General features: G+C 42.1%; 1 protein-coding gene across 1 annotated transcript; it reads left to right on the forward strand.

Moving 5' to 3' along the window:
* The first annotated feature begins 15,767 nt into the window (after nucleotides 1-15,767).
* LOC126235293 (esterase FE4-like) lies at nucleotides 15,768-60,606 on the forward strand. Its single transcript, XM_049944018.1, has 10 exons — nucleotides 15,768-15,899; nucleotides 18,543-18,674; nucleotides 18,810-18,960; nucleotides 25,318-25,503; nucleotides 29,483-29,682; nucleotides 35,275-35,440; nucleotides 38,846-39,027; nucleotides 50,410-50,542; nucleotides 54,508-54,628; nucleotides 60,277-60,606. The coding sequence occupies exons 1-10, from the start codon at nucleotides 15,768-15,770 to the stop codon at nucleotides 60,434-60,436; spliced, it is 1,563 nt and encodes a 520-aa protein (XP_049799975.1). The 3' UTR covers nucleotides 60,437-60,606.
* Nucleotides 60,607-60,948: the final 342 nt, after the last annotated feature.

Here is a 60,948-nt window from a genome sequence, read left to right on the forward strand (position 1 = left end):
GAATTAGGGGCATGTCTCGTCACCCGCTGAACTGTTAGTTACAACTCCATCATTATAAAATTATGATGTACAGAAATTTCACGGACGTGATTTTAATGAACAGCGGCTGTTTTGTAAGAGAATGCTTGATGTTTTTTCTACTAATGATGTTTTGTTAATGATGAGCGATGAAGTTCACTATCACTTGAAGGGTTTTGTAAATAAGCAAAACAGTCACTATTTTTTTATTTTTATTTTTTTTATTCATTTATTTTTTTTAAGAAGGCGGCCTGGCTGTAACTGTTAATTTAGAATGTGATGTTGCAATGCTACTCAATTTTTTGCAGCCGCAACGTGAGGCTTTAGGGGTCAATATGGCAGAAACGTGGTTCGAACAACATGGAGCCACAGCCCACACGGCTAACGCTTCCATAGCAGTTATTCGAGAAATGTTTCCCCAGTACCTGATCCGGCATTTCGGCAACTTCTATTATCCTGCACACTCTGCAGATCTGTCGATTTACTACTTCCTTACCAATTCTTCTTTACTTCTTCTTCTTTACTACTTCTCCTTTTTTGTTCAAGACAACCGGTTCAAACTGTCTTAGCTCTCATCTTCAGCTCTTAAACAGATTTTATAGTAGAACGTGTTCATTTTATTCTGAACCTCATGCACAAGATGTCAAATGGATGAAACTCAGCACATTATAAATATTTGTCATCGCTAAAATATTTAAAATATGTAGCGATGACAAACGTTTATAACGTGCCGAGTTTTATCAACTTGACACCTTGTGCATGGGGTTCAGGGTAAAATGAACATATTTTACTACAAAAAATGTTGGCGATCTGAAGATAACAGCTAAGACTGTAGAAACCGGTTGTCTGTAATTTTAAAAAAATCTTGTGCGATCTTGGTTTTTCAATGGTTTTTAACAATTAAAACAGATCGCCTCTCAATACTCTCATAATGAGAAAACTGAATGATATATGCGTCGTAAAAATTCGCAGGAGCTACAGGTGGTGACATGTTCGTCTTCCTGTTTTGCAAATTTCTAAATGTGCATTCTATTTCTATCCTATAAGCAGTTGCCTTATACTAATTCCTGTTTCTCTTGCAGTAACAGGACTCAATTACCCGATGTCAAGAAGCAAACACAGCGTAATAACTAGGCTATTCTAGGACAATCTATTCTTTAGAATCTTTGTTTCACAATGTCGCCACTGTTTGTTACATGTGCCATGAATCTACTAGCGTTTATATTAAGTATATTCAAAAGTACACGATGCAGTTCTTGTTACAATGAGAAGAGTAACACATCACATTTAGGATTATGGTAATTGACGTACGTATAATAAACCAACTATGTTACTACGCAACGTATGCCAACTTGTGCCACGATCTCATTTGATTTCCAACTGTAGGAAACTGATCCACAAAATTTTTCGCAAAGTTTGCTTCATTAATTATGACAGGTATTTTGTTATTTGTCAAGCGTATCGAGAATATTGCAAGTCATGCTGTGTTAAAATTATGGTACCCAAATTACGTGGCCTGTACACAAAATCTTAAAAATCCGAAGAATAAATATGTTTGGTGCAACTCTTGTATGAAAAAAATGAGTTTACACTTGATATGACTGTCACTGAAATACGTCTACCCTTAGTTCGCTTTAAAGCCACGTGAAGTCTTCAGCAGGAGAGCCACAAGCCGTCTGTCAGGGCAATGGCGGCTTAAATTGCGTTACAAAACTTGTAATTTCTGTGGAAGCAGTTAGGGAGCTAGTGGGCGCAATGCTGATGCGACAGCATGTTCCCTATTCGTATAGACCTCCACCGGCTCATGTCCTGTGGTACAGATTTGCCTTCCTCTGTCCTTCGGACTCTCTTACTCAGCCAGATACAGGGAGTTCTGGGGTTTGGAGTAGCCTTTGAACTACGACGATCCTCGCTATTTCTCACTTTCACAAACGTCTTAATAAGTGGGACAAATAATAACTGATCGATAAAAATAGTACGACTGCATAGTAGCAAGCTCTAACAGGAATTTTCTGTTTTTCTTTTTCCTTTTTCTGTCTCTCCGCTTCAAATTACCTCTAAGTTCGTAGCTTCTGTCTTATGATTTGTCTTCTTAATTCTGTGTTCTACATACCTACACTCCTGGAAATTGAAATAAGAACACCGTGAATTCATTGTCCCAGGAAGGGGAAACTTTATTGACACATTCCTGGGGTCAGATACATCACATGATCACACTGACAGAACCACAGGCACATAGACACAGGCAACAGAGCATGCACAATGTCGGCACTAGTACAGTGTATATCCACCTTTCGCAGCAATGCAGGCTGCTATTCTCCCATGGAGACGATCGTAGAGATGCTGGATGTAGTCCTGTGGAACGGCTTGCCATGCCATTTCCACCTGGCGCCTCAGTTGGACCAGCGTTCGTGCTGGACGTGCAGACCGCGTAAGACGACGCTTCATCCAGTCCCAAACATGCTCAATGGGGGACAGATCCGGAGATCGTGCTGGCCAGGGTAGTTGACTTACACCTTCTAGAGCACGTTGGGTGGCACGGGATACATGCGGACGTGCATTGTCCTGTTGGAACAGCAAGTTCCCTTGCCAGTCTAGGAATGGTAGAACGATGGGTTCGATGACGGTTTGGATGTACCGTGCACTATTCAGTGTCCCCTCGACGATCACCAGTGGTGTACTGCCAGTGTAGGAGATCGCTCCCCACACCATGATGCCGGGTGTTGGCCCTGTGTGCCTCGGTCGTATGCAGTCGTGATTGTGGCGCTCACCTGCACGGCGCCAAACACGCATACGACCATCATTGGCACCAAGGCAGAAGCGACTCTCATCGCTGAAGACGACACGTCTCCATTCGTCCCTCCATTCACGCCTGTCGCGACACCACTGGAGGCGGGCTGCACGATGTTGGGGCGTGAACGGAAGACGGCCTAACGGTGTGCGGGACCGTAGCCCAGCTTCATGGAGACGGTTGCGAATGGTCCTCGCCGATACCCCAGGAGCAACAGTGTCCCTACTTTGCTGGGAAGTGGCGGTGCGGTCCCCTACGGCACTGCGTAGGATCCTACGGTCTTGGCGTGCATCCGTGCGTCGCTGCGGTCCGGTCCCAGGTCGACGGGCACATGCACCTTCCGCCGACCACTGGCGACAACATCGATGTACTGTGGAGACCTCACGCCCCACGTGTTGAGCAATTCGGCGGTACGTCCACCCGGCCTCCCGCATGCCCACTATACGCCCTCGCTCAAAGTCCGTCAACTGCGCATACGGGTCACGTCACGCTGTCGCGGCATGCTACCAGTGTTAAAGACTGCGATGGAGCTCCGTATGCCACGGCAAACTGGCTGACACTGACGGCGGCGGTGCACAAATGCTGCGCAGCTAGCGCCATTCGACGGCCAACACCGCGGTTCCTGGTGTGTCCGCTGTGCCGTGCGTGTGATCATTGCTTGTACAGCCCTCTCGCAGTGTCCGGAGCAAGTATGGTGGGTCTGACACACCGGTGTCAATGTGTTCTTTTTTTCCATTTCCAGGAGTGTATTTTTCGTGGACTTTTCACCGAGCAATATTTACTCATTTGTTTTCAAGTCACCAATACCTGTTATATTTCTGGATTTAGGGCCATCGCATTCAGATACAAAAAGTTCTTCTTAGAACAGTTGAGAAGCAGCAGTGGGGAGATGATTTATAGCCCTCCTACCGCTCCGGCTAATTATGCTTTTCTATATGTGCGTGTACCTAAAGTCCCTCATCTTTGGGGAAAAGGCATCTACTCTGAAGAATAATGCAAAACAGAGTGAAGTAGAAGAAGTTATAACCGAATCGCTACTGCTCAGTATTTTGGCAATGACGATCAGAAGCAAAGTTCGGTTAACTGTATATATTTTCCATTACGTAAACTAGTTTTCTTAATTAATAGTAGTTAGTGGAAAATTTGGAAGAAAGGTTTTCAAAGTATGTCATTAATGAAATAACCAACGGTCGCCAATTCCTCACTGGAACAAGAATAATTAAATTGAAACTGAACTTTATACTCGTTAGCAATCTTATGTAGTTATTGGCGTCATGACGTAGGAACAGTACGTAACGCACACTGTCAAGTACTTCGCACCACACATGTCACAGTAGTCAGGTAATAATCAAATAACAAACACGTACAACATATATTAATTTTCAAAGATCAATTAAAGTAAGATTGTTTACCGGCTGTGGGCAGAAACGTTTTGTTACGTTATTCACCATAATACTGACTCATAATTGTAGCATGCAAAAAGATTGTTTGAATTTAGCAGTTACTTTGGTATTTCTTTTTCCAAAAGTTGGAAAAATTATGTTTTGATAATCTAATAAATTAATGTTCACTTCATTTTAAGTTGATTTTCTGATTATCTTGGTTCATCCAAAGGGATAGGATGTATAATACTTGGATGTAAGACTTAGGAAAATTATTTATGTGACAATATTCACGGAAAAAATGTTATTCAAGCAATAAAATTTCAACTACGCTGGTCAGTCTATTACACTTCCAGTTGCAAAAAGTCTAGATCTTACATCACTTCATGATGCCGTTGGCTTGTCGAGTGGCTTAAATTAGATGTATAATAGGGTACAGGTTGATCTTCTTGCCATACTGTAGTCAATAACAACGGCCACACTACTCTTGATGTTATGTGAATTACTCTTGCTGCATTTGTACTGCGCCCAATAAAAGCCATGGCCCGCCTATATTAAACATCCACCAAACAATCAGTTCAATTTTCACTGCTCCGCACTTCGGAAACAGACATTTTGTCACCGCACATTTGCATAGCCACACCGACGAATACACTCAACCAACGACACCAATCCTCTCCTCGCGACTCCCAACTGCTACTACCTTTGGCGCGGCCGCACGCCTAGCAATAATGCATTTACAGTTTGTTACACTCTTTGACAATAGCTTTTCCCTGTCTAGGCCAGCGTGTCTCTTACTTACAAAATGTTAATATTCCATGCGTATACTCTTTTCTAAATAATAAATAGCATTTGTAACTTGACAACATACACTATTGGCCATTAAAATTGCTACACCAAGAAGAAATGCAGATGATAAACGGATATTCATTGCACAAATATATTATACTAGAACTGACATGTGATTACATTATCACGCAATTTAGGAGCATATATCCTGAGAAATCAGTACGCAGAACAACCACCTCTGGCCGTAAAAACAGCCTTGATACGCCTGGGCACTGAGTCAAACAGAGCTTGGATGGCGTGTACAGGTACAGCTGCCCATTGACCTTCAACGCGATACCACATTTCATCAACAGTAGTGACTGGCTTATTGTGACGAGCCAGTTGCTCGGCCACCATTGACCAGACGTTTTCAATTGTTGAGAGATCTGGAGAACGTGCTGGCCAGGGCAGCAGTCGAACATTTTCTGTATCCAGAAAGGCCCGTACAGGACCTGCAACATGCGGTCGTGCATTATCCAGCTCAAATGTAGGGTTTCGCAGGGATCGATTGAAGGGTAGAGCCACGGGTCATAACACATTTGAAATGTAACGTCCACTGTTCAAAGTGCCGTCAATGCGAACAAGAGGTGACCGAGACAGGTAAACAATGGCACCCCATACCACCACGCCGGGTGATACACCAGTATGGCGATGACGAATACCTGCTTCCAATGTGCGATCACCGCGATGTCGCCAAACACGGAAACGACCATCATGATGCTGTAAACAGAACCTGGGTTCATGCGTAAAAATGACGTTTTGCCATTCGTACACCCAGGTTCGTCGTTGAGTACACCATCGCAGGCGCTCCTGTCTGTGATGCAGCGTCAAGGTTAACCGCAGCCATGGTCTCCGAGCTGATAGTCCATGCTGCTGCAAACGTCGTCGAACTGTTCGTGCATATGGTTGTTGTCTTGCAAACGTCCCCATCTGTTGACTCAGGGATCGAGTCGTGGCTGCACAATCCGTTACAGACACGCGGATAAGATGGCTGTCATCTCGACTGCTAGTGATACGAGGCCGTTGGGATCCAGCACGGCGTTCCGTATTACCCTCCTGAACCCACCGATTCCATATTTTGCTAACAGTCATTGCATCTCGACCAACGCGAACAGCAATGTCGCGATACGATAAACCGCAATCGCGATCGGCTACAGTACGACTTTTATCAAAGTCGGGAACGTGATAGTACGCGTTTCTCCTCCTTACACGAGGCATCACAACAACGTTTCACCAGGCAACACCGGTCAACTGCTGTTTGTGTATGAGAAATCGCTTGGAAACTTTCCTAATGTCAGCACGTTGTAGGTGTCACCACCGGCGCCAACCTTGTGGGAATGCTCTGAAAAGCTAATCATTTGCATATCGCAGCATCTTCTTCCTGTCGGTTAAATTTAGCGTCTGTAGAACGTCATCTTCGTGGTGTAGCAATTTTAATGGTCAGTGGTGTATTTACAAGAATCATATTCAGGAAAACTAATAAAGCAAACTTCGCAAAAAACGTAGAAATTGTATGATTATCCACGGAGGTGTAGTGTTACACAGTTAATGTGGTGCGAGGTACCAGTGACAGACGCGTATCGTAAGAAAGGCCGTCTAAATTGTGGTTCACCTCCTCGATTGACTGCTGTATTCGGAAGTAACGCACCAAAATGATTATCTTCCGTTATACATATTAGAAGAACTAAACGATGAATTTACTTGAATTTAGTATAAAAGCACCTCTCAACAGTAGGCAAAGCACTTCGGAGATCTTCGGGTTGCGCGGGCGTGCTGGGTCGGCTATGAGACCTGAGCTCGATCGGCAGTTGTTGTCTGCCGCGGTCGGTACTGTTGAACTTAATAGCCAACTTCTAGTTTTTGGGCATGCAAGTGAGAGGTAGTTTGACAGTAATTACCGAAACACGCAGTTCAATGTTTTGTTTATTCTTTGTGCGAGTATGAAGAATGGAAATTATTTGTGGTTAGTAAAGTGGACTATAATTGTGATGTTTCTCGTATTTTGTTAATAAAAAGCGAGTTATATCCCGTTTAAACAAACCAATTCAAAATTTAGATATTATTTTATACACTACCAGCTCCTCTCTAACTGTTGATTACAGTCTCAAGACAACGGATTCACGACGTATGTGCTGTTTCCTGCTCAGGAAACAGCAACTAGGAAGACTGCAGGTTGCTGAATGTTATTCAGAGCTTACGCATTACACTGAGGGCAGTGGAAATAACTAGCGTCTTAGTACAAGTGCGATCAGTGACACGTCATCTGTGGTAACACAGAGGAGGTATGAAGCAAGGAAATTTGTGAAGGATGGGTTTATCAAATGTTCTAAGGTGTGTAGATTCCAGGGGGGGACCAAACTGCTGAGGTGTCGATCGCTAGACTTACACACTACTTAAACTAACTTATGCTAAGAACAGTATACACAGCCATGCCCATCTCCGAGAGAGGACTGCAACCTCTGGCAGGAGGGGCCGAGCAATCCGTGACATGGGGCCTCTAACCGCACAGCCACTCCGCTCGGCGTTTATCATACGTAAGTCACACTCACGAAATTCTCTCTCTCTCTCTCTCTGTCACTTTCCGCATCTCCACACAAACATGATATAGCCTTACAGTATCTGAAACACTTGACAGGAAAATCCATCACAAATGTGATATTAAAAACTGCTCTTAAGTGTTTTCCGGACGTTACTATCTCAACTTGATTTTTAATCGGATAGTTAAATTGGTTGTGTTGTTGACTGCAGCGTAACTGATAAGACTGCTTAATTCTAAGAGACAGATACTTAGTTGGTGCTTGTTCCTTCACAGGGCCAGTAACTTCAGAACGACATGGACTTCAGGGCTTTGATTCTTGTCGCCATAACTGTGCATTTATGTTTGGTACCTGCTTCCGTATATGTAAGTTCATTAACGCACGTTTTATATTTCCTTAGACAACGCTGTTTATAATCTGCATTTACGACTGTTCAGATGTCGTCAGTTAACTTACTTACTGTTGTATTCGTACTGCTGTGTTCAGGAAAATGGAACTGATATTCCTCGTACAGTTAGAGTTTAGCTAAGTATGTAGGTATTTAAGCAAAATCTATATATTTCTTGGTTTTCGATACACAAAGCTCCAATTTCCTGGTAATCGGACGGCAGTTATGCAGTTTTCTTCTTAGAGGCTGGTCATATAATATTTGGATTCCATGCAAAAGGCGTGTATCATGTAGATTAGACAAAAATGTAATGTATCTAAAGACTGGTGTTATACTGCAGTTGAGGTAGAACACCTTGAAAAGGTAAGTTTGGAGCGCAGCAGTTCATCGAGGAGGAGGGCGAACGACGGAAAAACAGGATTATAATAGAATGGTGGGAGCTGAAGTGTGGTTATATAGAATAATGCTAAAAATAAACTAGATTGTGGAGTGCATAGGCATAAAAATTAAATCGAAACATATACAAAAAAAGGAAGGAATTCATTTAATAGAAATGACCATACATCTAACGGCTAGCTTAGTCAAAGCGAAAAATTCATTCAGAAGAACACTTCCAATCTGAAGAAAATTTTTGATAGACGAAGACAGTATCTGTGGTATGACATAGGTAAATCTTCATTTAACAAGTTCTCTGAAATATTATCTTACACGTTAACAATTTGACTATATTAGTGAGTAGGAATATTACGTCTGTGTAGAGTACACCTCAATATGCGTCGGCCATCATAGATTGTTAGAGAGCTGTGATGGCAACCCATGATGATTCGTCGCACACATCTTCATTAGCTGCATATCATTCACTGTTGTTGTTCACAGGTGATCCTATGAAGTGGTAATTAACGATTAACCGTTTCATTCGTTCTTATTACCAATTCTTAGTCCAGATAACCAGACCAGCTTCCTGCTCCATTTCTGAAGTTTTTCTTTTTTCGTTACAGGCACAGGAATACGTAACGGTGAACATACAAGAGGGTACCTTGAGAGGTGAACTGTCTCAAACATACACCGGCAACCCCATATATCGGTTTCAGGGGATCCCGTATGCGGAGCCTCCTGTTGGCGACCTCAGATTTCAGGCAAGTACCTATTTTTTTTATTTTTATTGTGCTCCTCATTATGGAAATTAGTGGTTTTCAAAAAAAGTGCATCACGGTGTGTTATATTTAGAGAAGGACCAAAAATGACTGCTAAAGTTTCAACATAAGCTCCACACTGAGTGTCATGGTGCGTTACCGACTGGTTATAACAAATGAAGAGGCTTGCAGAGCTGTCATTGGTTCGTTACCAGGTAGCCTCAGTCTGAACTTTTTACGCAACGGTATTTGTGATGAAGTAAAAACCATGTTTAGAGTACTCTAAAATGGCTTGAAAGTCGGGAACACTAACAACAGGTAGTACACTATCAATTACGTAACCTTCAGACGCGCTTAAGATGTTATTTTACAAAGGACAACGACTAACTTCATGGCATGAGGTTTTCAAACTCTTCGTCACAAAGTAGCGCTTTTTACGTCTTCTTTATTAGCAATAGAAGGTTTCTGTACTACCAAGCAAAGATGTAATGGAATAATTTCCTTAACGTGTCCTTACTGAGGTACATCTACATTAATAATAAAACTACAAAACCGTCATGTCTGTCTATGTCTGTTTGAATGTCGTAACTTTTGTGCTCACACCAGCCTGAAACGTCATTGTTTTATTTTTAGTGCTGTCATGTGTTTCACAAATTTCTCGTTTATTGTTAATTCCTGCTTTGTGATCCAGTTTCATTGTTTCTTCATCAATAGTAAAAGCCGACTGAATAGAAAAAGAAATTGATTGTCGATTAATTGGAGCTAATGTTTAGGAAAGACATCTTTAGTCTTTTCATTTTCTGGATTCAATGACAGATTTTGTGAGACTTTTCACTACCTAGAAAGACCCAAAAATAATAACATCGTATGCTGCTGGCTACATTGCGCTAGTTTCTTAAATCGGTGTTAGTTGCAAGCCTGCGTGAAACTGCAATTACATTTATCTGTTGACTTTGAGAACCTCAGCAAACTTCAAGAGGAAGTCGTTATTTACTTTCATACGTACTATCTTATCACGCTACAGTTGTGTGAAGCGATCTGATCATTTATCAATAGTCTGCTTGCGTGAAGCCAGTAAAACAGCAAGACGGATAAAATCTCTACGCAACAAGTTAATCAGAAACTCATGGGCTGACTCAAAACAAGTGACTTCATTGGCTGCACCCAACACAGAGCACACGACATAAATGAAAAATGGTGTTAACGTTTGTTATAAATTTCTCTGGCGACACATTTGAATTGGTCTCTAACATCACGACATTTATATGTTCAAAATGTTTATGTAAAATGTTTTCTGCTTGGTTGCAGTCAAGGGTGAAGAAACACAATCGTTTCATGAGAGCTGTCTTGAAGCAATCATATTGCTGAGGTAGCTTTGTGTCAAATAAAAATGAAAGCAGTACTTATGGCACGAAGTTTGCACTCTAGTTAATTGTCTTCCAGGACAGAGAGTAGCTGCTGCTATAGCAGTTCGTAATGGTTTTCCTGCATTAACGATTTATGGAGAAAACCTTTTACTAGTCTGAATTGTTAGGACAGAGTTACACGTAGTTAAACGTATTGAAAAGATATGGTTTATTGATAAGGATGTACCATATGCCAAACGTTTAGCTAGAACAAGTAGGGTACTAATTAAAATAAAATCTTACAGCATAGGTGGCTGGGAAATCATGAGGGGTAGGTTCATCCAGCTATGTGAACAAAATGTTCTTCATTTTCGTTCAATGGTCTCTTGTTTTCACGACGCGTGAGAGTTGTGTGTTATGTGCATTTATTTTGTATAGGTAACTGCAACTGTGTGTGTATACTCTAATGTTGTTTCTGTTGTTTGATGACAAAAAAGGAAGACAGTGGAATCTGGTGGTGGCCCATAGGCTACTCCTCTAGAATAAAACTAAGGGGTCATCCAAAATTAATGTCCGTGTACGACGGATTGATCCACCAACACTGCCACATCCCTTCACTTTATGAGCCAGTTCGGAGAAAGGTGAAAACTGACCCAGAAGACTGGCTCAAAGTTCATGAATTCTAGGCCTCACTTAACCAAGAGTGCTGGCAGCAGTGTGACGTCAGCACCAGTCCTGTATGACTGTTTTCAAAAGCACTGGACGCGTAACAGGAACCGCTGCATAGGAGGCCTGTAGATTTCAGTTGTGGCAACTCTCGGCGGACTATGTCGTTTCTGTTAGAAAAGGAGGTCAACATTGTCTTATCACTGATGCTCTTTTCGAGAGGACCGTCGTTTTCAGGAGTGGTTTAGGTCACATACATCCACAAAATTTCGTACTATTTCCTTTGTTGTTTGTTTTACTTGTCAGTTAATATCTTTTGCACTAATGGGGAACAGATCTTCTGAATATCGAACCTTTTTTGAATGACAGTGTTAAGACTATTCCTGTTGATCCTCAATTCCTCTGATACTCGTCTCAGAGCAGTAATTTATTCTGGAACAGGATTTGTCGCGCTCGTCCCATGTTGTCTGTAGCTATGCTTCTTAATGGTAGACCTGAACGTTATCTAACTTCAGTGATATCATTTCGGCCTTGAAAACATTTGAGTCACTCATCACATTTTATGTCACGGTTTCTGAAGTGGTAATTAGTACTAGTGCTTCGTGAACATTTCTGGAACACACTAAGCAATGATAGTTCTTGGACGGGTTATTCTCTCACAATATCCATCAATCCATGATGCTCAGGAAAGCCCTGAACGCAGAGATTTTTTTTTTTTTTAATGCTGCTGCCGTAGCCCGATGTTGTTATAGACTTTAGAAGCATACGCTCAGATCAGATATAAAGCGGAATTTTTGGTCATCCGTTTCTTGGTAAGCGAGCAGCTGCGTACAGGAGTCAAACAGCGAGATATTTCAGACATTACAGAATGTCTTGGACAGTTGGCTAAGAATGTAGATACTGAGATGATAGGAGAAATGAGACTCTGGGTTGCCTTACTGGTCTGCCGTTTTTTCTCTTATTTTTTTCTCTTATTCTCTTATGAGAACATAGGTGAGGATTAGTAGACGTCCCATGCCCCAGTTCATTAGTAGAATAAATGGCGATCCAGGCCTACAACATAGTTACTAAAAAGAACAAGGGAGGACTGGGTACAACGTCCCGTCGACACGGAGGTCATTAGAGACGGAGCACAAGCTCGGATTGTGTCAAGGATGGGAAAGGAAACCGGTGGGCGTCCCCTTCAAAGGAACCATCCCGGCATTTGCCTAGAGCGATTTAGGGAAATCACGGAAAACCTAAATATCAATGGCCGTATGCGGGTTTGAACCGTCATCCTCCCGAATGCGAGTCCAGTGCGTCACCTCTCTCGGTCATAGTTAAAAAGTCGGGTTTACACAGCAAGTACTACAGACCACGAACCGTGGAGGTTCCAGATGCTATTGTTGTACTCGAAGCCTTTAGTTTCGATTACGTCACAACGTAGGTGACATACGGACATGGATATATGTAGACAAACGCAGGATCGAAACCAACATTCCTAGCCTAGAGGTGTGTGCAGGCAAGTTTTGAAAATCCTCCTTAGTTGACAAAGTTAATTGAGTCTCTCTGCTCACTTTCATAGCATTTGCTGTAGGCTCGTACATCCGACGTAGCTGTCGCTGGATCTCTCGAAGTTCCCAAAACTTTGTATCTGAGGGCTTCCATATGCAGCGTTTGAAGCTGTTTGCTCATAGACGATACGCAACTGGGTCGCCTCTTACCTCCAATTCGTAATCGGTGCGCAAGACATCCGCTGTTTCTCCATGCGTATGGCTTCTTATTGGACTGGCGAAAACGGCTTTCACTGTGAGCCTCCACCTAAGATACAAGACTTACAGCTAATATTCATACTTGGGTAATATTTTCTTTTTTTCCGGCAACCTTTCATGTTTCGGTTATTACACCACATCTCAGTAATAATCTTCTTCAAACTAACCATAAAGCTAAACAGTTAGATAATGTTCAACAGCACAAAACAAGACTTGAAAAATACTCTTGAATCTTTGAGCTCTATGAAGGCTGATTCATGTCTGGGGCATATTTAAAAAGTGCGATAATGACTTTCCTGAACATAACTGAGTGACGATCAGTAAATGATCGCATACATGTATAGGCACATTTTGTATTTATTTCGAAATGTAGAAGACTTGTTCAAGACAAATGTATCAAGTACCTCCATTCCAACGGAACAGGTACTTGTTCCTCCCATCTGATACCAAATAAGCATTTATCAAAACGTCGTTATTACGTGCAACTTATTTAGCATTTGTTGTGTTGGACAATCACCAATATATTAAAAAATGCAAATGAAGAACACTAATGGGCCAGCACATCGGGACCGCCTGCTTAAATGCATTTTGGTAAACATTTGGAACGCAACACACAGCGACTCTGAGTGACGGATTCGATAACTCCGTGGCAGATTTCGGGAGGTACGTAGCACCATATATGTACGTAAAGGGCACGCCGCTCGCGAGAATTATGGACCGATGGTTTTTGGGATAGGAGCTAGCACCCGATAGCGTCTCCGACGTGTTCAGACAAGGTGCAGTCCGTGGACAGGACATTACTGTGAGTTGACTATCAAGTTCTCCAAACCACTATAGCACGATTCGGGCCTTGCGCCACGGACAGTTATCTAACCAGAATATCCTATCGTCATCGGGGAAGGCATCAAGTTTGAAGGACTGCAGGTGATCCGTAATATAGTTCGTGTAGTCCACAGCTGTCAAGCTACCTTCGACTACTACCACAGGTCGCACAGAAGCCCAGGTGAGTCTCTCTCATAGCATAATACTGCCTCCATTGGCCTGCGTTCGTGGCGCAGTTCATGTTTCGAGAAGCCGGTCTGGATGCCTGTGTATCCGAAAACGACGATCGACCTGGTGTAACGATAAACGTGATTCATCCAACCAGGCGACACTTTTCCATTGATTATCGTCCAGTATCGATGATTCCGTACACACTGAATTCGTAACTGACAATGTTGTAGATCAACTTGGGAAACGTAGGAGTCATCTGCTGGAGAATCTCATTCCAGACCATGTGCGCTGAACGACACGCTGTGAAACACTTGCGCCTGTACCAGCATTGTGCACTGTCGTTAGATCTGCTTCAGATCAAGACCTATTCTCCTTTACAGAGCGGGAAAGCTTCTGACCACCATGTTGTGTGATGTGGCTAAACACTTTGCTGGCACCGGCTTTCAACCACATGTATCTCTCACGTTGCGGACCGTTTCGTTGTTTATATAACTTCCTGACCACTTTATGGGCATATAACGCTACCAGGTGGCGTTCAGTGTGGCGGCAGGGATGGTCTAAACCGACCGTTTAAAATCTATACCGGTATTTTAATTTTGAATAACCGATATTTTTCGGTGTTTGTTTGGCCTCGATTATAACAGGATATTTTCCGCTTTTTACTAATAACCCGGTAAAAAGGCCGGTATGTCACTATGCCACAGAAATAGTGTTAAAATTTTTCGTTTCTAAATAATTTTTTTAAAAAAACGAGTTACATTTATTCGTAAAATTTCCATTGCTTTGAAATCTTGAATTATTGTAGAAACTGGGAAACTCGATCAGCATTGTTCTAATAACAAGCCTACAGTTAGAAACTGGAAACAGACACGTGACATAAGTATCGGTACAGCATTGCAGAAACAATAACGTACCTAATATGTAGCAAACAGTCGCAAAATCATGTTTTATTTATTCACGTTTGTAAATCGATTTCAACGATTAACAGCCATCATCGGTGCTTTCAACCAATATGTGCCCTAAGTAGTAATACTGTCTTAAGCAGAGGTCAAACATAAAGTCGCTGCACGACTTGGGAAAGACATGGAGCCCACCATTCATAAATAACGTACCTGTTGTTGTGTTGCGTGGACTATTAGGCGGTGCGCATGCAAGTGCAGTATGCAGCAAAACTTACCTCACCTGGTCTATGGGATAGTTTCTCGCTGTTGTCCTCGGACTTCAGTTTCATAGAGAAATGGTAAGGTCCTTAGTTTAAAAGTATTTCACAAAGTGCAGTGGCAGTGAAGCACGATACTCTGTTTGCTTTAAAAGAGTAAGACAGGAAGAAGCACAACAAACTTGCAACATAACGTTAGGAGAAAACGTCCATATTGTTCCTTATAAGATAAGGTTAATTTTATTAATGTACCTATACTTTTATTGACGTGCAGTAAACTCTGGGTAATAACTGAACCCTTAATTTGGTGGTTCTTTCAGGGTGGAAAATTGCTAGCATCCAAAAGCGACATAGCAAGGAAGCCATCAACTTGTGACCTTTCGCTGTCGCTGCCACCGCACCCGTCTCCTTTACAATCCTCGTCGGAGACGATGAGACCGATTTTTGCGGCAGGCTCAGCCTTTATCGACCGTCATCTTCTACTCCTTCACCTTCATTAGAACTTTTCCATTCTTTACTCGAAGTCGACGTTTATTACTAGAGGTAATAACAATTTGAAAAAAAGGCGATTTTAACGCTCAGATTATATTGAAGACGAAGTGTACCTATTTAAGCGAAAAGCTGTTGTTTCAGAGATAACAGCCATAACTATGCCTCTATTGGCATTGGAAATAACATTTCTGGCTCATCAGTGTATGGACAAGTAAAATAAGGAAAACGAGAAATTATCAGTTTTCAGGTTTCTAAGTCACTTGATTACTTCAGGTCCTGCCAGATGCAGTTCTTCCAAGGATGCGTTGAAAGCACGCACGAGGAGGCCCACTATGATATTAGGCATCGTCTAAATTCACAGTTTCAAGAGCCTCGCAATACACAGCTATGGAAAGCAGAAGCTAATCTTCAACATGTATAGTGTCTGACTTGTGGGAGGTGGCACGAGATTTATTGGAACCCGCGGATTTGAAAGCCTGGTTGTGATCACAAGAAATCTTGCTTGGGTGAAGATGACCACTCCCATTCCCAGTGAAGCTTTTGATTGAAAGCGTTTGATGACATGCTCACGGCGATTTTCCAGGCTGGTTCACGAGATTTCAGCAAGATTATACACTGAAGAGAGGAAGAAAATGGTACACCTGCCTAAAATCGTGTAGATCCCCCGCGAGCACGTAGAAGTGCCGCAACACGTCGCGGCATGGACTCGACTAATGTCTCAAGTAATGATGGAGGGAACTGACACCACGAATCCTGCATGGCTGTCCATAAATCTGTAAAAATGTGAGGGGCGGAGATCTCTTGTGAACAGCACGTTGCAAGGCATCTCAGGTATCATCAACAACGTTCTTGTCCGGGGAGTTTGGAGGCCAGCGGAAGTGTTTAAACTCAGAAGAATCTTCCTGAAGCATCTCTGTAGCAATTCTGGACGTGTGGGATGTGTCACTGTCCTGTTGGAACTGCCCACGTCCGTCGGAATGCTCAATTGACATGAATGTATGTAGATGTCCAGACAGGATGCTTACATACGTATCACCTGTCAGAGTCGTATCTAGACGTGTTATGGGTCCCACATCACTCCAACTGCACGCGCACCAACCATTACGAAGCCTCCACCAGCTTGAAGAGTCCCCTGCTGACCTGCAGGGTCCATGGATTCACCAGGTTGTTTCCATGCCCGTACACATTCATCGTGTCGATACAGTTTGAAACGAGGATCGTCCGATCAAGCAACATGTTTCCATTCATCAACAGTCCAATGTCGATGTTGATGGGCCCAGCCGAGGCGTAAATGTGTCGTGCAGTCATCTAACGTACACGAGTGGGCCTTAGGCTCCGAAAGCCCATATCGATGATGTTTCGTTGAACGGTTCGCATGCTGCCACTTGTTGATGGCCCAGCATTGAAATCTGCAACAAGTTACAGAAGGGTTGCGCTTCTGTAACGTTGCACGATTATTTTCAGTCGTCGTTGGTCCCGTTCTTGTAGGATCTTTTTCCAGCCGCAGCGATGTCAGAGATTTGATGTTCTACCGGATTCCTGATATTCACGGTACGCTCTTGAAGTGGTCGTTCGGGAAAATCCCCACTTCATCGCCTTCTAGGAGATGCTGCGTCCAGTCGCTCGTGCGCTGTCTATAGCACCACTTTCATATTCACTTAAATTTTGATAACCTGCTATTGTTGCAGCGGTAACCGATCTGACAACTTCGCCGTATTATGCCTCCTTACATATATCTGTATTTGAATACATACGGCTATACCAGTCTCTTTGGCCCTTCAGTAGAACCTCACTCACTGTCAGAATGCTGTCTCAACGTAGCACTGGGTGGTGCTAACAGAGCAACAGTGAACAGCGGTAGCCATCCTAATCTTCTTGTCCTCACGACCATGGCAGTCGAAGTTTTTGAGATATTTCTTGCATGTCGTCGAAAGAGAAATACGAACAAAGGCTCGGATTGTGACACCTGAGCCCTTAAGAGGATGCACTGACTTTCTGAAGGGACACCATCCAAATACATGAAATTAGAAGGGCACGCCAGAGCACATAATAAGGCAATGCCCTCTGTATGCGGCAACAACTGACTTACTTGGATATGTCAAATGTGAAGCATGTCCTGTAGTATGATTCAGTCTGAAAGACTCTTGACAAAACTTCTGACACAACGTCCAGAATTGCCGGAGAGGCACATTATTGTCTATACTGACATGCTCTCACTTCTCCACAGGAAAAGCTGTGCAACTGTATTACAGGTGACGCGTTGTGTCATGCAGCGAAGATAGATTCTGAAGATAATAATGGGCCCTAGAAGGAGGGGAATGTCTCGTACATCTTGGGTCCAAAGGTGGAAAATGTGTACACAAAGGCTGGCTCTAAACTGAAATAGAGCTTCTGTGCCCCTGGCCGACAGTGGACCTACGGACGACTGCTTCTGAGCGGCTGGAGGAATCTCCGATGTAAAAACTGTAAACAGACGGGAAGTTTTCTGTACTGATATATCATAGTAGTAGCAGAGATAATAATGGTGGTGACATACATATGTAGTAGCGCCAATATTCATAATTATGGTGATTTCTCCTAGTTCCAAACGGAAAGTCGTCGTTCGCCTACTTGAAGTGAATGCAGAAATAAAATTATAGGCAGAAAATATAGCCTATTGTACAGTAGTAGGTAAAAGGTTATATTTTAAATAAATAAATGAATGAAATAGTCCTTCTCAGGATTCTCCTAGTTCCAAATGGAAAGTCGTCGTTCGCCTACTTGAAATGAATGCAGAAATAAAATTATAGGCAGAAAATATAGCCTATTGTAGAGTAGTAGGTAAAAGGTTATATTTTAAATAAATAAATAAATGAAATAGTCCTTCTCAGGATTCACAGTATAATACACGTTTTTACCAACGATACGTGTACTACACTGCCAGTCGATTAAACTACCGTCACTTGCACGTTATTTTGCATTTCGCTTCACCATCCTACGTTGAGTGATTCAGACAAGTCTCCATGTGGTTTGGAGATTGTGGAAGTTACAGGAGACGCAAACCATTGTGTGTCCACAGCCACCCGTCACAAAGGCGGCCTGGTCCGGAGAACGAGACGCCCTGAAGGCGTCTTCGCAGTGCCCGCAGTTCAGAAGCAACGCGCTGTCCGGCAACGAGGACTGCCTCTACCTCAACGTCTACGGTCCAGGGGTGGGTAAAGCAACGAGTTCTCCATTATTCACATCCATAAGTCAGACTAGAACCTGTATTTTGTTTTTTAGTATACGGTTAAACATTAATTACATGTAAGTGACGTTATTGTTGCTGTTGCGTGCATTTGTTCAGACTCCGGCGCCGACCGACTCGCCGAAAAGCGTTATTGTTTGGTTCCATGGCGGATGTTTCACACGAGGAATTGGCAGCTCCGTAACACCAGACTATTTTGTTGACAATGATATCATATTCGTCGGCACCAACTACCGGCTGGGAGTGCTAGGTAAGAATTACAACTAATGCTCTATTAGTTTCATACTATGTGATTGCAAGTAACAAATCGAGGCTGTTCCCATCTAAATCGGGAAGCCAGTAGAAACCTGTATTTACTCCACTTTCTGATTGTTCCAATACCTATTTCTAACCTAAAACGTTCCTACAGAGTGCTGAAAACTCAAAACATATATGTAGTCAGTAGTGCTATGAAGTATTGTGTAAACATTGACGGGTGTAGAATCTGCAGTATTAGTGGATAAAACAGCACGATGCTAAATAATAGAGGGGATAAAGAGACGTCGCGGATAGCAGCAGACACCACGTTAGGAATAGGACGTCGAGGTTGCGTTTCTCAAACCCGTGAAGTAGCTTTACGTAAATGCTAGAAATACTGCACTTGTAATACATCTAGATACGTTATGTTCTTTAGCATGGAACACTGTTTGAAATTATATGGAGCTTTATACGAAGAAAAGTTCGAGAACGGAGCCATCGAAATGACGATGAAATGCTAAATTGCACTTATACTCCTATTTCTGAGTATTGCTATCAAAACAACTGCTATTTTGTTCAGAATCAACAGGAGCGTGGTAGATTTATAAAATACACAGATCAGAACCATTTACAAAGATGCTATTTACAGTGATACGGTGAAGAGTACATAACGATCAAATCAGGTTTGGTGTTCACGCTAGTGTCCAAAAGCACTGGGACAAGTAAGGAAATTAACAGATATTATAAAAATGGATGTATCTGTTGTACTTGTATTTGTGTGTGTGTGTGTGTGTGTGTGTGAGTGTGTGTGTTCCACATCTCCTCCTAAACCACAGGACTGATTTCAACCAAACATCATACACATATCTCTTTCTGTCAGACAACAATTACTCTGTGGGTAAGAACCACCTAGCTATGATAGTTCAGCAGATATGAAATCATAAACGATGAGATGTGTGAAGAACTGCCGCATCATGCGTGACATTTAAATTTATTACTTCTGTGGTACTATCTTTACTCACGATACGTTTCACAGACAGTACACACATATGCCGCTAAGTGCACCTACAAAATTATATCATAGTACCACATATTGTTCAGGAAATATGACGTCAGAAACACTGAAATACGTAAATAAGCGTCGCCTCATGCATAATGTTTTAATACATTAATGCTTTAGTACGAGGGCTGCCCAGAAAGTAGTGCACCGTATTTTTTTTTTTTTTTCCTCAGCCGGAAACAATGTTGCGAATGCAAAACGTTACGTCTGTATTATTTGAAGTCTCCTGAGTGAGCTCGGCAAGTTTCCGTCACTTGCGACAGATAGTGTTATCTGCAGGACATTTTCAAAATGGCATCTGTAGATGATTTGGCAACGGCCTTGCCGCAGTGGATACACCGGTTCCCGTGAGATCACCGAAGTTAAGCGCTGTCGAGCGTGGCCGGCACTTGGATGGGTGACCATCCAGCCGTCATGCGCTGTTGCCATGTTTTGGGGTGCACTCAGCCTCGTGATGCCAATTGAGGGGCTACTCGGCCGAATAGTAGCGGCTCCGGTCAAAGAAAACCATCATAACGACCGGGAGAGCGGTGTGCTGACCACACGCCCCTCCTATCCGCATCCTCAACTGAGGATGACACGGCGGTCGGATGGTCCCGGCGGGCCACTTGTGGCCTGAAGACGGAGTGCTTTTATCTGTAGATGATTTACATTACAAGCAACATGCCATCATTGAATTTCTTAATGCATCGAAAGAAACTGTGGGGAATATTCACAAACTATTGTGCAAAGCCTATGGAGCATCTGCTGTCGACAGCAAGTACAGTTACGCGCTGGGCACGGAGGGTGAGGTCATTAGAAGATGGTTCGGAGGAGCTCCACGATTTGCAGCGGTCGGGGAGACCATCCACAGCTGTCACATCAGTCACACCTGACTTAGCCCCCTCGGACTTCCACTACTTTCGTGACAAATAAAAACACCTACAGCCGTCCTTATGATTTTATTTTATTTTGCCGCTACCATTTTCAACGCTTCAGTGCGTCATCTTCAGGCCTGTATGCATAGAACATTGAAGATAGCATTATCAACTACATAGAAACAGATTAAAACAGAATGAGAAACAAATGCAGGACTCTACAAATGAATTTGCACCAAACATTTGACAGAAAGAAGAGATACATCCACTGTCACATATCTAAAATGATATATCCACTGTCACATATCTAAAATATACAATCACGAATTTCCACTCAATACATAGTACAGTTATAGTATATATTAAAACCTCTTAAATACTATTCATGATTTTTATTGGACAGTCGGACACACATTATCTGCACAACCCTGAAATAACTTACTGTAAGACGAAATAACTGTAAAAGATGATGAATGGAAGGAAACAATATCTCACAAACAAGTAAAAACAAGGAACATGACCTAAATGCAGTGTCAAAGTATAAAATACTTGGTTGTACAAAGATGAGGAGCATACACTATGTCATACCTATAAAATGAACGTCTAAAACGTGTTATAAACCGAATGTAGGACCCACATATATAGAACGTATGAAAGACGCCCACAAGGTAACTATTCATGATGCAAACATTCATATTCGAAATCATCATACACTCCTGGAAATGGAAAAAAGAACACATTGACACCGGTGTGTCAGACCCACCATACCTGCTCCGGACACTGCGAGAGGGCTGTACAAGCAATGATCACACGCACGGCACAGCGGACACACCAGGAACCCCGGTGTTGGCCGTCGAATGGCGCTAGCTGCGCAGCATTTGTGCACCGCCGCCGTCAGTGTCAGCCAGTTTGCCGTGGCATACGGAGCTCCATCGCAGTCTTTAACACTGGTAGCATGCCGCGACAGCGTGGACGTGAACCGTATGTGCAGTTGACGGACTTTGAGCGAGGGCGTATAGTGGGCATGCGGGAGGCCGGGTGGACGTACCGCCGAATTGCTCAACACGTGGGACGTGAGGTCTCCACAGTACATCGATGTTGTCGCCAGTGGTCGGCGGAAGGTGCACGTGCCCGTCGACCTGGGACCGGACCGCAGCGACGCACGGATGCACGCCAAGACCGTAGGATCCTACGCAGTGCCGTAGGGGACCGCACCGCCACTTCCCAGCAAAGTAGGGACACTGTTGCTCCTGGGGTATCGGCGAGGACCATTCGCAACCGTCTCCATGAAGCTGGGCTACGGTCCCGCACACCGTTAGGCCGTCTTCCGCTCACGCCCCAACATCGTGCAGCCCGCCTCCAGTGGTGTCGCGACAGGCGTGAATGGAGGGACGAATGGAGACGTGTCGTCTTCAGCGATGAGAGTCGCTTCTGCCTTGGTGCCAATGATGGTCGTATGCGTGTTTGGCGCCGTGCAGGTGAGCGCCACAATCAGGACTGCATACGACCGAGGCACACAGGGCCAACACCCGGCATCATGGTGTGGGGAGCGATCTCCTACACTGGCCGTACACCACTGGTGATCGTCGAGGGGACACTGAATAGTGCACGGTACATCCAAACCGTCATCGAACCCATCATTCTACCATTCCTAGACCGGCAAGGGAACTTGCTGTTCCAACAGGACAATGCACGTCCGCATGTATCCCGTGCCACCCAATGTGCTCTAGAAGGTGTAAGTCAACTACCTTGGCCAGCAAGATCTCCGGATCTGTCCCCCATTGAGCATGTTTGGGACTGGATGAAGCGTCGTCTTACGCGGTCTGCACGTCCAGCACGAACGCTGGTCCAACTGAGGCGCCAGGTGGAAATGGCATGGCAAGCCGTTCCACAGGACTACATCCAGCATCTCTACGATCGTCTCCATGGGAGAATAGCAGCCTGCATTGCTGCGAAAGGTGGATATACACTGTACTAGTGCCGACATTGTGCATGCTCTGTTGCCTGTGTCTATGTGCCTGTGGTTCTGTCAGTGTGATCATGTGATGTATCTGACCCCAGGAATGTGTCAATAAAGTTTCCCCTTCCTGGGACAATGAATTCACGGTGTTCTTATTTCAATTTCCAGGAGTGTATATCGTGTACTGCCATGAAATAATCACACAAAGGGATAGTAAGTAGCCCACAAGGATGCAGTGTATCATGAAGGATAACTCAACAATATGTATATACATGAAAAAACCAGAAAAGCTTACTGAGTAGCACACCGCTCAAAAAGTACTCTTGTGTGTTAAACCTAAGTGATCAGGAAGAAAATCCACTACTTTGGACCATTAAATGATGCCATTCGAGGAAGACAGTTTGAGGACGATGATGAAGTGTTTCACACAATGAAGCACTTGCTACACCACCATGACAAGGACATACACGCCTTTGTTTCGCGCTGAAGGAAGGCCATAGAATGGGATGGAGATTCCATGGAAAAATAGGGTGTGTAGATAAAACACCATTCTTTCAAGTGTGTAATTCTCATTATGTAGAACAAATAATTTGTGAAGAAAAAAATGCTGTGTATTACTCTCTGGACAACCCTCGTACTAAGACACTCCTACAGTTGTGTCAATTTAAGGAAATCTGGCAGCTTTCAACAATGATGTGAAACGTCAGTAGCCATTCGCCTATACGAGTTGCATTGAAGTTCTAAGGCGTCCGATTTTTTTTCTCCGGACTGGAAAGAGATAGAAACATGCGCATTGTTTTAAAATGAGGCCGCGTTCATTGTCAATACGTCCCAGAGATGGCAGCACCGTACGGTAGATGGAATTTTACCGCCAGCGGCGCGAATGAGAACTGTTTTAAATACTTAAAATGGCGACGTTTTCCTTACTTGAACAGCGTGCAATCATTCGTTTTCTGAATTTGCGTGGTGTGAAACCAATTGAAATTCATCGACAGTTGAAGGAGATATGTGGTGATGGAGTTATGGATGTGAAGAAAGTGCGTTCGTGGGTGCAATAGTTTAATGAAGGCAGACCATCATGTGACAACAAACCGAAACAACCTCAGGCTCGCACAAGCCGGTCCGACGACATGATCGAGAAAGTGGAGAGAATTGTTTTGGGGGATCGCCGAATGACTGTTGAACAGATTGCCTCCAGAGTTGGCATTTCTGTGGGTTCTGTGCACACAATCCTGCATGACGACCTGAAAATGCGAAAAGTGTCATCCAGGTGGGTGCCACGAATGCTGACAGGCGACCACATGGCTGCCCGTGTGGCATGTTGCCAAGCAATGTTGACGCACAATGACAGCATGAATGGGACTTTCTTTTCGTCGGTTGTGACAATGGATGAGACGTGGATGCCATTTTTCAATCCAGAAACAAAGCGCCAGTCAGCTCAATGGAAGCACACAGATTCACCGCCACCAAAAAAATTTCGGGTAACGGCCAGTGCTGAAAAAATGATGGTGTCCATGTTCTGGGACAGCGAGGGCGTAATCCTTACCCATTGCGTTCCAAAGGGCACTACGGTAACAGGTGCATCCTACGAAAATGTTTTGAAGAACAAATTCCTTCCTGCACTGCAACAAAAAGTCCGGGAAGGGCTGCGCGTGTGCTGTTTCACCAAGACAACGCACCTGCAAATCGAGCTAACGTTACACAACAGTTTCTTCGTGATAACAACTTTGAAGTGATTCCTCATGCTCCCTACTCACCTGACCTGGTTCCTAGTGACTTTTGGCTTTTTCCAACAATGCAAGACACTCTCTGTGGCAGCACATTCACCAGCTGTGCTGCTTTTGCCTCAGCGATTTTCCAGTGGTCAAAACAGACTCCTAAAGAAGCCTTCGCCGCTGCCATGAAATCATGGCGTCAGCGTTGTGAAAAATGTGTACGTCTGCAGGGCGATTACGTCGAGATGTAACGCCAGTTTCATCGATTTCGGGTGAGTAGTTAATTAGAAAAAAAATCGGAGGCCTTAGAACTTGAATGCACCTCGTAGAGCAATGAAGAGAAGTTGCGATAGAGACGTTCACAAAACAGCGTTGCAGACACGCGAAGCAGCGGTGCCCGGTGTACAGCCGGCGAACACACAAGGTTTCGTTTCTTATAGACAAATGACAAAATGAATACCTGGGAAATTACGGGTTATCAGCTTGTTTCGTCAGAGATGTTTATGAAAGTATTATAAAACGGCTTCATTTGGACATTGTTTTGCAAGAAGAATCAAGATGCGCCTTGAAACAGAACAATGTCGAATTTGAGGCGAAGTATCACTTGCAACGTATATCAGTGGTTTCATCGTTCAGGGAATGTTCATTGTAGGCCAGCGCAAGGTCGAGCAACAGTAGTAAACACTCTACTCAACAGAAGCCTGAGATCCTAGTATGTATCACTCAGTTGTGTGCATAGTTCTTTTATTGCTGCGTTCACAGTGAAAACTTCTCGCAGGTTTCATAAGCACTGGAGACGAGGTGGTGCCCGGGAACATGGGCCTCAAGGATCAAGCGGAGGCCCTGCGCTGGGTCCAGAGGAACATTGCGGCCTTCGGCGGAGACCCGAACCGGGTCACGCTTCTGGGCCAGAGTGCGGGCAGCGCCTCCGTCCACTACCACGTGCTCTCGCCGATGAGCGCAGGTAACCCAGCCTCCGTGCGTTCACTAAGGCGACTATTTAGTCAGCAATTTTCCATTGATCTTTACTTTCTATATCGTGGTTTCAAATGTGTTTGCTAGAGGTTTCTTGTTTCAGCTCAGGACAGGCTTTTCCAGCTTAACGTCAGTTTTGTGTAAATGTAAATTAATATAAGTTTGTTTTCTTAGAGGTCCTGCATTTCTAAATGAAATACCGCGAGTCATTTCTTGCAAATCTCTTGATCTGCGCTGGCATAAAAGTCAAATAAATTTCAACAAACTAATAAATTATATAAATTAAAATGAAAAAAAATGTGACTTACGGCCCGTTATGGTGTATCGGCGTTGAATTAAGATTAACGCCGATACAGCATAACGGGCCGGAAGTCACATTTTTTTCATTTTAATTTGTGTAATTTATTAGTTTGTTGAACTCTATTTGTTCAATCCCAAACAACCATAGGACATTGTTGAAAATTTAAATATACAGTCTCTGTGGGAAAAAGCTGAGTTGTGTACGCGTTCAGATTTCACCTTAAGCCGAAGATCTCTTCTCTAACCCTTGTAAGTTCAATCCCGAAGTGATCCTACGATAACGTTTCAGGCTTAGGCACTTTTTTATAAATGACACAAAATGATCTGGAAACCAGGTCTACGCAAAGGTATCCCCAAAAGCTCATCCACATGCTATTTGCAAAATATATGTTTTCTGATCCATTGGGCCGTGTTCCTCTGAACTTCTCCTGGTGTTACAATTATTTTTAATACAGCTGCAGTGGGTGCTATCCTACATTTTAGTTATGGCAGACGGTGACAGGCTCATATATCGAAAAACAAATATGCAATGTTTACCAAAGCCGTTTAACAAATAAGTGAGTAACATACCATCGATATACCTCTTGAGTAACACACCATCGATATACCTCTGTTAAACTGACCAATCAATGTAATTTCATCAGAGACACACATTTGCTATAAAAAATGTAATTGCCATTCAAATGCTCATACGCTACATGAGGGTGTAGTTTAGTATTAAATGCTTATGTACATTCATCAAAGTGTGCTCCTATAGCTTCGTCATGCATAACATATGAAAATTTCCCTGGGAATCTCATACAACTTCGTCCCACGTGGCCATATGTACGTATCATCAGCTGTACAGCTCTATACAGCAATTCCCACAAAATGGTGATGGTACACAGCAGCAAATCGTCATAAAGTAGCTTCTCATGGTCGAGGTTCACTGCCACGTACAATTTTTAAGGACATTATACTCGCAGTTGACTGTATAAACTATTTATTTCACAACTACAATTTCGGCCTTTGGGCCAGTATCAAGTGGTACTGCAAAATATTTTGTTTCAAAACATGTCGGACTTCGAAATCTTCCGGCATGTGCTGAAGCAAAATGTTTTGCAGTATCACTTGTGAATGGCCGAAAGGCCGGAACTGCAACTGGGAAGTAAATATTTGAATGCGTTGACGGCCAAAATGATGTCCTTTAAAAATCACTAAATGGTTTTGATTTGCTTTACTAAAAAGGCATCGTTACTGGTTTAGAATATGTACATTCGACTTCCTCCACCTTACGTGCATTAATCAAAAGATATGGACATTGCTTTAAAGATGAATTGCGCAGAAATGAAACTATAAACACTTACTTTTGTTGTCTTTCTTGAACGAATTGCACTTATTTTGTTCTGTAGGTTTACACATAGACTCATTGCGATTTTCGTTACTGTTGAAGAATATTTCGACTCACCACGTGGTTTGACTTATATCGGATAAAAACCACTCTATTGTCATCTGGCGTAAACTAAAGCAAATTAGTTTTGGTGCATTATAAGCAACAATTATAGTTAATCTCATCTTTGTTGCTGAACTTTTGTCTCTATGCATACCACAGCAACCCAGGACCTATATTCATTGTATTGTTATTTTACTAGACCGTGGCCTAATAACCAAACAGATGGGTCCAAATGAAATAAACGTTCTGTACTAAATATAAAAGAGATAGGAGTATAACACTGTAATTATTATAGTATGATCTACTTCCTATAGTGAAGCAGACTGGAGAGAGGCGTTCTTGAATGATGCTACTCGACACGTCAACAGGACAGTGTCTTACCTTCAACTGACATTTTCTTCTTAGCTGGGCGTTATAGTTATCGACTTAAACAATTGTTATTGTTGATGTAACTAACGTTACGTATGTGGTATCAAGTTGAAAAGATAATACTGAAATAGAAAGAATTTTTTGATTTCCATGCTACTTCAAATAAAAGAACTTACCTTAACTAGAAATATGCCAATTTAAAAGTGCAAATAAGGGCTAATGTCTAGTTTTGTCATATGTAGCATCTGATGTGATTACTTCCTAGTTTTCATCCGTCTGCGACTATTTGCTAATAGGTACTAACCTGAGTTATCAGCATAAGGTCTTTTTAAAATTTTGTTTGTAGGTAAGCTCCAATTTAAATATACACTCCTGGAAATGGAAAAAAGAACACATTGACACCGGTGTGTCAGACCCACCATACCTGCTCCGGACACTGCGAGAGGGCTGTACAAGCAATGATCACACGCACGGCACAGCGGACACATCAGGAACCGCGGTGTTGGCCGTCGAATGGCGCTAGCTGCGCAGCATTTGTGCACCGCCGCCGTCAGTGTCAGCCAGTTTGCCGTGGCATACGGAGCTCCATCGCAGTCTTTAACACTGGTAGCATGCCGCGACAGCGTGGACGTGAACCGTATGTGCAGTTGACGGACTTTGAGCGAGGGCGTATAGTGGGCATGCGGGAGGCCGGGTGGACGTACCGCCGAATTGCTCAACACGTGGGGCGTGAGGTCTCCACAGTACATCGATGTTGTCGCCAGTGGTCGGCGGAAGGTGCACGTGCCCGTCGACCTGGGACCGGACCGCAGCGACGCACGGATGCACGCCAAGACCGTAGGATCCTACGCAGTGCCGTAGGGGACCGCACCGCCACTTCCCAGCAAAGTAGGGACACTGTTGCTCCTGGGGTATCGGCGAGGACCATTCGCAACCGTCTCCATGAAGCTGGGCTACGGTCCCGCACACCGTTAGGCCGTCTTCCGCTCACGCCCCAACATCGTGCAGCCCGCCTCCAGTGGTGTCGCGACAGGCGTGAATGGAGGGACGAATGGAGACGTGTCGTCTTCAGCGATGAGAGTCGCTTCTGCCTTGGTGCCAATGATGGTCGTATGCGTGTTTGGTGCCGTGCAGGTGAGCGCCACAATCAGGACTGCATACGACCGAGGCACACAGGGTCAACACCAGGCATCATGGTGTGGGGAGCGATCTCCTACACTGGCCGTACACCACTGGTGATCGTCGAGGGGACACTGAATAGTGCACGGTACATTCAAACCGTCATCGAACCCATCGTTCTACCATTCCTAGACCGGCAAGGGAACTTGCTGTTCCAACAGGACAATGCACGTCCGCATGTATCCCGTGCCACCCAACGTGCTCTAGAAGGTGTAAGTCAACTACCCTGGCCAGCAAGATCTCCGGATCTGTCCCCCATTGAGCATGTTTGGGACTGGATGAAGCGTCGTCTCACGCGGTCTGCACGTCCAGCACGAACGCTGGTCCAACTGAGGCGCCAGGTGGAAATGGCATGGCAAGCCGTTCCACAGGACTACGATCGTCTCCATGGGAGAATAGCAGCCTGCATTGCTGCGAAAGGTGGATATACACTGTACTAGTGCCGACACTGTGCATGCTCTGTTGCCTGTGTCTATGTGCCTGTGGTTCTGTCAGTGTGATCATGTGATGTATCTGACCCCAGGAATGTGTCAATAAAGTTTCCCCTTCCTGGGACAATGAATTCACGGTGTTCTTATTTCAATTTCCAGGAGTGTATTTATATTAATGTATTTTATAGGAAACTTAGGTGTTCGTTAGAGTCTGATGTGATTTGTGTAGCTAATCGACAACTTTTCATAATCGTCAGGTCTATTTAAGAACGCCATAGGAATGAGCGGAACCGCTTTAAGTCCTTGGGCTTTCTCCAAAAACGCGACGGACAGGACAATACGGTTTGCCAAATATTTGGGATACACCGGGTCCACTTCAACGGAGCTCCTAGCCTTCATGAAAACTATCGACTGGACCAGACTAGTTGTGGACGCCAACAACGCTCTGTCGGAAGAGGTATGTATTGATGTCTTAACTGTTCTTTCCCACGCGACCAGCGACGTGTCCTTCATCACTACGCACGGCCGTTTACAGGAATTAAATCTAAAAATGGCTACACAGCAAAACGAGGACAGGTGTCTGTTTAAACGTTTCATAATAAGTATGGGAGACAGTCGGAGTAGAAGATGATATAAGGCGGAGTGTGATTTGTTGTAATTGTATGCCTTAACGAATCGTGCATTATGCCTTGATCCTGATTTGAGTTCTGGTGACGCACAACTTTGCCGTGTCACAGTGATCACTACTGAAGTAGCTGTAATACTAAAACATTACACTCTCTCTCACTGCAGTTTTTCTTAACGTATGATTGACTTCGAAGCGCTTTCTGGTCAACATCGCCTCAGTATACGTCTTGTCACAACAGTAATCTAATGAGCATTGTTCACTTTTCTTAAAATGTTTTAATCGTCATTGAAAAGTTTATTTACTTTTTCGGGCAAATGAATGCTTTATTGTTGAAAGAGGGCGTAATAGAAGATTCATTAAAGAATTTCAGTTTATAATAACTAAAATGCTGATTTCAGAAGATTTTCTAAAGTACAGTGTGTTTCCAATTAAAGGTTTGAGCATTAGTTTGCTAAAGCTAAGCTGCAGTGTCGTTTCATTGCAGAAACTCAGCCCACTAACCTCCAGTTTTAAACGGAAATGCTTTCGATTCAGAGAGCAAGAAGGAAAACTGCATTTAACCGTTGAGTGTTTACAAGATTACGAATAACATACTTCGGATCTTTTCCATGTTCACAGTTTCAACAATTAATTCAAACATCTGATCGCAGACCTAAAATTTGTTTTCTGGTCGTCATTACATTTCTCCTTTATGGGATGATGGCTCACGATAGGTGATAGTGTACTCAGATCGGTTTCCGCTAGTCTCCCGAACTACACTGACACTAGTTTACCACGCGTGCGGTGAAAGTTCTGTGCTGTGTTTGGTACTAGCACTGATATTAGGTACAGTCGATGACGGAGTGAACGTAGTTTCTTGTTTGATCACCGTATGGCATGACTGACTGGGAGACTTCAAGGGTTAGGTCTGTGGTACTTTTCCTCCACGAAGTGTGAGGGTTGTGTCTTAAGAGAATCTGTTGCATTTAGGTGACTGAAATGAGTGTTTATCTGTATAGTGTGGTGATACGTTTATGTGTATGACGGTAAGAGTAGAAACAGGGTCCAATACTGTGCCGGCGCCTAGCCTCCTCCTCTCCAATCGCAACAAGGGGGTCGCCAGGATTAACGTAGCCGTCTGACAAACGTATCACCATCAACAGTCTCACATGCCATCAGTTTATGACAGACGGCGGAGACGTTTGTAATTTCATCCAGGGCATCCAGTCTGGTGATCAAGAACTTTGCGGCACCACCTCTCCTCTTACCGGCCAAACACTTGCCGTCAAAGGTCCTTCCACAAGCAGGATTCGAAACGGCTTAATTCTCAGCCGAGTGCCACCGTACGGGCCTGAGTTAGTGACACTCGCTACCGAGGCGGGTAATAAAGTACATTATAAACGGTAATGTTTCACACTTTTTTGTAATCAACATGATAATCTATACAAGGTGTAAACGTTAATTTTTTACAACGTACCAACGTAGAGGAAGTCGAGACGAGGAATTTGACACAGGACTATAGTTGTCCATGAAGTCGGGAAACTACCACAAATTGGTGTAAGAAAACCACCTTAGTTGTTGAGCTGAATAACTTGAAAACTGCGACCTCTAGCGAAAACGTATCCTTGTAAAAACTACAGTAAATTACCTACAAAAAAGGTTAAATAAATTTTTTCTTCTGGAAGAAATAGTCTGAGGGCAGAGAGTGAGAGAATATCGAAAATCTCGCGCACGGTGCATGCACTGTAACCTAGCCGGTTTTTGAAGGCCACTTTGTGGTGGTTTCCCGAACTGATGAATTACAAGGATCCAGTGTCAAAGTTTTCATCTCGACTTCCTCTCTATCACTGCGCTATGTTGTAAAGAACTGTGGTTTACACCGCAGCGTGTTTCGTAAAAACAACGTGAAATTGTAGGACAGGCATTCTCGAACCCCGTATCTGATTCGCACCGCAGATACACTGGAGGCAAATGTAATTTACATTGCTTGCAGGATTAATTTACCCGAAAATCTGGCTGTAAGTACGCTAGTGAAGAAACCTTGACAGAGATGATTTAGTAACACTTCCTAAACACGTAACACTGGCAGACAGCAATGAAAGCCAAGACTGAAGTCCCTTGTAGTGTGGATGAAGAAAAACCACGGACAGAACATGAAAAGTCAGTGCCCATAACAGCTATGTTTACCTTGCTGCAGGTGCGTTCTTCTGTTGACATTTTCGTTCAACGCTAGCAAATATTATGGCATTACCGGGACCACGTCGAAGAGCACAATTAGTTCGATGGCCTAAGTTATAACGTGGCCATATTCTAGTCCTATGAGAAGCTGGATGGTATACCAGAAGAAATGCTCGATACCAGATTCTCCAGGTATCAGTGGCCCGCAAATTCACGCTTGGACCACTGCTTCAGCAGATCACAAGTTTGCCTCAGCATCAGCTGGGACTAAGCCAGCATCAGAAGTCAAATTATGAGCAAATCTGTATCCAAACTGACAGTCCTGAACATGAAGTACAGCCCAACTCCAATGGAGCAACGAAATCCACTACTAAATTTTGTTAATTAGCAAGAGTAGACTCTGGCTTTGCGTAGTTGACCAGCAGAGTCATAACACGACTAGCTTTTATCAGGCATCGACAGGCCAGAATATGCCTGATGTGGAGAGTCACAGTCTACGACGACAGTACTACTCTAATGCTTCCGGACACTGGCAGTACATCCAGAAGGTTCTATCAGCACTATTGCCCAAACTGTCTCCTAATGGCATAAACTGGAGACTGTGGGACGATATTTTATTGTCTAGCCGGCCGGAGTGCCCGAGCGATTTTAGGCGGTACAGTCCGGAACCGCGCGACCGCTACGGTCGCAGGTTCGAATCCAGCCTCGGGCATGGATGTGTGTGATGTCCTTAGGTTAGTTAGGTTTAAATAGTTCTAAGTTCTAGGGGACTGATTACCTCAGCAGTTAAGTTCCATAATGCTCAGAGCCATTTGAACCATATTCAGTCTACATTCTAGGCACTATCCCTCGAACCGCTGCGACAACAGACAGAAGTAACGTAGAACACTTTCTCCCTAGATAAGGTGGTACACTTCAAGTTTTATCTCTGTTCTCGACTGCAGGAACTGTTTCACGGATAAAGACAGTTACATAAGATTGAGAAACCGTTGTAGCAGACAATCTGTTCCAGCTGTATGACCGTATGATTATGATCAAATACGAGTATATACCTTATATCCTGTGAAATATGTGAAAGAAGCAGCATTCATGCTTTAACATTGCTGCACGACGGCAAATATTCCTTACATACAAATCAATCCGTAGGCTCTACGCTCTTTCAGAGACATGGTTGATGTACGTTAGTGTAAGGAGACTTTTGTCCGCATAGCACACTTAACTTTTGACCATGCTGACTGGAATAAACTCTTTAAAATGTTGTCGGCAGCAGGCAAAAATATCAGAGAGCGAAAAGTTATTAAAAACTGCTTTAACAACCGCACTAGTGTTATAAGAATTGAATAAATTGAAGGTGAACCAGTAATTGAGAAGGGAGTAAGACAGGATTGTAGCCTATTATCGATGTTATTCCATCTGTAGACTGAACAAGCGTTAAAGGAAATGAAGGGGAAATTTCGCACCATCGTACACGAACTACTTTTCTTTCAGTGCAGTCTTAAAGGAAAACAACATCCTTGGTGTTTTCGGAGAGAAAGTCCTCGAGTATACCGGCAATTCTACTGGTAACAGTTATAATTATTCAGCACATTTAATCGTAGAGATAGAATGAAACGAACAAAAAAGTCCAGACTTTCACAAGAAAACCCTTCTGAGTGACCATGTTTTTGAATGCAATGGAGATTTCCACACACCCACTGATGTTTGTTGTCGTCACTAAACACTGCTTCCCTAGTAAAAGTAGCCTCATCCATAGATTCCCAGACATGTGAGTGACTTATTAAGTAACAGAACCCAATACGTTGTCCTCGACGGCGAGTATTCATGAGAGACCACAAGGAAACGTGATAGACCATTTTTATTTTCTGTATGCTTCATCTGAAGGGGAAAGTCAGCAGTAAATTACGAATGTTTGCTGATGACGATGTGTTGTACAGGAAGGTGCGGTCGGTGAGTGACTGTAGGAGTATATAAGATGGCTTACGTATAATTTATAGTTGTGGTGATTATAGCAGCTTGATCTAAATGTAGAAACTTGCAAATCTGGATAGTATACACATTCCTGTAACGTTCGAGTACACCGTTAGTACGGTGCTGCTTGACAGAGTCACATCGATTAATTATCTAGCATAATGTTTCCAAAGCAATATAGAATTAAATGAGCGTGTCAGGTTGGCAGTAGGTAAGGCGAACGCTCGACTTCGTTTTATTGGAACAATCCTCAGAAAGGGCAACCTATGAATGAAAGAGATGGCCTACAGAATGCTAGTGCGATCCATTCTTGAGTATTGCTCAAGTGTTCTGGATCCCCATCAGATCTGGTTAAAGCAAGAAACCGAAGCAATTCAGAGGAGAACTAGATTTCTTACAGGTAGCTTCGATCAACACACAAGTATGACGGAGGTGCTTCGGGAAGTGAAATGGGATTCCCTGGAGGGAAGGCGACGTTATTTTCGAGAAACACTATTGATTTAGAGCACCAACATTTGAAGCTGGATGTAGAATGATCCTAGGGCCGCCAACGTACATTTCGCGTAAGGACCACGAACGTAAGATAAGAGAAATTACTGCTCGTACTGAGGCATATTGACAATCGTTTTGTCTCGCTCTTCTTGGGAGGCGAACAAGAAGGGAAATGATTAGTAGTGATACAACATACCCTCCACTTTGCACTTACGGTGGCTTGCGAGCACGTATGTAGATTTAGATCCATAAACAGAGAGGAGTAGGAAAAATCTACATTGGTGGGATACTGTCCAACCTTAATGTCGATACACAAATCTTTCTTTCCTCTTTGCTAACCTTTTCTTCCAAAGCTTGAATCGTTTGCTCACGGTAAGGATGTGAACCGTTTTGCTTAACGACGTGCCAACGTAGCCGATGTGCAACCTCGAACTTGTGAGCTGCTGCAGATCGAAAGCATTGTTTCGAATCAATGGAGTACGTGATGCATTTCCCACCTAGATTTTTTGGGAAATTCGAGGTTCCCTGTCCTGGTTTGACGTTATCAGACAGTTTTTCTCCACTACGCCTACTATTCCTATGTGGTGCATCGCAACAGCCCTGCCGGAACGCCTTTTGGTATGTCGAACACTTGTTTTAGTGTATGGCAATGCATCGACACTAGAATCTCTGACAAAACGCGTACATTCACAACGTATAAGCATGTCACTATGTATTAATGCTTTTTATAGTTAGGCATAAGTTGTAATAAATATCTGCGGAAGCTCCTAGGGTAGAAACACCGGATTTGTCTCCCTGCCCTAGGACAGCACGAGTCTGTTCACCTGCGTGTGGGTGCCCAGCGCTGAACCGCAGCACGACGGGGCGTTCCTGACGGAGCAGCCAGCTACCCTGGTGGCTGAGGGTCGCTACAACCTGGTACCCTACATGGCGGGCGTTACAGATCTCGAGCTGCTATCACAGACCCATAGTGAGTCCACTAATTCTTCTCTATTGTAGCACAACTGCTTCTCTAATGTGGTTAGCTTCGATAGATCTTCCTTTCTCTTGTTTTGCAGAAAACATCTGTAGCTAAATGGTGAACATTGGTCTCCATATCTGATTCCTTTACGAAACTAAAATTTAGTGGTATTTTAAGCTCTTAAATTAACATAGATGGCGGCTCTGTTTATGTCTTTCAATAAAAGTTGTCACTTGAATATTTAATATCACTTTTTAGCGAAATATTTTTGTCAGTTTGCTTTTAAGGGGAGCCGGAACGATCCATCTCCTCCATGTTAATTTTAGCAAGTAGAAGGAACATTTCTTCTAAAACCAATAAACATATTGCTCTGAAATTTAGACTACATGTTCAGTGAATATTTCTCTACAATGTTATAATGCCATGTAAAAAGGAATTATTGTTTTTTTTTTAAACTGATGCTTTTTTTCTCTAAAATTTTGAACTTTTTCTTCTATTACTCAAACAATATTGTGTATAAATTTCATTGATATATTGTTAGCAGTTTTTGAGAAAATGTTCCTCAAAGATGAAAATTTTAAAGTTACAGGAAATGGCTTCGTAAGTGTTTTAATACACTCCTGCCCCATATGATGGATTATCAGCACCCTCTTCTTTCTCCAATGTTAGTTTCCTTTTCACTGGTCTTTTCTTCCCTTTTGCTGCATGTTGTAGGCTTTTGTCTCTTCTTTCTGGACCTCTTAGTCTTTCTTCATCAATTAGGCGCATTGTGGAAATGGTGTTGTGTCCTGATTGGAAACCTAAACGTTTCAGCACATTACATTTGATAATGTTTCCTTCATTGTATGTTGCCACTGCATCATACTCTCCAAAATGTAATGTTTTTATCTGTACTAACACTCTTTTGGGAATCCTAATCTAGATTAAATTATTTACACTTTCATTTGGATTTTGTGTTTTCCCATGTAAACACTTTTCCAATAAACTTGGCTGTGATAAATCTCTGAATATGGGCTTAATTACATCAATTACAGGATTTGGCAAACTGTTTTGATGGGCATATTCCTTTCCTGAATGGTACATACACCATGAGTCATCAACAGTGCATGTTGTGGGTAGTCATTTGTTGATGTAGTATGAAAAAATAATGCCGATACTGATCTCCTCATATGCTCAATGCTTCTCGTATTTTGTCTAATTGCACACCCATAATACCTCTGCAATCTATCAGTTGCTTCATCTGTCAATCTTCCTCTTCATCCAAGGGTCTTACCATCACTAAGCTTCTGAGATCCTAATGTCTGCTTTATTTTGCGCAAGCGAGCTCCCATACACTTATGCACATGCCCAATGCACTCCTGTTTTTTAATGTGTATTTTATTGAGTTTCTCTACAACATTATACCCCTTAGAATCACCATCTCCTAGATAGTGTACCGTACAATATACCACTCCTGTGATCTGGAAAAAAATGCTTTCACTCCCTCTACTTCTATCGCTCCACTCGTGCCGTGAAAATTTGCTTCACAACTTTCACTATGTTCGTCCTTGGTATTGCCCTTACATCTACAATGTTTTGAGAGAATAGCAACATCAATTACTTTGCAACTGTCTCCACTTCTAGCTGTCACAACTCCATGTAGAGATTTATGACCTCTACGTTGCCATGATCCATCTAAAGCAACAGTTAAGTCTCTACAATTCCCCATAACTGTCATAGCTTCTGCAACTGCTTTCTTCATTGTTGCTTGAGCAATATCTTCAGCATAAGATCCGACTAATTCATTATAAAATCATAACTTGGTTGGTGGTTTTGGCAAGTTCATAATTCCACATAACATTGTCCCTGCAGCACTGCCCTTGCCAATGCAACGCAAGCCATACGCCAGCCTAATATTTATATCATACATCTTCTTTCCACTATTGCGACTACGAGGAATACTGTTAGCACTAGAGAACGTAACTTCTGCAGCACATTTGTTACACTTCAATAACATTTTACATGCCAAACCAATGTGTGATGTTGTTTTCAATTCCAGTCTTCTTTCTTTGCAAATTTAGCATAATATGTTATGTTTCAAAATATTAGAGAGCAAGGAAATGTTAATTATTTCATTCACATCATTACTGTCACTTTCATAGTTTTCAAATATTTCTTTGCTGTCACAAAGTTTCTTGCTGGAAGAAGTTCTATCAAATTCATTTGGAGTAGTCGGTGAAGCAGTGTGAGCAGCATCTCCCTTCGAAACAACAAAACGTTTCTTCTTCCACGCATTGTGCCTTTTCTTAAACACTCGATTGCTGAAACGGGGCATATTGATATCCACAAACAAAATACGTAAAACAGGTGCGAGCAAAGTTCGTCGAATACGCAAAATTGAACAGCTTAACAACACAAAGCAAACTCCATGAGTCATCAAACACGGAATAGCGTTTATATTTAATCATATTAACACTCACTTGTCACAAAGATAAAGCCATACAACGTTGGAAAACAGAACACTGTCTAATTCCGCAAAGATACCCTGCTTTCAGCCAGCGAGCGGCGCCGTCGGAGGTGACACACCAAGTCGCCACAACCGTTTACGCGGCGTGTCAACTTTGCAGCGATAAAAAACACACTTAGAATTCACTTAGAAGAGTTAAACTTGATTTGTTTTATTCAGAAAACTCCAAATAATTTTATAATGAAAAAACCTTAATTTTGTCATTTTCATCGTTCTTTTCTAGAAAAGGTATTTAAGACAATTTTCATACTGCGTAGCATAGAGGTAACAATTTTTAATTATTTTTTTTAATTCCAGAAACGTTCGTAATTTAGAATGCTCATAGTTTTTGCCAGATTGTTGTTTCGAAATCGATGGACCTTTAACCCTAACGGTCCCTCCTTAAGGCATTCTGGTGAACTCTAGGATTCTCGCTCACCGCTTCTGTATACTCACAATCCTGAGGACGTCAAAATATTACTGATCTCTCCAGTACCTATTACTCTCTTAGCTTTTGATTGATGCGCTATTCCATCTTGAATTAGTTACAAAATAATTTTTGAACATTTTAAATTTTCACTAAGAGTGGAGTGGTGGAACGGTGTGGAGGGAACTGCGCTAGAAGCTACATTTGTAAGAAAATAATGAATACTGCCTAATTACGTCCCTTCCGTGCCAAGGTAATCATATTGACCCACACGAAAAAATAACTCAATATGGTAGGAGTTATCGAAGTGTTTATTGACTCATCATCCTTCAACGATGGCTCCATTGCTGTATGCTTACCCATTCTCTAGAAAAAAGCTCAGATTTAGGTACTGTGGCGAACTTTTTTGCGACAGAGATTGAAGTGCTTTGTTTACTTGGTCACTTTTGTTTTTGTAAATGCAAACTTAACTGATTTAGATTTTATTTTTGTTTTTCGACAGGTGGTGGGATACTTTCTACAGAGGAACAAATAAATAACTTGAACCAAAACTTCGACGAAATTGTCGCTTGTGACATACGACTTCCAACGAGACAGGAGCAGCTGAATGGGGCTCATTCCGTCAAGCAGTTTTACTACAACGGAAGTGACATTACTGTGCAGGACAGTTACACTACGACACTGGTAAGCAGAGGACAGGGCAAGACATCTAAACAATATACTTTAGACATCTATCGGAATCCAATAGCAACACTTACATCAGTTCTTGCTGTGTCTAGACAAGACAGTCTAGACACAAGGGAGGTAGCCGAAAGGGCACGCGTCAACTCAAGCCGTCTTGCGTTAAGTCTGGAACAGGATACGTTATGAATGCTATAAAGAAAAGAACGGAGCTTCTCGTATACTTAACTTTTATTCACTTCTGCGGTACATCGCTCTTGATAATACAAGTGAGACTCTCTCCAGATATGGTTAATGCGCCTTGCTAGGTCGTAGCCATGGACTTAGCTGAAGGCTATTCTAACTGTCTCTCGGCAAATGAGAGAAAGGCTTCGTACGTGTAGTCGCTAGCAATGTCGTCTGTACAACTGGGGCGAGTGCTAGTACGTCTCTCGAGACCTGCCGTGTGGTGGCGCTCGGTCTGCGATCCTGACAGTGGCGACACGCGGGTCCGACATGTACTAATGGACCGGGGCCGATTTAAGCTACCACCTAGCAAGTGTGGTGTCTGGCGGTGACACCACAGTTCTTAACTTAGAAAAATACGAAGGACGAATAAGAAGAAACTAAGAAATATGGTTACCCCATGTGTCTAGGTCAAGCATAAACAACAAATAAGAGCATATTTCTTGAATAATATGTCTAAAGGGCTACACATTAGCTAAAACATAAAAGCAAGACAAAATTAAACAACTTGCTGCAAATTCTCTATCACAATAATAAAACACTTGATATCAGAGGTGATTGTAGTTAGTACTGGCACGTCATGCTGTCAGAGAGATTCTGAACCACCTCAATCACTAATCGACGCAAACCTTGGAAATAAGCTAGGCCCAGGTCTGTAAGAACTCTTAGTTCACGTTTATTGGCTACAGATGGTCGCTGGCGTGTCTCATCTCTGTTGTTATGAATGTTAACAGAACTCTTCCACTCAACAATTAAGACGTAAAGTTCTGCCCGTCTATCTTAACAAAAGGGCACGGCTACAAGCAACAAGTCCATTTATTATTATTATTTGCCTGTGGAGGGTAGGATTTACGATAGGATTGTACGACGAGCATCATTCTGCAAAATGGACTGCCATTTATCTTTGAAGAGAATATTCCTCAATTCCCTCTCAGTCACATCTGGATGCTGTTGATTTCCATAAACAGTTCTGATACAACAATGACGAGAGCGGAATAAACACTGCCTAATGTCATGTATACAGACCAAACCTCTGTGCCTCCCGTATAATTAAGTTTAGAAACTGCATCTTACTAGACAGTTATAATTTCTACAGGTAACTATTTTGAAGAATTCCTCACGGGGACGTCATACCGAACCAATTTAGGACTGTGAGCCCAACTTATTCTGGTCAAGAGTAAACGTTTTGTGTCTGTGAGAAAAATCACTGAAGCAGTGAATTGTCACACTGTTGTTCGTTTGAAGATAATTAGACGCTTGTATCACCTAATTTAAGGCATCTAAGTGTTTTCTGAACAGGGTTCCAATAGAGTTTTTGCGTCTTTGTGCAGTAAACTTCAGCAAGTGACTACCTCCTGGTAACAACAAAAGTGCAGGCGCATTATCTCTGAAAAACATCTCTGTTAGAAGTACCTAGCGCTTAATACCTGCGCAGTTAGCACAAGTTCAGTTTGTGAAGAAATTTTGATGACTGTTTGTAGTAATTCTTCATCTTCTGCATTTCCAATTTTTCCAAATTATTCTTAAACATTGGACACTAATGTATAAGGTTTACTGTGCAAAGCTTTGTAGCTTCTTTTTATGCATTTTTACTACATAAATAGTAAATGTTAAAGGAACACCATAACGTTTGTTAATGATTTGGGGAACTTCAGTCAAATTATCTGAAATTAATATTGTTTTTCATAATTCTGTTACACAAGAAAATGACAACAGTCTTACGATGGACACATTGCGGTACCTAAATCCCTAGATCTTTTGATAGTTATTGATTTGTACTTTAACATAGTAAATTATTTAAGGCACCAGATACGCCGGCGCTCTGAATTCACCATCTAAATTACTGAACAGAAGCTGAATAACGACCCATGTTCAACCGTTTCCCCATTATCGAGGTTCACTGCTCCACTGTGAAGAATCATTGGTTTCATACAAGCATTTCCCTAGTTTTTAACACGTATTTATTAGATCGCTTTATCTCTGTCTCTTTCCGTTTAGTACAGTCTGATGAGCTACAGACTTGAAATTTCAAACATAGCTCAGGTCTGGGTGACAGTGCATTATTAATTGACTTCCTTGTCCATCTGATCCACCTAGCCTCCACAGGGGTGGAGGTGACAAGTGTTGGTAACGCCTGACACCTTAGCTGGTCTGCAGGACTGGCGTGTTGTGTGGGTAGGGTAGTAATGGAATACATTCCAGCTGGTATGCGCGGAACTCCACCTCAGCCGCCGTAGACTTGCCTCCAGTTGCGTATTTACTGCGCTCTCCTATCGTTTTTTTTTTTTATGTACCGTTGGTTTGGTCTCAGACTTTGCTACGCCTTAGGTTTTAACTCTTAGATTACTTTTTTCGACTGTGTGCTGTTTCCAATGTCCATTTTCCTCTTGTTTTTATACGCCTGTTCACACTAGGCTAACTGCTATCGGGGCTCCCTGGGCAGGTGGCCAGTATCTGCTGGTTCTTTGAGTTATTCAAATGGCTCTTAGCACTATGGGACTCAACTGCTGAGGTCATTAGTCCCCTAGAACTTAGAACTAGTTAAACCTAACTAACCTAAGGACATCACAAACATCCATGCCCGAGGCAGGATTCGAACCTGCGACCGTAGCGGTCTTGCGGTTCCAGACTGCAGCGCCTTTAACCGCACGGCCACTTCGGCCGGCTTTGAGTTATTCCTTGTTCTTCTGAGACTCCATTCACAATAGTTTGAAACAATAAAAAAATTCTCACCTAAAATCTAAGGAGAAAAAATAATTATTTAAATAAAAATAAATTTTTAATATAACACGTTTTTAAATTGAACTAAAAATTAGAAAATAACTTCTGCTAGCCCCATACAGATTCCAGATCCCAAACATATACCTCCGAAAATTAGTTAACGTTAATTTTTAATTGCTGACAAAATACTTTTTAAAATTCAAACCGAAAAATGTGGGCCTAATGCAGTAGATAAATGATTGGGGATGCTCTATTCATGCAACAGTCATTATATACTAGCTTATCGCGTGATGCTTTGTTTGCATAGACTATATGACCTGCACAGATATTTTTTGTTTTTGTTTAATCAATTTTTTTGTCGTTCACAAATTACAACATATTATAAGCTTTTCACCCTGATTAAAGTCATAAAATGTGACCTTTCTGAACTTACTTCTGATTAAGAAGGTATTCTGAAAGCTGGTGTATGTTATAGCTAATCATGCCTTTTGTCTTCTTGTGGTGATAAACCAGAGAAACTTTCATCTCCTAGCACGTGTTTCTCTATATCGAACAGAGAAGTGAAATACAAATTTTCATAGATTTATCTCTGAATATTTTATATATAATGAAACACTTTCTTAAAAAACTTCGTCCATCATTTCACCCCTTATTGGTTGAATTGCTAAAAACAGTTGACCACGTGTTCTTATTGTTTGTAAATCAGAAGTGTAATAACAACTTTAATAAAGATAGTTTCAGAAATGCTTTAGTAGTTCTGTAATAATAATTTATTTTCAATAAAATTTATCCCACTATTTTACCCTCTTAGTGGTCAAATATCTCAACATGTTGAATAACGTATTATTTTATTTCTGATTAAGAAACCAAATACCAATTTTCGTAGGCAGCTTCAAATCCATTTCTAATAGCCTTCCATCGCCTGTCTCACAACTTCCTTAGGAGTAGAATTTCGAACAATCTCTTCTTAAACGATGCTTACAGTGTGAGTTCCACATCCTCCCCAAAGTTTAGGTTTCTATCCTGATATGGACTGGGCCTTGGAGAGTAAGCGATTCAGTCTGGCCCTATTTCATCCTCTTAGAGGGTGAAGTCCCAAAAACAGTGAAACATGTATTTTTTCATTTCTAGCCAGGAAGCGAGACATCAGTTCTCAAATATATAGATTTAAAAATGCTTTATAAATGAAAGAATTTCATAAAACATCTCACTCCCTACTTCAGCCACTAAAGAGTTAAATTTCTAAAAGCAGCTAAATGCATACTTTTCAATTTCTGAAAAATGTCAAATACAAATTTTCGTAGATTCATTTTCTAAAATGCATAATGAAATATTTCCATAAAACTTTCATGCCCTATTTCACCCCATAGGGTGAATCGATATTTAGGTTTTCATAGATTCAGCTTTAAAAATGCTTTGTTAATGAATTTTTTTCATAAAAGATTTCATCCCCTATTTCACTCAATTATGGGCTCAGTTTCCAAGAACACTGACCACATATTCATGTACTTGTAGGGTAGAGGTCATATAACAATTTTCGTAGTTGTAATATTAAAAACACTTTATTATTTCTTTAATAATGATATTTTCTAAACCGACTCTCAGCAACCGTTTCACAACCATAGGGCTTAAATGTCGAAAAACGATAAGACATGTAATTCTTTACTTCTGACCGAGAAACAAATACCAGTTTTCGTAGGTGTAGCTTCAAAATTGCCTTAATTGTGACATATTCCCAAAAAAACATTCACTCTCCTGTTTCTCGCTCTTAGGGAGGAAATTTCGAAAACGGTGACTACAGTATAAGATGAGCACCCTCTACAAAATGGTTCAAATGGATCTGAGCACTATGGGACTTAACTTCTGGGGTCATCAGTCCCCTAGAACTTAGAACTACTTAAACCTAATTAACCTAAGGACTAAGGACATCACACACATCCATGCCCGAGGCAGGATTCGAACCTGCGCCCGCAGCGGTCCCGTGGTTCCAGACTGTAGCACCTAGAACCGCTCGGCCACTCCAGCCAGCGCACCCTCTACAAATTTAGAGTTTCTATCCTTAGCGGTTTGGGCTGCACGACGATGCCTTTTATACAGTATGTACAATAACACTGTAAATCCCACGTATATCTTAGAACAATTTTATAGCTATTAAAGATCCACAACCGCAAATATTAAGAACTATCTCTGTGGGATCAGGAATCTGTGTAGGGCTAGGGGAAATTATTTTATATCGTTTTGTACATATTAAAAAACGTGTTGCTACAGAAGAAACGTGTTGCTACAGAAGAATGCTGAAGATAAGGTGGGTAGATCACGTAACTAATGAGGAGGTATTGAATAGGATTGGGGAGAAGAGAAGTTTGTGGCACAACTTGACTAGAAGAAGGGATCGGTTGGTAGGACATGTTTTGAGGCATCAAGGGATCACAAATTTAGCATTTGAGGGCAGCGTGGAGGGTAAAAATCGTAGAGGGAGACCAAGAGATCAATACACTAAGCAGATTCAGAGGGATGTAGGTTGCAGTAGGTACTTGGAGATGAAGAAGCTTGCAAAGGATAGAGTAGCATGGAGAGCTGCATCAAACCAGTCTCAGGACTGAAGACCACAACAACAACAACAAAAAACGTGTTACGTTAAAATTTTATTTTTATTTGCATAATTTTTAATTGACCTATAAAATTTAGCTCCAATAAGGTAGTCAGCTTTTTCGTGGAGTTGTGCTGTTCGTAATTTGAGTGGTGTTGCAGTTACTACATGGCAAGATATACCATAAATTTCCAGCCAATATCCGTGTTAGATTCTCAGCTGAAGATCGAACATGCTGTTAGTTTTGCTGTGTGGCCTTTGGGTCATCAATCGTTACACTGATAGACTATAACCCTGGAATTATATATGGATATGTCATATACAGGGTGTCCCAAAATAATGTATACACTCGTTGAAACTGAACATCTTTTTAATGAAAGGGGTTATCAATGCCATTTTAGTGGTGTTAGGTGCCTCATGGTCTGACTTAAGGTGCTAAGTGTTCAAACTGGTGTCCGTCCATCGCAATACACCGTCGACAGTGACTTAGACTGAGCGACGTGCCAACTTTATTGTTTCCAACGGAGTAGCATCACAGGCTTGCTCAATTTGCTCTCTAAGATCATCCAGTGTGTGTGGTCTCGCAGTGTAAACTGTGTTCTCGAGAGTAACCCACAGAAAGAAGTCTAGAGGACTTAAAAAATGGCTCTGAGCACTATGGGACTTAACATCTATGGTCATCAGTCCCCTGGAATTTAGAACTACTTAAACCTAACTAACCTAAGGACATCACAAAACACACAGTCATTACGAGGCAGAGAAAATCCCTGACCCCGCCGGGAATCGAGCCCGGGAACCCAGGCGTGGGAGAGGACTTAAATAAGGAGATCGAGCGGGATACTCCACAGTTCCTCTTCGTCCTATCCATCTGGCAGCGAATGGACGATTTCTCAAATGCCATCATATCCACGTGAAAGTGAGGTGGCGCCCCATCCTGTTGAAAGAAAATAATCTTCATTTCCAAACACAACATTAAGACCAAGAGTGATCATTTCCAACATTGCCAAGTACGGGTCGCCCGTGACAGAGTTGTCAAAGAAATACGGCCCAAGTAACGCCCCAGAAGACAGAGAACACCAGACTGTTACTCCTGACAGATTAACATGCCTTTGCTCTGTTACGTATGGATTCTCCCTGGCCCAGTAAACGAAATTATGGCGTTTAGTTGTTCCATTAAGTAGCTTCATCTGACCAAAGAATTCGAACTTGGAAACGTTGCACTTCTTCACATCTGTTAATGAACCACTCACAATATTCGTTTCACCCATCAGGATCATCCTCGTTAAGAGCATGGAGAAGCCTTCGAATGTAAGGATTAAAGTTCTGAGACCGAAAAATTCTATGAACACTGCTTCTGCAGATCCTAATCTCACGAGAGCATTGTCTCACAGATTTCTTCGGCGATCGTGTGTATTCCTGGATTACTGCATCAACACTGTCATTGTCTGCTGAATGTCACTTCCGTCCGATATGTCCATTCGTCATATCGTGGACCGTTCCTTCGACTTCAAACTTGTCTCTGATTCTTGTAATTGTTACTCTTGTCGGCCGAGCGGGATTAGCCAAGCGGTCTATGGCGCTGCAGTCATGGACTGTGTGGCTAGTCCCGGCGGAGGTTCGATTCCTCCCTCGGGCATGGCTGTGTGTGTTTGTCCTTAGGATAGTTTAGGTTAAGTAGTGTGTAAGCTTAGGGACTGATGACCTTAGCAGTTAAGTCCCATAAGATTTCACACACATTTGACATTTTTACTCTTGTCGGTGGTGATGTTCCAAATTCTACTCTCCAACATCGGGATACCGCATTCATATTCTCTGTTTTCCAGTAACACTTTAGCACAAATTTCCGTTGTTAAAATGATAACGCCATGTTTGCTGACAATCCTGAAACAAAAGAAAGCATTGTTACGTTTTTCACCGCCTTCTAAATTATTACTCATATAAATTGTATTTCTGTCTCCTTTAATTAAAGAGATATTCTGTTTCAAAGAGTGTATACATTATTTTGGGACACACTGCATATATGGATATGTCATACATAAGAGAGATAGGTCAATAATACCAGACTACTACCCAGAATTGAATTCCTCATCTGAAAATCAAGATTTCGGTTTTCCGTGGTGTTCCTAAAATCGACTATACATTAACGAAAAAATCACAGCACCAAAAAAAAAAGTAGAGTAATGAAATTTGGGGAATATATTTGTCTAGGTAAGATATGTAAGTGAGTCGCATAGGAAGATCGCAGGTTAGTGTAAGCGAGAGATAAGCCATTGCGAATGTGAAATGTTGGTACCTTAACAATCGGTATAACCGCCACAGTGTTGAATGCAAGCGTACAAAACTGGGTGCATTGTGTTGAACAGGTGCCGGATGTTAGTTTGTGGGATGGAGTTCCATGCCTGTAGCACTTTGCTGGTCAATACGGGAATTGTTAATGTTCGTTGTGGATGACGCTGGAATTAGCGTTCTATGATGTCCGATATGTGCTCGACTGGAGACAGGTTGGGTGATCGAGCAGGCCAAGGCAACATGTCGACACTCTGTAGAGTACGTTGGGTTACAACAGCGGCACGTGGGCGAGCGTTATCCTGTTGGAAAAGACGTCTAGAAATGCTATTCATGAAACGGAATAAAACATGTCGAATCACCAGATTGATGTACAAATCTGCAGTCATGATGCGTGGGATAACCAGGAGAGTGCTCCCGCTGTCATATGAAGTCGCATCCCAGACCATATCTCCATGTGCATGTCGAGTGTGTCTAGCCCGCAGTGTCAACAGCTCCTGGATAGGCTCTCCCACTAGGCGAATCACTCCTCTTGGGTTACACTCCTCGTGCACATTGGATTCCTTCGGTTCTGGAGATACGATTTTCACCTGTTTCACATTCGAGGTGCCCACAAAACGAGTAGCCCCTTCCTCCACCCCCTCCACCCCCCTCTGGTGCTGTCTTTATTAACTAATGACTTTGTTTCTGTTTTGAGTCTTCTGACTAGTTTGATGCTGTCCACAATGACTTTTTCTGTTGCACGAACCTCCTCACGTCAGAGTGGCTCGTGTACCCAACGTCCTCACGTATTTGTTAGATATATTCCAGTCTCTGTCGTCCTCTAATGTTTTTACCCTATACGGCCCACTGTTGTACCATTGAAATTATTTCCAAGAAGTCTCAAGACATGTCCTATCATTCTGCCCCTTCTTCTTGTCACTGGTGCACACATGTCTTCCATCGCAAATTTCTTCTCTGTCTGTTTTTCTGCATCATGCTACAGTACCACATTGCAAACGTCTCAGTTGTCTTCTTCCCCGGCGGCTTATAGTAGGATATTCTGAGGCAACACGTCATTTTTTGCTCATTAGCGTGCAATAAGAGGTATGTTGTGTCCAGTCTAGAATCGTTTGTAGACAGCTCTTTAAACAGTTGCAAATATCGATAGCGTCCTTGCTGTACATATTATACATTCCCCTATGACGTGTCTTGTTAACAATCAACCAGGTTTGAAAACAACATTAACATCCATTAATATTATACTAGAAGGAGAAATGATTTTAGAAGTATGGCATGTGTGTGTACAAAAGACAGACATTTAAAACTTAAGAAATCATGTAAATGATCAGCACATTGACATATTTTCTATCATAGCCGGAGGTTATAATAATTATCCACAGAAAATGAAAATACCTAACTAACCAACCTACGAAACAACTCCAGATCTGCTCTAAATTCACAGTCCACAACGCGTGATTGCCAACAACCATATGCATATTCTGATGGGAATAAGAGAAGGCGTGACCATGTTAGTTGTGTTAGGTGTCTCGCAGACAAGGGTCAGATCACTTATCAAAATCCGGGAATGACTAAAGCCACTAGCAAGACATACTTGTGAAAGTTTAGGATCAACCTAGCTCTTGTGAGGGCAAAAACAATTTAAGAAATTAGAAGCACTAAGCACGGTCGAACACTGCTGTTTATCTGCAGTCAGGTGCACAGTACAAGTTAAACCGAATCCTATGTGTTAAAGTGCTGCTGCAGCTCCTCTCATGATTACAAATAGACGCAAATGCTCCGAAATTGTCTCACAGGCGATTTGGCTGACACTTTGTTTTATTCGACGCATCTATACACGGTGTTACAAAAAGGTACGGCCAAACTTTCAGGAAACATTCCTCACACACAAAGAAAGAAAATATGTTATGTGGACATGTGTCTGGAAACGCTTACTTTCCATGTTAGAGCTCATTTTATTACTTCTCTTCAAATCACATTAATCATGGAATGGAAACACACAGCAACAGAACGTACCAGCGTGACTTCAAACACTTTGTTACAGGAAATGTTCAAAATGTCCTCCGTTAGCGAGGATACATGCATCCACCCTCCGCCGCATGGAATCCCTGATGCGCTGATGCAGCCCTGGAGAAGGCGTATTGTATCACAGCCTTCCACAATACGACCACGAAGAGTCCCTACATTTGGTACCGGGTTTGCGTAGACAAGAGCTTTCAAATGCCCCCATAAATGAAACTGAAGAGGGTTTAGGTCAGGAGAGCATGGAGGCCATGGAATTGGGCCGCCTCTACCAATCCATCGGTCACCGAATCTGTTGTTGAGAAGCGTACGAACACTTCGACTGAAATGTGCAGGAGCTCCATCGTGCATGAACCACATGTTGTGTCATACTTGTAAAGGCACATGTTCTAGCAGCACAGGTAGAGTATCCCGTATGAAATCATGATAACGTGCTCCATTGAGCGTAGGTGGAACAACATGGGGCCCAATCAAGACATCACCAACAATGCCTGCCCAAACGTTCACAGAAAATCTGTGTTGATGACGTGATTGCACAATTGCGTGCGGGTTCTCGTCAGCCCACACATGTTGATTGTGAAAATTTACAATTTGATCACGTTGGAATGAAGCCTCATCCGTAAAGAGAACATTTGCACTGAAATGAGGATTGACACATTGTTGGATGAACCATTCGCAGAAGTGTACCCGTGGAGGCCAATCAGCAGCTGATAGTGCCTGCACACGCTGTACATAGTACGGAAACAACTGGTTCTCCCGTAGCACTCTCCATACAGTGAAGTGGTAAACGTTACCTTGTACAGCAGCAACTTCTCTGACACTGACATTAGGGTTATCGTCAACTGCACGAAGAATTGCCTCGTCCATTGCAGGTGTCCTCGTCGTTCTAGGACTTCCCCAGTCGCGAGTCATAGGCTGGAATGTTCCGTGCTCCCTAAGACGCCGATCAATTGCTTCGAACGTCTTCCTGTCGGGACACCTTCGTTCTGGAAATCTGTCTCGATACAAACGTACCGCGCCACGGCTATTGCCCTGTGCTAATCCATACATCAAATGGGCATCTGCCAACTCCGCATTTGTAAACATTGCACTGACTGCAAAACCACGTTCATGATGAACACTAACCTGTTGATGCTACGTACTGATGTGCTTGATGCTAGTACTGTAGAGCAATGAGTCGCATGTCAACACAAGCACCGAAGTCAACATTACCTTCCTTCAATTGGGCCAACTGGCGGTGAATCGAGGGAGTACAGTACATACTGAAGAAACTAAAATGAGCTCTTACATGGAAATCAAGCGTTTCTGGACACAAGTCCACATAACATCTTCTTTATTTGTGTGTGAGGAATGTTTCCTGAAAGTTTGGGCGTACCTTTTTGTAACACCCTGTACATACTCGCGCTCAACATCATTGTCGCAAGCGGTTTATGACGTCCCGAGTAATTGCTATTTTTGTGATTTTTTTAATACTTTATGGTTAGCAATTTATATAAGACTTTTCATTTCTTTACTGAAGTAACGTTACCTTGATTCTACAGATGACTTCTCACCTGTACTTCACGGAAGGTGTCGACACTGTCATTAGAAGCATGTCCCGCTTCTCCTCACAGCCGGTGTTCCAGTACGAGTTTACATTCGTCGGCCCTCTCAACGCATATCCAAGTGGTCCAGGTATGAGCATTAGTGAAAATGACTTCCTTCTTTTAGGTTAAGTGCTCCTCAGGCAAAATGACTTGGAAAAAGTTGAAGTGTTAGTAGAGATCACTTAATGAATGAAATTAATATAAGCTTCAGTTCTTGTCAAAAGAAACAGAGAATAAGAGAAAATACTACATGTAACGACACCAAGTCTTATTCCGAATGAAAGCCCATTGTTCCTCTATTTTTATAAACCTTTCGTTTGTATCGACTAAGGTTTTGGTCTGTAGTATCATCTTCCGCCAATAAACTGTTACAGTGTGGTTGTTCGTGAAAAGTGCTGTTGGACGTACCAACGAATCTACAGATACAGAAAATATTTTTATATTATACATAAAAATATGAATATCAACCCGTGTAATATTGAAGACATTTTAGTTATTGAAAGTTACATCAACATTCGCACAACAGCATTTGGGAACGAAATGTGCGACAGGCCTCCCGAAATTAAGCTACACACTTTCGTCCTACACTAACACCGTTGCGCAACAATAGTGCGACGTTGTCAGAAGAGCGCACATCTTCTGGGTTTCCTCCACAACTATGCTATGGTACAGATAGTAAGCGCAATCACAAGGGGTGGGGTGGGGGGTGGGGGTAGTGGAAGACGCCGCAGATGTAAATATGGAGACGTACTCCATCGTTGAAGTTCACATAACTGTACGATTCTTTTGGACAAAAATCTAAATTCCACGCAGATTCACAGTGAAATCCTGGTGATATACAAATCGAAGTCAATATAACACTCCGCCATAGATAAATAGTGCCAACAATATGACCAAGACCATGCAGACGTGGGTGAAAACGACAGGGAAGCATGGCAGTCGGCATCTACTGCAGACGACAACGTCCAGGCAATTGAGGAATTGATACGCAGCAAGAGGATGATGCCCACACAGCTGTTCTCGAATATCGCGGAGTTCAAGTAGTGGATTTTAATCTTCGACGAACTGAATGATTGGTAGAGCGTTCGGACCGATGGAAAGTCGTGGAGATTATGGTAAAATATAGCGTCGTGTATCTGCGTCTTTTCAAATGTAGTGCAGCATTCAAATATATGTTACGATGTCATTCAAATTTTGTACTGGAGAAAAAGAGGACGTATACAAATAGGGAAGCATATACTATCAATCAATATACGTCGGACGGCCCATGCTGTGCTGACCAACTTGACAGTCTCTGCTTCCGTATTGATAATTTCAAAATATTCGTCGTAAGAAAATCCTGAATAATTGCCCAAACCAAGTGCTTATTGATTTAGTACTGCTTCCAAGTTATATACTTGACAGTAACACCAACTATCTCGGATATAGGCAGATAGGTTAAAACTTGAGAGAGATTGAAACTTGATAACTTGTAAATTCTTATTTTCTGCTCTAAATAGAACCCCAATATTTATGCTAAGTATTGGCACCCGTATCTATGAAAATAGTATACAGAAATAAACTTGAACAACACACTCTAATTATGACCGAGGACAACATAGCTGGTGAACAGTCCAGAGAATGTCAGAATCCACTGTAGAAAGAATACAAACAAACAACATTTAAGTAGATTCACATGCGAGCATCTTTGCGAAAACGATCAGAATGTTACAAAAAAATAAGAAAGTTAACAAATGTATAATCTGTGACTTCCTCATCACGACCTGCAGTTGACTTAGACAAAGGATAAGAGGAATAGCACAATTTGAAGACTATAATCCAATGAGTCACATGAGTCATCAGTGAGGGAGTAGGCAACGAGAAAAATTAACACAGAAATTAAAAATTCGGCATGACAGTGAGTGTACTGATGATAAGAGGGTGTTCTAAATAGCAATTAATTTCCTCTAAACATATATTACATTAGGGAAGATCTGTTCCCGGTATTGATTATAATGTATGTGACCGATAGGAAGTAGATTATAAAATAATAAATACTTGAAATTCGAGAAAATAAGACAAAACTCGTGTCAGTAACTTTAAAGGAGTGGAATAAAGAAAATATGCGTCACAACGAAGTATTAGAACAAGTATGAAGTTTAATGTACATCGGAATCGGAGTAGATTTTAACAGAAATCATAAAACTTGAGAATGGAAGCTGAGAGAGCGAGAGAGATTAATTATGACCTGTAAGTCAGCGGCTGCCATCACGCTCACATGAGTGACTTATTGCTGGATCGTTAACAACAAGTAGAGAAGTAGCGTGTTGGCATGAGAAACGAGATCATTTGTTGAAAGCTGTATAAAACCAAACAGGATTTTAAGTGAATAAAAAGATAGAAACAACGTTAGGAACTGAAGAGTTTCATGGACCACGACCTTACATCCCGGAAGGTTTACCAGAAGATATGTCATCCGGTCGTGGAAGCCTTCATACTAAAATACAGGATGTTTGTTTTAATTCGAGACAACGAAATACCTCGAAAACGATGTATCGTATGAATAAAATTGCATGAAAAAAATGTGGAAAGTTAATGTTAGTAAAGAAGACATCTGCATGTGCTACAACTGGCCATCTCATAAACATTCCTCCTACATGGGCGGGGTCAGGTTTGTATTTTCAAATTGGAATCCCCCATTTTCCTTGTATATTCGGATTTTACAGCAAAGTACGCACTGTTTATTCACACCTTTGTTTTCCATTCGTGAAGATGGCGCAGTAATCGACAAAAGTAAAGTGTTCCTGTTTCTTGCCATTAACAACCGTCGCATTTAATTCTACATTTCATTTACGATGTAAATGTAAACCATTGTGTTTTAACGGTTGATATGATGTTCAAACGTTACCTGAGTACTGTGCAAATAGACACTGACTTAACTGCATGGCGACGCAGTTTTGTGTACCCTACGGGATTCATTGTAGTAAGTCCACACACAATCTGAATGTTTGATTTCGTTGCCCGCCCTCGAACACCGCCATTAGGGTGAATGTTTTCGGTGAGTGTTTCCACCCAACCGTCGTAACTCACGCGCTGGCCGGTGCAGGAGAAATGGAAACCACTATGATTGTAGTTAAGGTAAAATGTCCATACTGTGATAGGGAAAGCCGTACATGCCCTGGATTACTCGGCGAAGTCAATGGTGTGAAACAAGGATTCACCGAAATCGAGCACCTCACATCAGTGGTGCGAGACAAGAGAACTCGCAGGGATCGAGAAGCCTGACGAGAACAGAAAAGTATTACATTCCCGTCGTTGTTCCTGGATCACGCTAAGCATAGTTTCCTACCAGACACTGAAACGGCTAACCATATTGTACGTTACAGTCACATTCACACCACTAAAGTAAATTTCAAACTTAAATATCAACAGTCAGAACAGAAAGGTTTACATTTACAACGTTAACGAAATGTAGAATTAGATGTGTCGGTTTTTAATTGGAAAAACAGGCACAGTTGATATAATTTATCGATTACAGTTCCATCTACCATGAATAGAAAATAATGGTTGAAAATACAAAGTTGACTCCCCTCATGCAGGAGTGGTTAGCAGATGGCCAGTTAGAGCACAGACGATGTCCCCATTGCCTTTATTACCCCTTCACTGAAACATTCTTTTCGTACCATACGCCATTTTCGAAATATTTAGATAAGTTAAAGCAAAAACCCTCTACAAAGCCTCAAACAAACAATCATTGGTGTGGAATGAGCGTGTGGAAGGGATGGATGGAGACAGGCTATCCTCAGAAAGCAACAGATTAATAATGCACAGGCAGAAGAAAAATGACAAAGCCACACAACCGTAACGATCTATAATGAAGTGAACGAGAAGGAATATTAAAACGGAAAATTAGTACTATAAAGAAGGAAGGCTTCAAATCTCATTAAAATGTTAGACAGAGTTTCTATTTATGTAGTGCGCATGAGTGGGCTAGATGTGGAGGAATTTAGAGGTAAAATGTAAATAAACAGAACCACTTAATAAATAATGATACTGTATGTTTTTCATCTACAGGGGCAGCTCACGCTGACGACGCGAGTTACTTATTCTTTTCATCAGACCTCGACCCTACATCAGACGGCGCTATCATTAGAGATCAAATGACAGCAATGTGGGCCAACTTCGCTAAATACGAGTAAGTAATATTTTTGTAACATAGCTATATTTGTTTTTGAAAAAGCTCTTGCTAAAAAAGCCCATATTATTTGTGTATAAGTAACATTAAAAAATAAATGCAATGTGCCAGAAATTGATACATTATTCTTTTGACAGAACACCTTCACAACATAGATCACACTGCTGCATTAGTAAGCTGTAATTGAATAAGTCATAAATAATAAGCAGTGGCAGAGCTCATCATTACCAGTCGCTAATGACACGTAGATTTTACAAGTAATGGAATCTATCGCCACAATTCTGTAACACAGACAACATCATCAACACAATGAACTGGCTCTTCAGCACATAGGTGTCTAGCATCACATCACTATACATGTTCCGTAACTCATCTTGGTACATACATACTTGACATACTTCGTACCTAAGCTGAGTAGATAGTTCCCTACGGCACATCAGTGCGGTGTAGTTTAACTTACGAAGGGGCGTCCAGTACTGATGTTCTTCTGTCCAAGACTATTCACGCAGCGGTATGTATGACTGTGGTGCTAAGGCCTCCACAATGGCGGCCAAGAGGAGGCTCATGCCCCCTCCTGAAGTCAGTCTGTATAGACTGTATGGATTACAAAGTTCACTCGCATTGGTACCAATGATTGTCTGCGACTATACTAAATCGCCGATTTAGCGTTGTCGATCCGATATTCTTAAGTTACTTCTGTTTCTCCACTTTCAGCACTACTAATTTAGGATTTGTCTTAATTATTTATGTGACTGTTTAACGGCATTTTCTCAGTTATTTTGGCTACTTCTTACTTTAAAATTTTTACTTTCAGTCAGAGTCTAACATTAGGTGTTCCTGAAATAAAATATTTCTTATGAGACCCCTGTTGATTACTCCAGGTACTATCAAAACTAAGATGTAATTTCAGATCGTTTGAATGAAATGGTATAATTCATATTCATATTCATGTAATACTATAAAAATATGTACGAGTGGAATACGATTACCATTTCGTTGTCGTAGCAATCTTCATTTAAGTACTGAGTGAATACCTATGAGTCGTTTGAGATGCAAACAGATCTTGTTGATTTCCTTTCAGATTTAGGTTTTTGGGCACTATCCGTTCTCAAACTCCCAGAACCAATATACGAGGCTTCTCCAGAAAGTAAGTTCCGATCGGTCGCGAAATGGAAACCACTGGGGAAAAGCTTTGAACAGATGTGTTGGGCAGTGTCTCTAGTATGCCCGTCGATCGCGTCGCATCGCTCTTTTCAATTCTGAGTGAACAGTGAGCACGTAAATATACGTAGGGAATAGCGTCTCCCGCCAAGTAAGAGGGCCTGGTTAGAGATTTCGCCTGTGTCATGCAGCCCACATAACACAAGTGTCGAGTAGTTCCTTCTTCATGCCAATTCTCGGCTGCACACTGCAGGGGCAATGAAAGACGCTCCTGCAGCGTTTCCGATGAGAAGTGTTCGATCAGTCCATAATTGGCTCCCCCTGAGTCTCATCTCTGCTCACAAGAACCGCTGGCTATGAAGACAAAATGTTTCCACAGACAACGAGCTGCAGACCAGTGTAGATAACTAGCCGAAAGCACAGGCGGCTGCTTTCAATGACGAGGATATTGGAAAGTTGATAAAACACTACGACAAAACTCGGAAGTTGGAGCGGCGACTATGTAGAGAAGTAGGTAGAAGGTGTACCTAACTGTTGTGAATAAAATGTTTCTGTGATTCTTGAGTTTCTCCCGGCTTATTTGATAATCAAAATATCCACGGGTGTACTGCCGGTCTACAGTGTCCAACGGGCACAATATTTCGGCGATCATACATGTCGCCATCATCACGTGAACTGACGGACTGAGCCCCTCGCTATGGAGTATGAACGCACGAGGATTCTGGTACAGATGTCGAGATACTGGGACAGCGTTGTTAGAGAGACCATCGAAATTCGCACCAATCACGACCTCATATGGCTCTGAGCACTATGGGACTTAACATCTATGGTCATCAGTCCCCTAGAACTTAGAACTACTTAAACCTAGGTAACCTAAGGACATCACACAACACCCAGTCATCACGAGGCAGAGAAAATCCCTGACCCCGCCGGGAATCGAACCCGGGAACCCGGGCGTGGGAAGCGAGAACGCTACCGCACGACCACGAGCTGCGGACGACGACCTCATAAACCGTGACTGTGGCTATAATCTTAGTAAGGCTTGGGAACCAGCGATTGGGTTAATCAAGAGTAAATCGAGCAAATGTATAGTTGTGACGACCACGGCGGACAGAGCCATCACACCGACGTCATCTCAGACGCCGTCGCAATCTGTTCCACCGCGCGACCGTGGCGCGGGGAGCGGACGGCGGAGTGAGCGCGCCGCGGGCGGAGGGTATTTAAATCGGCCGCCGCCGCGAGCGAACCCAGTTCCCCCTGAGCAGCCGTAGTGGACGGATCTCCGTGCCGGCACGTTCACAAGAGCTCAGTCCGTCAGTTCACCTGATGATGGCGACATGTATGATCGCCGAAATATTGTGCCCGTTGGACACTGTAGACCGGCAGTACACCCGTGGATTTTTGATTAAAATGTTTCTGGTTTTCACTGTGGTTTCCATTTCGTGACCGATCGGAACTTACTTTCTGGACAACACACGTGTATATAAAATTAAAATTTTATAATCTTGCGTGCTCTTGGAAAATTTTCCACAGATGCCCGGGCAATGGTGCCATACTCGAATATGTTTATAATTCATTGGTGTGAAAGGTGACGAGCATTTTTACTAAATTCATTTGTACTTGAAACATCGATCGTTTGAAAATTTAAATGTTAATCCAGATTATGGCGTGTAAACGAATGATCTTTAGTTATTCTGCAGTAACATCAAATTAAAAGACTGCAACCACTGTGAAGGGATGCTAGTGACTTCTGAGGTTCAGTTCTTTTACAAATATTCCTTCAGATACCAACAAATGAAATGAGAGAAGCGCATTGTGATACACAAGGGGAAATCATAACAGATAAAACAACATACATAATCGCGCAGCATTCGTAGTTAAATGTAATGGCTCATTGTATAGAAATGGATAAAAGGTGAAACGGGGCCAACATTGAGTATAAAAGTGATAGGATTGAGAAACCCGCTTGATTTGTAAGTACTGAACCAGATGATGAAGTAACAGACTAAAAAACTAGTAGCTCTAACAAAACATCATTTACAGCTGAAGCGGATTTTTCAATCATATGAACATGATCCTCAGGTGTGTTTTTAACCGTATCAGTCTTTACGCACCGACTGCAAAGGGTTGAATCTTCAAGTCCACAATCATTGTGAGATCGATGGATCTTCAACCAAATTAATTAAATTTCTACTTGAGTTTTGTGCATTGATGAATCATAGGAGGCAAATAAACATTCCTGTACGTGCAAATCTAAGACTGCACTGGATTTTCTGAATTTGCAAAGTGGACGCACTCGTCCTGGTTGGTTAAGTTTGTCTTTCAACATAAATTTCAAGTCCCTTTGATCATAGTATTCTTGAGCCACTGGAGATACAGCGAAAGCTGTCGTAATGAATTTAAATTCAATGGAAATACATAGATTAGCCACCACAGATTTATTTGGCTATGAATGAAGGGTGTGTAACATGTTCAGTTCACCATGCTTGTACAGAACGTATGCTTTCTCCTGCGTTATATTTACCGCATCAGCGGCAATGAATATATAGTGTGAATGAATTTTGAGGTGACTTCTGTAATGCTTCATATTTCTGACAATTTTGTGTCTTTATAACTTTTGTAATTTTATCACCAGAAAACGGCATATGATACTGTGGTGACAACAGGTAACTCCAAAAATTTCCACTGAAGGCCTACTACTAAAATCATTGTATGACATCTGTTTGGTATTAAAACTCTGGCTTTTCTATTCATCCTTATGCTAGGAAAATACAAATTCAACACTTTCTTTAGCGATAACTGCCAACGTTTATGTCTTTCTTCATTTTATCTGAAATTAACACATAAATGGGATAACCGGGGACTGCTATTTGGTGTTGTAAGATATTACGTAAGTCATATTAGGTGCATTAATTAAGTCTCCCATCAATCAAAATTTGCTCTACAAAATCTAATGCACCAATCCTCGTTGCGCATCAAACTTACTATACATTTCTTTTATCGACATTTAATTCTAAAATGTCCCGGCAAAGGACATGCCAAAAGGCATCAAGACCTGTTCTACAAGGACTGCTGAAAAATAATGCCTACGAAATTTTGTGTGAAAACTCTTAAAGCTTGTTAAATAAAACAAGCATTATTAACATGCTACATATGCCTTCTTCATGTCCACATATTTGCAGCCGTCTGCCGATAGAGAGCTACGAATTGTAGCTTCTAACATGGAGGTGTGGAACCTAACTATGTCGTCGCGTTAGAAAGAGCGTCCTGTAATCGAGTTTAGAATTTGAAGAGTTCGTTTGGCAAATGTCCAATCCTTCAGCATGACAATCCCAGACCACATGCGAGCTCTGCAACATCTAAAATAATCCGGCGCCTTGGCTACACTGTCATCGATCATCATCCATACAGTGTCAACTTTACCCCACGCGATTTTCATCTGTTTCCAAAACTTAAAGACTTCACTTTGACAGTGATGTACCGGTGCAAGCAGAGGAGACGCTGTGGCTCCTTCAACAGAGACAAACATTCTGCAACGACGGTACCAACAAACAGTTCTCTTGTTGGGAGGATTGTGTTCGTCGACAGAGTGATTATGTTGAGAAATGAATATCTAGGTATGCGGAATGAATATGGGAACTGTTAATAACATTTGTTATATTTTAAAAGCTTTAAATGTTTTCACACAAATTTGGATGCATTACTTTTCAGCATGTCCTATCGCGTTTTTATCCCCGGTCAGCTGTCTTCTTCGGGACCGAACCACTATTAGGCTGTTCAAACGATTGTGAGTTGAAAAGTAATTCTTCCAACGCTGAATGGATGAGAGTTCAAGATGCCTTGTACTTTCCTGTACAATACATATTTAGTGTGGCTGGAGTAGTCTTGCGGCGCTGCTGTAGACGTTTTTAACGCTTTCAACATTAATTCCGTGGAATCAGTATTTGCAATCAGCGTCGATATCACCACTGGACATCAGCCTGTGACTCATGTAAACGTTGTTTCGTGTCTTACTGTTTCAACTGCTTCTGTATCCTGTCTTCAGAGACAGAGACTGGAAACCATCGCGTCATTTACCTAAGCGAGAGTGGAAACGTGTCAATACCACAATCAAAGAGGCTAGTGTGCCAGATCCACCACGTAGATTCGATACGAGTTAGGCTACTTCCTTACTTTCCAAGTCAGAACGTCGTCCATTAAGCTATAAGAACAAGACACTCCGTACACCTCCGCTAATGACCTTAATTCACACGTGCACGTAGTGGTAATGGTTCAGATATAAGCAAACATAATACAGATTTCTGAAATTCACAGTTATAATATCTGTATTCACCTTCATGGTATAGTGACACTCTATTAGGGATATTCTATAATTGCAGTTTTTTTACATTATGGAATAGTTCTTTGCTTCCAAATATCTTGAGATGCTATCTTAGTGTCTGTGCTGAGCGATGACGTTTCTCTCACCGAAACAACAATTGTTTCAGCAATCCAACGCCGGAACAGACGTCACTTCTCACAGAGACGTGGAACGAGTACGACGAATCCTCGAAGAATTTTCTGGAAATAACAGCACCACTGAAAAGCAGAACTAACTTGTTTGGCCCATACATGGACTTTTGGCACAGCCTATTGCCACAAAAATAAGTTTGGATCATCTACTGACTAAATATCTGTAAGCAAACAGTCAGTTTAACATTATCGGTGTACATGAACTATAGAGAAATGGATGACGACAATGATTTACATCCCAGAGAAAATATGTGTATCATCAAAACGAACAATATTAATAAAAATTCCCTCACAGAACGCACAACTGCTTCACTAAAATGAATTGTTACACATTTTTTCTTTATTTACCTCCCATACAACATTATAGGGACATTTAGTACTAGTTATTCGTCGTATAAATTTGAGTTTGTAAAATAATGACAATTCTTGTAGTTATGTATTTGCAGCTCGGTAGTGTTGAGAACCTAAAAATAGTATTTCTCTTGTTACATACAACTCGTTGTGGGTAATGCATGCTACAATGAATAGACGTGCCCAGATAGCTAAATGAACTGCAGAACTTAATTACACGGCACCTTAAGCAACTACAACAGAAAACAGCTTCTAAAATATTGTCGCTAAAGATTGTCTTGGTCTGATTACAGATG

Source organism: Schistocerca nitens, chromosome 2, assembly GCF_023898315.1.
Source record: "Schistocerca nitens isolate TAMUIC-IGC-003100 chromosome 2, iqSchNite1.1, whole genome shotgun sequence".
In the NCBI taxonomy this organism is placed as follows: Eukaryota; Metazoa; Arthropoda; class Insecta; order Orthoptera; family Acrididae; genus Schistocerca; species Schistocerca nitens.

What these genes read in the sequence shown, in the direction of transcription:
- LOC126235293 (XM_049944018.1), top strand. Translation starts at nt 15,768, where the DNA reads ATGCAGTTCTTCCAAGGATGCGTTGAAAGCACGCACGAGGAGGCCCAC. An exon ending in TCAACGTCTACGGTCCAGGG is followed by an intron (nt 18,675 to 18,809) that starts GTGGGTAAAGCA and finishes GCATTTGTTCAG; the next exon opens with ACTCCGGCGCCGACCGACTC. An exon ending in ACAGTTACACTACGACACTG is followed by an intron (nt 39,028 to 50,409) that starts GTAAGCAGAGGA and finishes TTGATTCTACAG; the next exon opens with ATGACTTCTCACCTGTACTT.